The sequence below is a fragment of the Arachis ipaensis genome, chromosome B1, assembly GCF_059453495.1.
Source record: "Arachis ipaensis isolate K30076 ecotype BB chromosome B1, ASM5945349v1, whole genome shotgun sequence".
In the NCBI taxonomy this organism is placed as follows: domain Eukaryota; kingdom Viridiplantae; phylum Streptophyta; class Magnoliopsida; order Fabales; family Fabaceae; genus Arachis; species Arachis ipaensis.
The window spans coordinates 36,347,805-36,419,893 of NC_142436.1; positions in this window are offsets into that span (position 1 = coordinate 36,347,805).

Genomic DNA, 72,089 nt, shown 5'->3' on the forward strand with positions numbered 1-72,089 from the left:
CCTATTCTTTCACAATTTTATTACATATTATTAATATATTAACGAAATTTAAAATTTAAAAATTTTTTATTATTATATTATTAAAATATATCTTGAGAAAATATAGCTAAACTCTTTAAAATAAAAGCAACTAATATAATGATGTCGTGACCTTGTAAATGCAAGTATTTTTTCTTTTGCGTTTGATATTACTGTGACGCTGTTTTATTATTAATTAATAGTAAAAACTATATATTTCTTTAAAGTAAATGCTAAAAGGTCAGTATTTTTGGTGAAAAAACCAAAGTTAGTTAGTATTAACTCAGCTACAAAATAAGTATAAAAAATGTTGACCAGTTAACCTTTATATTTTTATTTTTTTAAATTCAGGGAAAAATAATGAATGTAAAATGAATTAACAAAATACATATTTCAACAAATAATTTCTATCAAATAAAAAATAGAGTTTAGTTTAAGAGTAATAATTGGAGTCATAATTCAACTTTTTAATTATTCTCTTAATATTTAAATGAATAAAAATTTAAATATATATTTTTTTGAAACTATAGAAAAGATAAAAATTTAAAATTTTTTATTTAAAATTTTAAAAGATAATTAGGATGATAAATTAAAATGTCCAATTATTTTTTTAGTTTAGTATATATTTTAAGAATATATATTAAGATTATCTATTAAAATAAATTTGTAAAAAATGTCTAAAACTTAAAATCTAAATACATTTATTATATGTTTATTAAAAAATTTTAAATTTAAAAATTTTTATTAATAATCCTAATTCAAGATACATACATGTCAGCTAAGTTCTAAAAAAATAAAACATTCAATAGATAATGAAAGTGTCTTATTGGAAATGGATTGTTCAATCGCCTCCATTATAAAAAAGAAAAGTTAATTAAATCTGACGCCATTATCCACAAACCCAAAAAACATAAACAATTATCTTTTGATATTATCATAGATACGACGTGTAGGATCATTATTCAACCGAACTCCAACGGCGGTGCAACTTGGTGTTTTTCGTGTGAAACGAATGCTACCAATATACCATGTCGTAACTCCCAACAAATTTGTTTCTTGCAGTGTTGTGGTCCATGTTTGTTTGGAGCCAAAAATTATTTGTCACACAATTTCAGACTTTACAGGCTGGGTGGGAATGAGCTGCATTCCTTATATTGAAATCTTTAAAATTTGGTAAAATCCAAAACTATTTTTTTATTCATAAAAGTGAAAGCTAAACATTTTTTATGATTATCAGTGATTAAGAGAGAGGGCGTTGAATATTATCCATCTTTTTCGTTGACTTTTATCTTATTTTTACTAAGAGAACTTGAGGAGACATTTATTTTTGTATTTTGTTGAATTATGAGACACTTCTCTTTTTGTCTCCTAAGATACAGAAATTGAGATAGAGTAAGCAAAAGAGAATTATACACAGATGTATCCTGATTCAGCTACCAAGTGCAATGTAGCTTATATCCAGTCTCCATCACAACTGTGACGGACTTTCACTATCTTTCAATGGATTACAATCACCAATTCTCCATAGGATCTACCCAATGTTATCTGGGACAAATCTATATTCTAACCCAATCTGAATTTGACTAGGACTCAACCTAGCTTTCAACAGCCAAGTGCTAACCCAACTTGTAAGGGAATTTTCACAAGATCATGACACAAAACAGGAAGATGTACAAAGAAAAATTGAGACATTTTATGGCTTTTTTTCCAAGTTTAACTCACTATCTTTTACCTCTCATTGGTTTTTTCTTACAAACCTCACCATGTTTGCCTTTTTCAATGAAACTCAGATAGGCTAAACTGAGAAAAGGAATTACAAAATGAAAACCATGAAGGAGAAGAACTTAGAACAGCTTAAGTAGCTATAAGAACTGAACTCAATGCTCTGCTCTTTCTCTCTTGCCTTCAACCTTTGGCCGTTCACCCTTATTATAGAAGAGTGAAGTTTCCAAGGTTGAAACAAGTTCAAACTCAATGCTGTCTTTTTCTCCATTATTAGACTTCGCAGAGGCGTTATCAGAACAGAGAGAGAAGACCAAATCTTGACATGCAACTTACCTTCTCTCTCATCCTTTTCCTTCAAGTTCCTTCAATCTTGACCGTGTGTGATTTCTTTGGCCCCAAGTTTTGATTTGGACTGTGGATGAGCTTCTGAATAAGTTTGACCTCACTTTCTCTATGGTTGCTTGATTTGTACTTAAGGCTTGACAGATTTCTTTAAGGTGTTTTGGTGTTGCTCAAATGAGGAAATCACCTTTTGAAGATGCTCTGACCGGATGCAATCTTCTCTTTTGTTGTAGCTCAAAAACTTGCTTAAACTTGGTAACAAGCTTTTTGTTCTTCACCGAACCCTAGCACCAGACTTTCCTATTCTTTCTTTATTCTTTGATCAAAGAATGACGTGATAGATGAAAAAAAAAGGAGAAGAGAGAACAGAGAGTTTGGCTTTCAGTAGAAGCTACAAGAAATTTAATTGAAATGAACTTGGGGTTCAAGTTTCTGAAGGTGGTGCCTTGGAGGCTTTTTCAAATGGGCTTGGATCTTTGTTTGGGCTTGTTTGATTTCAATTGTTTTACTCAAAGCCCCCTTTGTTTCGGATGAGAAACATTTGTGGTGGAGGTATTTGCCCATTGATCTTTGATTGTGTATTTTGGGCCATCTATCTCTCATTGGATTTTAGTTATAGTGGAACAAGAAATGTGTGTGGGCTTGATGATTTGTTTTTTGGGACATATTTATTGACTTAATTCTTTTGCATACTAAACCAAACAAATTATACAAATAATTGATAATTTTCTAATAATGTTTGTTCATCACTTTAATAAATGTTTGTTCATTTTTCATATACTCCCCCATTTGTTATCAAGGTGGAAAACCTGCAAGCAAACACAATTATAAATAAAGCAAAATTGCAAACTATGCATACCAAACAGAGTTAAACAAAGTTAAAGTGTCTAGAGTTATTATAGTCATCCCAAATGAAACAAAGTTCAAATAAAACTAGAAAAGTTCATCATAGTTCAGAAACTAGAGGCAGCAAAATATTAGACTTTCAGAGGCAGCAGGGAGCAAGACTAGGCATCAGAGTCCTCTTTCTCAGTTTCTAAGACATCTTCATCTTTGTCCTACACTACCTAGTCCTCATCAAGCAAATCAAGATGCTTAAAAAATACCTCGATCCTATCATGGAATTTTATCAAGGATTTTTCATTTTATACTACAATCTTATGTTGTTCTTTGCTTGATCTAACCATATGTTTGGTCATAAAGACAAATTATTGAAGGACGTCTTTAACAATCATAGTGATCAAGTATTTGTGAGAATCAGAGGTACCAGCAACTAAGGGAGAGAAAAGGCTTTCATCTTCACTTTCATTCATGACCGAAGCCTTAGTACCCTTGGTACCTTTGCCTTTAGCTTGTTTTGTTGCACCACCGCCTTTGAGTGAAGACACTTTGTTTTCAATGGGCTCATTACTCAAATCAATTGCAAAATATTCAAATAAACACGTAAAAAATATTTCATAAGGAAGAGAACTATTTTTGTCACTTTTGACACAATCCAACATATGGAAAATCATAAGATAAAGCAAAAGAAATGGGAATAAAGTTCAGAATGGCATAAAGCACCAGAGTATCACAACCTGTTATCCGTTGGTAAGACCCACTTTGAGGCATGATAATATGAGTCACAATGCGATGAAGTTGGGCTCTAACAAGACTTAGAGCCTTATGAGTGGGGGTCATATCATCCATAAGAGAGAAATTTTCACAAATTCTGGCCAAAGCTTCTTGATGGAAGACACCAACATAATCATCCCATTTTTTAGACATATATGCTCTTACCCCTATGTCTTGATAGCCGAGGACATCTCCAATGGTGTCCGTATTCAAAACAAATTGAGTACCTTTGACATAGGAATGAAGTTCTCCCTCAAGAAAGAGTAAGTTAGCATAGAACTCTCTAAGCATATTCGGATAAACTGGTTTTCAAATCTTAAAAATGTTATCCCATTTCAGAGTTTGAAAATTACTTTTGAAATTAATCCCCTTTTCAGCTAATGCATCAAGATCAACAACAAAAGAAGAACAGAGGGTCCGGTTTGAAATAACTTGTTTATGAAACTCATAATCCATGCAGTGAGAAAATCTATGAGGATCATAGTGAGAATGAGATGATTTACCAAACTCGGTTTTGAAGTCAAGAGAGTCAATGTTGGAGGGTTCCCTGGTAGGTTGAAGATTAGGCCGTCTGAGACCTTTGGAGGGACGACTGAAAGGGACAAAATATCCTGAAGAATGAGGGGTTGAGCGTGGAGGAGGAGATGGTGGTTGTTCTTCTTCCTGCAATGGCCTTTTTCCTTTTCCACCTTTACCACGAGAAGACTCAGCCCCCTTGTGAGTAGAAGAAGCCTGGGATGAATTTAAGAACCAGAATTTTCATGTAAAATCGCTTTTATAAAATAATAATTTAATTATCCAAAATAGGTTCAAAAATATAGAAATTATATTTTTAAAATATAAAGGTGAAATTTGATTTCATTAAATTTTTCTAAGTAGGAAAATGTATCTTTTGCGAAAAATTTTTGTGAAAATGCGTACCGGTGCTTAAGCCAGCAGTACCGCCTCTAGTCTGTCCGGTACCATGTATTTTTGGAAAATAAGATTTTGGAAAATTTAATTTATTGTTTTGAAAGGACAAAAATAATTTAGAATTGGAAACCGGACACTAATCTTAAAGGTTTTGGCCCAAAGTGGGCCAAACGGACCTAAAACGCTAACGGGTTGGACCAGACCCAAATCGGGTCCAAGACTCAACATATATATGTATGTTTAATGAGCTTTCAGCTCATTTTTGCCCTAAAACAAAGAAAGGGGCGCAGCTTGAGGGAGAAGAGAGAAAAAGGATTTGGTCACTATTCACGTCCACCTTCCGGTTACCATAACTTAAGCTACGAAGCTCCAATTGACGAGCTATTTACGGCCATGCGAAGCTCTCGCTGAGCTCTTCATTTCTATCCAAATAAAGTGGTAAGATTTTCGAAATCTATGCTCTAGTTTCCATCCCAAATAGTTTTGCATTTTTGGTTCTAGTTCTTGAGTAGATTTTGTGATTTTGTTTGTTTAGGGGTGATCTAGCATTGGAATATTATTAGATTTTGCCCCTAATCTCATTGGGTAAGGTAAGGTTTCACTAAACCCTTGTGTTTTGTCATTTTTGTGAACCCTATGTTTGATGTTTGTATGTTATATGATGTTAGATTGAGTTTTGGTGTTTGTTGGAGTTGGTTTGAGGCTTTGGATCGAGCTTGGTGGCTTCGTTTTGGTGTTTGGTGCATTTTGGAAATCGGCCAATGTATGGTTTCGGTTTCCTTTATGTAATATGTAATGTTTCTAGACACTTAGGCTAGTTGACCCTAGAATAGGATTGAATGATGGTTGTGTATGATTAATTATATGTAAATTTATGTTTGATGATGAGAAGTATGATATGGAGTGTTGGTATGTGTGATATATGAATTATGATGATAATATGATGAGTATTGGTGTTATTTATGTTCATGGTGTTAATTATGGAGATTGAGATTGAATAATGATAATTATGAGGATTTATGATGAGAGGTGATGAATGATGTTTATGATGAGTGAATTGTACAAATTGTTGATGATTGAGATCTTAAGTTGGGAATTATGAATTTGTGTTGATTTACGGTGGAAAGGTTGAGTGAATTAGGTGTGGAAGTGATGGAAGTTCAATGGAATGGTAAGGTGTAGTGTGTGGTAGTGTTTTATGATGTTTGGGTGTGTTTTAGTTTGTTTTGGTTATGAAATTTGGAACTTTGAGAACTTTGACGGATCATAACTTGAGCCTCAGTTTTCAAAATTAGTTGAAATTTATCTTAAATTAAAGTTCATCTAAAGATCTTTAAATTTATATAAAGTTTGATGAAAATGGATTTTTGTAGACGAAGTTATGAATGTTTAATATTTGGGGTTTAAAACTGATTTCTGCAACTTTGCAAAATTTTCTTAGTCTAGGAGTGCATGCGTACACATACCCCCATACGCATACATGCCATTCTTTTTGGCACCTATGCGTATGCATACATGGGTATACATACGTGAAATGGGCCAAATTGTATGTATGTGTACGCATACATAATGTATTCATACGCATACACCATGTTTTGCTGAAAAATGATTTTTCTTCATTTTTAAGGGTTCTCTAACTTTCCAAGCGTCCTCTAAATTCTGTTTAAGAGTACTATCTAGTAATTAGGTTCTAATACTATTAAAGATGAGTTATAAACTTAAATAAATGAATTTCTACATGAGTTTAGAAGATGGAAACTTAGGTTTCTGAAGTTGTGGGTGAGCGGGTGGAGTATTATATTGGTGATGACTTAGAGAACTTAAGAGGTGACGATAGTTGATAATGATTTGGGGAATTGTAAACTGGTGATGGTTATGCCGAGTTGAGAACTTGGAAAGGAATGATGATATTATTGGATTATATGAAAGTGTGCAGGGCCTATATCTCTGGTGTGGTAGTTTTTCTGCTGCAAGAGTGTGCAGGGCCTATATCCTTGGCGTGGCAGTTTTTCTGCTGCAAGAGTGCGCTAGGCATTATATCCTTGGAATGATTTATGGTGAGACAGTGGTTGTTATTTTCTTCTCTGCTGCATGAGTGTGCAGGGCCTATATCCTTAGCGTAGCAGACTCCCTGCTACATGAGTGTGTGGGGCCTATATCGCTGGCGTGGCAGATTTCTTTGCTGCATGAGTGTGCAGGGCCTATATCCCTGGCGTGGCAGGAAGGCTACATCCAAAAGGATACGTCGGGTTGGCATTTATAGACCGACAAGTGATATCACGAGCCAAATAGGATAGACATTCATCGTATGCATCTTCTATATGCTTGCTTGCTTTGATTACTTGAGTTATGCGTATTTGAATAACATGCCTAAATGCTAGTTGAATTACCTGGTGTATATGTATATTACTCGTGTTTTACTTGGTTGCATTAATTGTGTTTTACTGGTATTAAGGAGGATCGGGAGGCGGTGGCGATGGGATCGCACGGAGGTTAGGTTGGCGAAGGCTGTGGGATACAGCGGTGTGATTTAGTACTAGTTAGAAATCCCCTAAGTTTAGATAACCCTGTATATTGTTTATGGTTTAAGTTATTTATTTTGCTAAGCTTGGATATCCGTCTTCGATGTGAAGTTCTAGGATTGCCTTTGGCATCCCGGAACCTTACATCTTATATATTGGGCACTGTTACCATACTGAGAACCTCCGGTTCTCATACCATATGTTGTTGTTATTTTTCAGATGCAGGTTGCAACCCACCACGGTGAGTTTGTGGATATGGTGACAGAGCGGAGTATGATCTTCCTTATGTTTTATTTCACTTTACTTTTGTTGTAGTTATTCTCTCACCTTTTGTTTATTTAACTTTGTTGCCTTAGAGGCTTTATTTCTGAAAAGCTTTGAGAGATAGGTTGTTGCTGTTTTAAAACTTCAAAATTCTGTTGTATTCAGTTTGACTAGACAGCCTAAACTCCACAAGGTGTGAGTAGTCCTCTCTTTGGTATTATATATATATATATAATACATCTTGATTATTTTAATTATTACCTTGTGTATCTTGGAGCTATCTACAAGATTTTACATATATTATGTCTCGTTCTATTCGTACATATGCGTTTAGTTATCGTGTGTGAATGCTTCGCATTTCGTAATTCCGCTTTAGGCAATTTGAGCTTTTATTCCTTCATCGGGCTTCTAGTATTACTATTTCTTTCTTTCTCTCTCTCTATATATATATATGAGTCTTAGAACTGTCGCGACACTTTGTTATCCTTCGCTTTACGGTGCGAGGTAAGGCTTAGGGTAACGGGGTGTCACAATGAATGGTTTTTCTTGCCATGGTTTCGGTTGGGTTAGGGGATTGAGAGGAAGATAAATGAGAGTGAATGTGAATGTGAGTGAAGTATGTGATTGTGGAATTTCTTATTTTGGAGGATTTTGTGGAGGGATGTATGTGCCCATGCCTCTTTTAGTTGCAACCTTCTTTTTTATTTTGAAGAGAATGGAAGTAAAAGTAGAAGTGAGAGAAATCACGAAAGTGGAGTAGTGGAGAAAAGAGAGGTTTTTCTTTGTTAAGAAACTGTCATTAATGCTGAATGAAAATTTTTCTTTAAAACAAAAATTCCTTAATGAAATGGTTTTCAAGAAGGAGTTTGAATTTCAAAGAACATGCAGTTTTTGACATGACATACCAAGAAGGATTTGAAAGGTTTCTGATTGACATCACTTGAGGTAAGAAAAAAAGAGAAATTTTAAACCAATTTTAATTTCTTTTAAAAATACTTTTATGATTGAAAACAACATAAGGCCGGTTTCATTAACTAAAGGTCACTTTACATAGGCCCAATGGTGATGACGAAACACATGAGGCCACTTTGAGGCTTATTTCCAGTCCATATCAAAGAAGGTCTCTAGACTGTGTACAGCCCTTAAGGAGGATGTCATCATTTGCCCAGTTTTGTCTCCCTGCAACCTGCGAGACAAAAACACTTAGAAGCTCATTAGATACAATTACTCCACAGATTCAATGTCAATGATTTCCAGTGCAATTTTCAGTTTACAGAACCGATCTTCACACAATGGCTTTGCGAAGATATTAGCCAGTTGATCCTCCGATTTCACAAATTGAATATCAATAGTTTCCTTTTGTACATGTTCTCTTATAGAATGATATCTAACCTCAATGTGCTTAATTCTTGAATGAAAAATAGGATTTTTACAAATATTTATGGCACTCATATTGTCACAAAGAAAAGGGATACATTTAATTTCTAGTTTATAATCGGCTAACTGAGTTTTGAGCCAAATTAATTGTGAACAACAGGCGAAGGCAGATATGTATTCAGCTTCAGCCATGGATAAAGCAACAGTAGTAGGGGTGGCAATGGGGCGGGTAGGGGCGGGTTTTTGCTCTACCCGACCCCGCCCCGCCCTACAGAAAACCCGCATCAAATCCGCCCCGCCCTACCCGCGGGTTGTAAAATGTTAAACCCTAACCCGCCCCTGCGGGTACCCGCCCCGCCCCTACCCGCCCCTATAATTATTAAATCCAACAAATAAAATAAAATTTTAAAAATTATATAACCACCATTTACATACATAATATAAATTAAAGTAAAAATTTATATATGATATAATATTATTAATCATTTTACTAATTATTTTATATATGTTACGTATATTATATATTAAAAATATATATATTTACATATATATTATATATACCGGGGCGGGTAGGGGCGGGTTCAACCTAAACCCGACCCCGCCCCGCCCCGCACAAGAACCCGCCCCGTTAAAACCCGCCCCGGTGTGGGTAGGAGCGGGGTGGGTACCCGCGGGTTCGGGTAGTGTTGCCACCCCTAAACAGTAGCTTGCTTTTTGCTTGACCAAACATTTAAGGATTGTCCAAGAGAGCAACATATTCCCGATGTGCTTCTCATATCCACACGATCACCCACATAATCTACATCACAAAAACCAACTACACAAAAATCATCAGATATAGGATACCACAAATCGAAGTCAGATGTGCCATTTATGTATCTAATGATTCTTTTGACAAAGGAAAGATGTGATTCTTTAGGATTCGATTGAAATCTAGGATACACACCCACACTTTGAACTATGTCCGATTTACAAGATATAAGATACATAAGTGATCCAATCATTCCTCTATACATAGTTTCATCAACATATTTCCCTTTTTCATCCTTGTCAAGTTTAGTATTTGGATGCATAGGAGTACCCATTGGTTTGGAATTTTCTAAACCAAATTTCTTTACCAACTCCTTGGCATATTTATCTTGGTGAACAAAAATACCACTAGGAGTTTGTTTGATTTGAAGTCCAAGGAAGAAAGTGAGTTCTCCCATCATACTCATATCAAACTCATTAGTCATTAGTTTTCCAAATTTTTCACACAAGGTTTCATTAGCCGATCCAAACACAATATCGTCCACTTAAACTTGGACAAGCAAGAAATCATCATTAGACTCTTTAATGAATAGAGTAGTATCCGTAGTACCCCTTTAAAAATTATTTTGCAACAAGAAGGCACTAAGCCTTTCATACCAAGTTCTAGGACCTTGTCTCAAACCATAAAGTGCTTTTGCAAATTTAAAAACATGATTAGAAAAATTTTTGTTATACATATACTTCTCTATCAATAAAGCCATTTAAAATGCATATTGACATCCATTTGAAATAATTTAAAACCTTTGTGGACAAAAACTTGGTGCAAAATTTATATCCAACAAACTAACCGGCAAGTGCACCGGGTCGTACGAAGTAGTACCTCAAGTGAATGAGGGTCGATCCCACGAGAATTGATGGACTAAGCAACAATGGTTAAGTGATTTACTTAGTTAGACAAATAGAAAAGAGTGTTGAGAGTTCAATTGCATCAAACAGTGATTCAGAGAATCAGAAAACAAGCAATAAATTGAGGTAAAATATATATGAAGAAAACAGTTAAGGCTTCAGAGATATCTATCTTCCGGATTGAATTTCCTTATTAACTATTTTAATCATGCAAGATTCAATTCATGATAAACTATATGTGACTAAACCCTAATTCCTTAGACCTTTTTAGTCTCCTCTAACCTTCATCAACCGCCAATTCCTTGGTAACTTAATTCCAATTAGAGGGTGAAGTTCAATTCTAGTTTATACGCCACAAAAATCCTAATTACCCAAATATAAGAGGATTATATGTCACGTATCCCATTAAGTCCAGATAATTAGAAGTTTAGGAGAAATTATTTTCAAGCTGTTGTTCAAGTAAAGAGCTTTTCCAAGGTATACAAGAACTCAATTAGAACAAGGGTCATACTTCCGTTCCACCCAGATTCATAAGATAAAGAACGAAAACAATTCTTGAAATAGAAATCAGTACATGAATTAAAATAGAAAAATAATAGTATCAATCCATACAATAGACAGAGCTCCTAACCTTAATAGTAGAGGTTTAGTTGCTCATGGTTCAGAGAGAAAACAAGGATTCTGAAAAACTGTCAATTGCGGAATGAGGTCAAAGAGAAGAGATGATGAGCCCGAATGGCTGATTCTTTTCCCTTTTATATCTAATCCTAATTAATGTAAATTATATTTCCTAAAACTAAATAATATCTTTTCCTATTTATAAATAAAATAAAAGTTTAATCAAAATCAATGAGGATCTTCATGTAGGCCTTGATCACGCACTGGGACCACTTTGATTCATTGAACTGGCGCCAAACTTGGAGTTTCTCAAGTTTGGCGCCACCAAAGCAGCAAGCAAGGAAGGCGTTGTGATGATCATGATGCCAAACTTGGGATTTCCCAAGTTTGGCGCCACCAGGGCAGTAATTTCATATGAAAGGTGTAAACTATTATATATCGTTGGAAAGCTCTGAAAGTTGACTTTTCAATGCCGCATGTCAATTGGACCTTTGTAGCTCAGTTATTTCTGTTTGAGTGCAAGGAGGTCAGGGTTGACAGCATCATCTACTTTCTTCTTCTTCTTCTACGGAAACTTCATCAAATCCATCCGAATGTGTAACACCCTACCATACAGAGTCTTATGCTTAAGTCATAATTCAGAGATGGCAAAGTATTACGACCTCTAAAACAAAAATTTAGTACGTATAGTAGTATGAATAATTGATTATAACTAGGAGCCTTTGTAGAAAAGGGGGTAAACAAAAACCGTAACTCGAACGCGCAACACTCCGATCAATAACGTAACGAGCAAAGGATAATCTAACGCAAGATCATATATATACAAAGAGTGTCAAAAACGGGAATATCAAGACTCAAAATTTGGCTGCGAAGATAACCGGTCCGAGCATAGCAATATATACATATAATAAAATAAGGAAAACCCCAAAGGAAATCCAAAGGGACACAAATACAGAACCCTACTCTCCAAAAATCTCCTATAAGAGGAGTCATCACAGTTTGTATTATTTAATGGAGATAAAAGTATCTAAACAAGATATATAAACCAAAACAGAGTCCCGAGAACAAGGATCTTCGCTAATCCAGAAGTCTCCAGCATGCCTCAACGAGAAGCCTCGCGTCCTGCATCTGAAAACCACAAAATCCGCATGGGTGAGAACCAGAGGTCCCCAGCACGGTAACAGCTTCCACATATATAATATATAATAATAGAGGAAAGCCGAAGGCAATCCTAGAACTTCCTCCAAATAATATCAAAGCTTATAAACAAACTGAACCGTTAGGGGCAACTGACTAAAGATCCTTCAGTCTAACTAATACTTCCCTTTCCAATTCCTACAGACCTCCCAACCACCAGCAGGAGTATAATATAGCAAACACAGTTATATCAAACAAGAGATTCACAAATAGGAACGAATAAGGCATTTAGACAATTAGCAAGTAATATGCAGTCAAATAGGCAATCTCAAACAGTTCATGTAGTATGCTTATGATGCATGCCTGTCCCTAGTAGCTGATGATATCATCTGTCGGTTATAGGGCCAACCCGACAAGTCCTGGTAGCTAACCATTGGACTGTCCCTCTGTCGCGCATCCCCAACTCGAGTTATACTCAACATAAACTTGATCATAATCATGATCCATATCCATCACCCTCACTGGTGAATATTTACGGGGGCGAGCTCATCCGGGCCTTTCACAGTGCCCGGCCACACTTACGACATAGGGTCAAAAGAGCTTCGAGTCTCAACCTGGAGTACGTGGTGGCTAGCCACTGCTTCCTCCCAGGGAAACCCTCATCTCCGATGGTGGAGGTGCAAACATTCACAATTCATTCAACAGCATATATGCATTTATACTTAGCCATAATCATGGCTCCGCCGTAACACGGCAATAATTTAGCCATCCGGCTCACGGTTAAATCCATAACCAGCCAATTCATTAACAATTACGGCCCTTCGACCCATGGCATAACAAGCACTTCCACCGCCATCCTCCGCATCTCACATAATCATCTTTGATCCTCAATGATCATTCATTTTTTCCCTTGCTTCACTCGCAAGTTACCACATTCACTAGCCCTTTTTCTCACGCTAGGCATATCATAATGAATCAAGACATAAGTGGTGAGATCGGAGGCTTAGAAGTATGAAATTTGGCTTTTAAAACTCAAAAATCAACTTTGGGATGAAAACAGGGCCACGCGTACACGCACTCCACGCGCACGCGTGGATGGCCTTAAAATTCATCGACGCGCAAGCGTCATACGTGCGAACGCGCGGATTGGAAATTAGCCAAACGACGCGCAAGAGTTAGCCACGCGTACGCGTGGGTGCTCTTGCGCCCCAGGCACAAAACTGGCACAACTCTGGCACAACTCTCGGGAAAATGGCTGGGCATTTGGTGCAGCGCATCGACGCGCTCGCGCACACCACGCGCACGCGTGGATGGTGCTTTCTCGAAGAACGGCGCGTATGCGCCAAGTGCGCCTACACGCAGGGGGTCATTCTGCTAAAAATTTTCTAAGTTAAAAGCTGCAGAATTTACAGATTCAACCCCCAATCTTCCGACGGACATAACTTTCTCATTTTAAATCGTTTTTCACCCGTTTTTCGAACGGCATGGACGTCCCGGATCCAATTTCATTTCTAAACAGATTTGGTACAAATCAGAGATCCGTAGTCCAAGTAATGTCCCGTCAAAGTATGCCCAAAAACCGTGTTTTCATACAAAACCACAAAGTGCCATTTTCGAAACAAGCTACTTTCAACTCTTTTCAAAATCAATCAAAACATGCCAATTTCATCCCTTTTCTTTGAAATCAATCAAAATGTACCAAAATCAACATCAAGCCATCCTCAACTCACACATTGACATTTTACCAAATTTTCCAAAATCACCATCCAACCCTTTTAACACTTCTCAATCAAATGGCTAAAGGACAAACACAATATCATGTCATACATCCTCCCTCATCCCAATTTCCAATAATACCATTTCCAATCAACCATCATTATACATAATCAACATCATACTCACCATCAACATGGTATCACCCATCAATTCAACTTCAATCATCCATCAAGCATATATCACAACATGCATTTCTCATATATCACGCAATCAAGGCATCAATATTCATAATCACATATATGATCACATCATATATCTCAACCAATCAACAACATCATCAATTCAATGCCTATCTTAGGGCCTCTAGCCTAAGTATTTCTTACCACATTACATATTAGATACGGAAAACCGAAACCATACCTTAACCGATTTCCCAAGCTCAACCGGAGCACTTCCAAACCACTTGTCCACAAGCTCTCAAGGTATCAACACCTCCAAGAACAGATTTTATCACACCAAACCCTCTCTCAAGCTTTCCAAAATCACCAATCAAGCTCCAATATTCACATATACACAACCTAAACCACAATCATCATACCCATACACAACATCTCAATACCCAAACATCATAGAATAATAAATTACACTAAGGTTGAGAATCTTACCACACCCAAGTCCAAGGAGACAAAATTAACCTTCTCTTCCAAGAGAGTTGGGTCCTATAACATCAAAGAGCCCAAAATCTCAACATTTTTGCTCATGAAACTCGAAATCAAGGCTGGAAATTCGAAGAGCAAAACGTGGCTTACCTCAAGATTGATTGTATGGGTTTTGTAGAGCTCTCTGCGGTGAACGCGTGGCCGCAAATGGTGTGGCAATCGGAGCTCTAGATCAAAAGTTATGGTGGTTTGAAGATCAACCAAGGGAGAGAACTTGAGAGAGTGTTCTTCCCCCCCTCGATACCAATTTCAGCGTGTTTGAGTGCTAAGTGAGGAGAGAGAGTGCTGAAAACTAGGGTTTTGGTTTAGTTTAGTTGGGCCAAGGGTCCACTTTGGGTCCGGTTGGCCCGGTTTGGCCCGTTCGGTCCAATCTTGGTCCGATTTCTATAAAATTGGTACCGAAATTCTCGTCTCAATTTTCTCTATCATATTAAGCCATAAAAATAACATTTTTGGCTTTCTAGAATAAATTCTCATTTATGGGTTAATTAGCCGTTAATTAACCGGGTCTTACATCTCTGTAACAGGCCAGACCACCCGCTAGCACGATATTGTCCGCTTTGGCACACAAGGCCTCACGGTTTTGCCTTTGACGATAGGGATGATAGCCGAAGCCCCCCACACTCACTCGTCAAAACGCGTCATGCTAGGGATAGGTATCCACACCCTTATAAGGCATGCTTCGTTCCCCTTTCCAACCGATGTGGGCCTTACAATCCACCCCCTAAGGGAGTCCAGCGCCCTCGCTGGCACATCGATCCGGGTTCTGGCTCTGATACCATCTGTAACAGCCCAGACCACCCGCTAGCACGATATTGTCTGCTTTGGCACACAAGGCCTCACGGTTTTGCCTTTGACGATAGGGATGATAGCCGAAGCCCCCCACACTCACTCGTCAAAACGCGTCATGCTAGGGAGAGGTATCCACACCCTTATAAGGCATGCTTCGTTCCCCTCCCCAACCGATGTGGGCCTTACAGAATGCTACCTGAAATAAACAGAATTACACACAACTCAAAGTAGCATTCATAGTGGCTAAAAGATATTTAAATCTTTATTAAACTTAACAATTTGAATGCAAATTCACTAGGAAAAGATAGAAAAGATGCTCATGCATCAATAGCATATGCAAGCAATAATCGAATAGCTTCCATTCTTGCTACCGGAGCAAATGACTCATCAAAGTCAATGCCCTCTTCTTGATTGTAACCTTGGGCCACTAATCTAGTCTTGTTACGAACCACACTACCATTCTTACCCGATTTATTTCTAAAGATCCACTTGGTACCGGTTTTCATTTTACCATTTGGGTAGGGTACAAGAGTCCAAACCTTATTCTTTTCAAATTGGCTTAACTCTTCATCTATAGCTTTAATCCAAGAAGTATCTTCAAGTGTTTCTTTCACATTTTGGCGCTCCAATTGGGATAAAAAGACAACGTTGTTGACATTGGATTTTTTCTTACTTAAAGATCTAGTGGTGACTCTATTTGAAGGATCTCCAATAATAAACTCGTGAGGGTAGTTCTTCAAGAACTTCCACTCTCTAGGTTTATGTGATGGGTTTTCAGTTTAGCTTTGACTTGGTTCATCAATGCTCACAGATCCAAAATCTCCTGCCTCATTAGGAGACAAAACCAGATTATCTCCTACATTCTGATATGTAGGGTTAAAGTCAGCATTCTCTATTGATGGTACAAGTTTTTCATTTCCTTGATTCTTCTTTGGATTTAACTCAGTTTTAGTTCTTGCATCATCCTCTATGATAGAGCCTGGAATGAAGTTAGAGTCACAAAAAGAAACACGTATGGATTCCTCTATGATTCTATGTTCTTTGAGATAAACTCTATAAGCTTTACTAGTGGTTGATTATCCTACAAACATACCTTCATAAGATTTTGGATCAAAATTTTTAAGATTATCTTTATTATTTAACACAAAATATTTGCATCCAAATATGTGAAAGTATTTGAGATTTGGAGATGTTCTTTTTCATAGCTCATAAAGAGTTTTCTTTAGCCCCTTTCTAATGATGGTTCTATTTAAAATGTAGCAAGTTGTATTTATAGCCTCTGCCCATAGATATTTTGGAACCTTATTTTCACAAAGCATTGCCCTAGTCATTTCTTGGAGACTTCTATTTCTCCTTTCAACAATCACATTTTGTTGGGGGGGGGGGGAGGGGTGAAAGTGCAAAACCGTCGATTATAATTTTCTTCTCGGTAAAAGAGAAATAACCTCGTTGCAAGTATAGTTCCCAACCGACAAAAATGCTCAATCAAAGTTTAATTTTGTTTGTCATGAATGCAAACCAATAAAAATACCCAGAGTATTAGATCTCGGATTGTCTCTCAAAGGAATTACAGTGAGGTTCGCACATTATTGGTTATGGTATCCAAGGGGTAGTTTGCATAAAAGGGGCAAGAATATAAATGACAAAAAATAAAGCAAACAACTAAAGAAAGAAAGTAATAAAGAGAGACATTCATGGCAAGAATTGAGAATCAAGACTTTCTATCCCAGTCATTAATTATCATACAATGATTAACAAGAGCTAATCCTATTTAGTCATCTCCAACATAGGAAGAAGGTATAATGTTATCTTCACTTGAGAGAAAGTCAAATAAGACTAGTTAATCTCAATCCAAAAGTCCTAATCAGCTCACTAATTGAATTAGCAAGAGATTAGAGTCAATGAAAATAATATTAACTAACAACTCTAGATCACCAACCTAAGTTGGGTATTAATGACTCAAGATTGCCTAATTTCTCTTTCCAAGCCAAGAATGATCAAAAAGCTACTCTAAACCTAAGCCAAACATTTTGTCAAACACTTGGAAGGCATAAAAAGAAAACATGATAAAATTGCAAGAAATGTAAATTTACAACTACCCAATGCAAGAAAAGTAAGAATAACAACTCAATTAAACAATAAGGAACATGAAATATTAAATTGCATTGAAAGGAAATCCAAATCCAACAAGAGTTCATCAACATAAAAAGAGGCATAAAAGAAAAATTAACAAGAAAACTAAGAAGAACAAAGATGTAGGAACAAGAAATTATAAATAAAACAAGATGAAAACAAGAATTAAACCTAAATCCAAAGGAGATCTAACATAATTCTACCCTAATTCTAGAGAGAAGAGGGAGCTTCTCTCTCTAGAAAACTACCTACAACATGATACTAAGCTAATCTAATTGCCCCCACCTTGTCCAATCTTCAATTCTGCATGAAATAGCCTCAGAAATGAGTTGGATTTGGGCCTGGAAGGCTCAGAAATCGCCCCCAGCGTATTCACTTTAATGAGGACACGAGCTGATTGTGACGCGTATGCATGGGTCATGCATACGCGTCATCTGGCTTTTTTTGTCACGCGTACGCATCGCCTGGACGACTTCCTTTTCACGCGTGCGCATCTGTCACGCGTGCGCATCGCTCTAAGCACTCCAAATCCTTGTTTTTCCTTGAATTCTCCATCTTACATGCTTTTCTCTTTACCTCTTTGATCCATTCCTTGCCCTTTCAATCCTGAATTCACTAGCAAACATATCAAGGCATCGAGTAGAATTAAAGGTGAATTAAAATTGGCAAATTTAAGGCCTAAAAAGCATGTTTTCACTCTTAAGCACAAATTTAGGGAGAATTACAAAACCATGCTATTTCATTGAATAAATGTGAGATAAGTTGATAAAATCCCCTAAATTAAGCATAAAATAAACCACAAAATTGGGGTTTATCAAACCTCCCCACACTTAAACTAAGCATGTCCTCATGCTAAACTCAAGAAAGAGACAAAGGGTATTAACATTTATTCAATGCAAACTATCTATATGTAATCTATCTAAATGAATGCAACTACTTAGTCAAAATAAATCAATTTCCAAAAATACATGTATGAATACAAGGGCTAAAGCAATAGCAATCAAATCAAACCACAATTTAGTTGAGTTATAAAAAAGATTTCACAAACTTGTAAGAAAAGAGACGATCATAGGTGAAAACATGTAATTGAGCAATCGAACCCTCACCGGATGTGTATCCACTCTAGTCGCTCAAGTGTATAGGGTTGATTCACTCAATTCTCCTCTAATCATGCTTTCCAAGATTTGTTTTTCATCTAACGATCAACACTTATTCAATGCATGCATACAAATATCATGAGGACTTATCCATAGGTCGTAATGGGGCTAGGGTCAAGGTAGGATTGTATTTGGTTAGGTGGACTAGAATTTGAATCTTTGATTGACTTAAGTTTCCCACCTAACCTATGACAACCTATACTATTCAAATGCTAACCTAGCTACCCATTCTTCACTTTTTCACACACTCATGCATTCTCTTTTGATCACAACACGTATGCATTGATTATTATTGAACTTTACTTTGGGGGTATTTTGTCTCCTTTTTATTGCTTTCTTTTTCTTCTCTTTTCTTTTTCATTCATTTTTTTATATATGTATATTTTTTTTCTTTTTCTTTTATTTTTTTCTTTCCAAACTAAAAATATATACAAGGGAATCAATGCATATGGTTTAACATTTAATGTATGAGTATGTACCCAATTCCCAAAATTTTCAACAAAAATATAAAAATACACTTTATCTCTACCCAATGTTCCCAACGCTCCCACCATTAAATGACAGACACTCTCACTAGTCTAAGCTAATCAAAGATCCAAATAAGAGACATTTATTGTTTTTCACTTAGGCTTGTAATGTGCTAAAATTAAGAACAAATGGGTTTAGCATAGGCTCAAAGTTGGCTAACAATGGAAGATAAAAGGTAAGGCTGTTTGGGTAAGTGAGCTGATTGAAACAATGGCCTCAATCATATAAGTGCATTCATACACAAAATAATGGACATAAAGAATCAAACAAATCAAAGATTACAATCATAGAAAGAGAATAATACACACAATAATGAAAATAAGTGGTTATATGATGTAACCACACAATTAGGCTCAAAACTCACATGCTTATGTGTTCTTAGCTCAAAAACATGATCCACGATATATAGTTCAAGCAAGTTCTAAAAAAAAATTTTACTCAAATCAATTGGGGTGCCCTATAGATAAATTTCTTGAAAATTTCATTATTTTGACTAAGCTTATTATACATATATGCAAAATAAGAAAATGCAACTAAAAATCCTAGAAGACCTAAAAATGAAATGCGAAAGTGTTGGAATTAGAAATTGTCACCCAAAAATGCCGATCGGTCAGACGACCTCCCCACACTTAAAAGTTTGCACCGTCCTCGGTGCATTCAGAGATGAGCAAGGGGGTACAGTGACTACACGGGTTGTCACCTTCAGCTGGTGGATCAACCGGCTGCTGCGTGTTCTTTCTCCCGCTTCTATCTTTGCTTATGATGACTCACCCATGAAAAATAGAAAATAGCACAGTAAGATGAGAAAATGTAAAAGCAAGGAAGCATAAATTATTGGAATGAGGTAGTAACCACTAGAATGGAGTGAGTGAATTAGTGTGACAATAAGGAAGAATAGTGTGTGAGTTCTAAGTTGCATGCGGTTTAGAACACACACAGTGATATTAAAAGTTATATCACAAGTACACAAAAGAAAGCATACACTTCACTCATTCTAGTGTGCTTGAGATACTTCAAAGAAAACATGTAAGTTAAGACAACCAAACAAGCAACAAAGAAGCATAAAAGCATTCAAGCAATTAATCAAGAAATTGTGAATTAGATAATGAATGGTCATTGGTTGATGTGCAAGTAAACTTAGTGAACTTATTGAAATATAGAGCTCACACATCAAATAATGACACATATTGAAGTTTGTTTGCAACACCTAAGTGACATAAGGGTGGAAGACATGGGTGCTATGGAACTTAGAAAAAAGAAGATAGAAATTAAACTCAATCACATAGCAAGCATGGTCCACAAAGCTTGAAAAGCTAAAAAATATGTCACTAGGCAAGCTTTCGATCCAATTCCACAATTCCAAAATTTCAATGCATGAAATAGGTGACGTAAATAAGGGTCAATCATAAACAAGCATCACCTAACAAAAAATGCATTGATAATACACAAATTGCCTAATCATACTGAAATGCTTTAAATCACATGATGGCCAAAACATGCAATTTAAAAGATTTAGGATACTTGAGGGCAATGTCATACACTTGGTATTCACAAATGTTAAACATGAAAAACTCAAAACCAAGTAACAAAAAATAACCTCAACAATGAATCCTAACAATGAATATCAAAATAGTTATGCTAAAATAGTATTCAGTTAATAATAAGCAGTAATAGATAGTAAACAAGATTAATAATCCAACACTTGTCATGAGGAACAGAAAATTAAATAGAAATTAAACTAACTAAATAACTAACTAATTAACTAACTAAAAAAATGGTGATAGATGGTGATTGGTATGTTGGATGATGGTTGAAGGAGGGAAGGAAAGAAGAGAAGAGAGAAGGAAAGAAATAGAAAGAAGAGAAGAAAAGAAAGGAGTGAAACAGGGCAGGGTTTGATAAACCCAATTTTGTGGTTTATCTTGTGCTTATTTCGGGGTATTTTATCAACTTTTCTCACATTTATTCAATGAAATAGCATGATTTTGTAATCCTCCCTAAATTTGTGCTTAAGTGTGAAAACATGCTTCTGAGGCCTTAAAATAGCTAAATTTAATTCACTTTAATTCCATTCGATGCCTTGATATGTTTGTTAAGTGATTTTAGGTTTAGAAGGCAAATATTGGATTGAAGGAATGAAGGAAAAGCATGCAAGGTGGGAGAATTCATGAAGAAACGAGCAAAATGGAGAATTGAGGGCCACGCGCACGCGTCATGCACGCGTATGCGTGAGTAGAGGTTTTGCTAGCGACGCGCACGCGTCGATGTCGGCACGTGACCCACTTAAAGTGAAATCGCTGGGGTCAATTTCTGAGCTGCCCAGGCCAAAATCCAACTTGTTTCTGAGGGTACAACATAGTTTGAACCAAACTCATAGCCAAAGTGGTGAGAGTTTATAGTGAAAAGGAAAAAATCAAAAACAAAATCTAATAAGAAACAAAGAAAACAAATTCCTAAACCAAAACTAGCAAACAAACAAAAAGTAAACTATTCACAATATTCACATATAAACAATAACCAACAATAAGCATACATTGCAACTCCCCAGTAACGGCGCCAAAAACTTGAAAGAGAAAAACCGTCGGTTAGGAATTTCTTCTCGGTAAAAGAGAAATAACCTCGTTGCAAGTATAGTTCCCAACCGACAAATAATGCTCAATCAAAGTTTAATTTTGTTTGTCACGAATGCAAACCAATAAAAATACCGAGAGTATTAGATATCGGATCGTCTCTCAAAGGAATTACAGTGAGGTGTGCACATTATTGGTTATAGTATCCAAGGGGTGGTTTGCATAAAAGGGGCAAGAATATAAATGGAAAGAAAATAAAGCAAACAACTAAAGAAAGCAAGTAATAAAAAGAGACATTCATGGCAAGAATTGAGAATCAAGGCTTTCTATCCCAATTATTAATTATCATACAATGATTAACAAGAGCTAATCCTATTTAGTCATCTCCAACACAGGAAGAAAGTATAATGTTATCTTCACTTGAGAGAAAGTCAAATAAGACTAGTTAATCTCAATCCAAAAGTCATAATTAGCTCACTAATTGAATTAGCAAGAGATTAGAGTCAATAGAAACAATATTAACGAACAACTCTAGATCACCAACCCAAGTTGGGTATTAATGACTCAAGATTACGTAATTTCTCTTTCCAAGCCAAGAATGCTCAAAAAGCTACTATAAACCTAAGCCAAACATTTTGTCAAACACTTGGAAGGCATAAAAGGAAAACATGGTAAAATTGCAAGAAATGTAAATCTACAACTATCCAATGCAAGAAAAGTAAGAATAACAACTCAATTAAATAATAAGTAACATGAAACATTAAATTGCATTGAAAGGAAATCCAAATCCAACAAGAGTTCATCAACATAAAAAGAGGCATAAAAGGGAAACTAACAAGAAAACTAAGAAGAACAAAGATGTAGGAACAAGAAATTATAAAGAAAACAAGATGAAAACAAGAAGTAAACCTAAATCCAAAGGAGATCTAACTTAATTCTACCCTAATTCTAGAGAGAAGAGCGAGCTTCTCTCTCTATAAAACTACCTATAACATGATGCTAAGAAAATCTAATTGGCCCCCTTGTCCAATCTTCAATTCTGCATGAAATAGCCTCAGAAATGAGTTGGATTTTGGCCTGGAAGGCTCAGAAATTGCCCCCAGCGTATTCACTTTAATGAGGTCACGTGCTGATTGTGACGCGTACGCATGGGTCATGTGTACGCATCGTCTGGCTTTTTCTTGTCACGCGTACGCATCATGTCACGCGTACGCATTGCCTGGACGACCTCCTCTTCACGCGTGCGCATCTGTCACGCGTGCGCGTCGCTCTAAGCACTCCAAATCCTTGTTTTTCCATAAATTTTCCATCTTGCATACTTTTCTCTTCACCTCTTTGATCCATTCCTTGCCCTTTTATTCCTGAATTCACTAGCAAACATATCAAGACATTGAGTGGAATTAAAGGTGAATTAAAATTGGCAAATTCAAGGCCTAGAAAGCATGTTTTCACTCTTAAGCAGAAATTTAGGAAGAATTATAAAACTATGCTATTTCATTGAATAAATGTGAGATAAGTTGATAAAATTCCTTAAATTAAGCACAAGAAAAAACACAAAATTGGGGCTTGTCAAGGGTCCTAGGACATGAAAAGTTATGAGATATTCTAAACTCAAAACAAAAGTTTTCAAATTCTTGATTTTCAAATTCCTTCCCATGATCACTTCTTATAAAAACAAATTTTAAATCCTTTTCATTTTGAATCTTTTTGCAAAGAGAAGAGAAAGCATTGAACGCATCATTCTTGTGAGCTAAGAAAAGAACCCATCCATATCTAGAGAAATCATCAACCACTACTAAGCCATAATATTTTTCTCCCAAACTTTAAGTTCTTGTAGGACCGAAAAGTTCAATATGTAGCATTTTTAATGGTCTTTTGGTAAAGATTCTATACTTGGGCTTAAAAGAGGATTTTGTTTGTTTGTCCAATTGACAAGCATCACAAGTGATGTCTTTATCAAACTTTATGTTAGGAATGCCTCTAGCCAAGTTTTTCTTTACTAGCTTAGAAATTTGGTACATGCTTGCATGTCCCAACCTTTTATGCCAAAGACTTTTTTCAGATTCCATTGAAGTAAAACATGATATATTTTGTCCTTTTAGTTCCTCTAGAGTGAGTCCATACACATTATTACATCTTTTTTCTTCAAATAAAACTTCACCGGATTTTTCACAAATGACTAAGCAATCCAATTTTCTAAAGATAACTAAGTATCCTTGATCGCATAATTGGCTAATGCTTAGTAAATTGTGTTTCAATCCGTTAATAAGAAAAACATCATTTATGAATAAAGAGAAATTTTTACCTACTCTACCTATGGCCACTATCTTTCCTTTACCATTATCACCGAAAGTTACAAAGCCTCCATCATACTTGTCTAGCTTGATGAAGAACGTAGACTTTCTGGTCATGTGCCTAGAGCATTCGCTGTCCAAATATCACATGTTGTCCTTTCTTTTGGATGCTAGGCAAACCTACAAAACATTCTCAAGTGACCTTATGTATCCAAATCTTTTTGGATCCTTTAATGTTAAACCATCTTTTTTGGCTAAGATCATTATAGTTGCCATTATTTTGAGACTTTATCACCAATTATTTTCTCAGTTATAAAACATTGAATAGGAAAATGTCCATCCCGATTGCATAAGCGACAAAATCTTTTTGTTTGCTATTTTTTCAAATTAGTTGGGTTTTGAAATCTTATGTCATCTGAAGTAGAGGCCACATTTGCATGTGGAGATCTTTCAAAAATAGTTTCATATTATTCATAAAAACCCAACCCAGCTTTTTCATAAAGAGGCTTTTGGCTAACCAAAAGTTTATTTAAATTCTCAGAACTTTGAGCAAACTTGGCTAGATCTTCCTTTAAACTTTTAACCTCTTTATGCAATCTATCATTTTCTTCAAAATAGTTTAAGTATGCAATCACATAATGCTATTTCTCACAGCTACTAATTTCAGCCTTAATCCACTTGTTTTCTTCAACAAGATCCAAAGGTATTTCGACTTCTCTTATTTTATCTTTGAGAAAAGCATTTTCAGCTTTAAGGATGTCATTTGCCATTTCAAGATTACGGCATTTATTAAGAAAATTTCTCAATTTTTCAGTGAGATGATCTATCATGAGATAAAGGTCCTCAGTAGAAGGTTCAATGAATATTACCTCATTGGGTTGGTCATGGTCGGCCATGAGACAGGCTTGGGAGCCCTTATTAGAATCTTTATCATCTTCTGAGTCATTCTCCAAATTTTTCCAAGAGGCCATGAGTCCTTTTTTCTTGTCTTTTAGGGTTTTTCCATCTTTCTTCAATTTAGGATAGTTGATGAAGAGGATTGTGTCGGTTTGAAAATTTAGACAAAACAATTCCATTGTAAGTATAGTCCAAACCGACAATCGATCATCTCAATCAAAGTTTAAAACTATAAGATTGTCACAATCCAAAACAAATATAAACCGGGAGTTTGAAATCCCGGGTCATCTTCCCTCAGACCATGCAAACTTGGTGTACACACTATTGGTTATGAGATAAGGGGGGTTTGAAGTATAAAATGGGAAATGTAAAAGAGATCAAAGAAAAATAGAACTAACAAAAGATCAAAAAGGAAATTAATGCAAATCAAAAGGAAGATAAAGTCAAAACTAGTGAAAATGCAATAATTGTATAAAAGAGCCTTGAATTGGGAATGAGAATTAAGGAATCTTATCTTGTCATAATCACAACTATGGCAACTATGATGAGTTAATCTCACTTTGTCAATCCCTAACATCGAGGAGTATGTCAAGCAAGCATAATTGACCTTAATCCATAAGTCCTAGCTAACTTACTAATTAACTTAGTAAAAAGCTTGCGTCAATGGAAACAAGAGCCAACTAACAACCCAAGAATTACACTAAATGTCGAACATTATGACTCTAGTATCCTTGGGACTCATTTTCCAAGCCAAGGTGTGAAAATCTACTCGAAATTTTTAAGTGACATTTTCACAAGCACTTGGTGGCAATAAAGCAAAACATAGGAAATTACAAAGGAAAATGAAAACTATAACCAAATTATTCACAATATCAACAATAGAAATTTAATCAAGCATATAAAAATCATAAAAGGTCAAATTCATAAACAAAAGATTCAAGAAAATAAAATTACATATAGTAACAAAATAACTTGAACCATAAGAAAATGTAGGAAGATTAAATGTGATGTAATTAGAGAGAAATTAAATAGTACTTATAAAAGAGATGAGCAAAATCCAAGATCAAAACTGAAAGTATAAAATCCTACAATGAAACCTAAATAAACCTTAAGAGATAATTTCCTAAACTACACTACTCCTACTCCTAATAATGTGTTCTATTGTAAAAAAGTGAGGTCTCAAGTGTCCTCCTTTGATATCAAATGATCCCCTTTGATATAGCACTCCAAATTAGCTTCCAGCCTTCCAAAATTGGGCCAAGAGGCCCTAAAATTGTGAGCCACGTGCTTCATGAGTTCTCTTTTAGAGAGAAAAGCTCTCCGTGACAAAAGAACCGAACAAAATTTAGGTGTGTGATCAACATCCTTTGAGTTTGATACACTGGGTTTGCAATACTTTTCTTTTTTTGTTCGACAAACTGAAAAACTTCCAATTTTAGACATTACATCACAAATTCATCCATATCCCTAATATTTTTAAAGATTTCTTTCTATCACTTGGCCTTGCCAAAGTCCGAACCAGATGCAACATTTTAAGAAGTATATTAATGTGTCATATCAATCCACACAAGTAAATTGGGTTAAGCTTTATAAGCCTATCAAATATTTGTCATTATTAAAGTTGTTAAATACTATATGAACTCAATAGATAAAAATATAAAAGGTGCAACTGACAAATAATAATAATAATAATAATAAGCAATGACAATTATAAAAAATAATTTAATTAATTAAGAAATAACGAATTTTACTAATTTTTCCTTTAAAATGAGAGGAGAAGATTTAGACAAAATAAAAGAACTTTAATCTATGAAAAGAAAAAGAAAAACAAAAGGGTAATTAGGAAGGGACGATCACCATCAAGCAAGGAGAAACGAGAATTATTGGGATGCAAAATGAAAGAATTGTGTATTCGTATTGGTATTTGTTTACAAGTATATATATATACCGGAGTACGAGAATATATAATAAATCACATTAGGTATAATATCCCTCCTCAAGTTGGCAGATAACTATTTATCATGACAAACTTAGAAATGAGATTATTGAATTGAGCTAGAGTTATAGGCTTAGTAAACACATAAGCTAGTTGGTGTTGTATCCGAACGTGAATGAGATTCAGGAATCCTGCCATCACTCGCTCTCGAACAAAGTGATAATCGATCTCAATATTCTTTGTTCTCTCATGAAATGTGGGATTCGTTACAATGTAGATGAATGATTGTGAGTCACAAAAGAACATAGAAGATGGAATGTCAACTTGAAAGTAAGATTGAAGGCCTCTCAACCAAGTTAATTCAGCTGCCACTGCTGCCATGGCCCGGTATTCAGATTCAGCGGAAGACCTTGAGATAGTGTGTTGCTTCTTTGATCTCCAACAGATAAGGGAATCACCAATGAAAACACAGTAACCGGTGACACTTCTTCTAGTGTCCAGGCAACCTGCCTAATCAGCGTCAGCATATGCCATAAGTATTAGTTCTGACTTGGCAGATAAGAGAAGGCCTTGTCCTACAGTCCCTTTTAAATACCTCAGTAAGTGGTGGAGAGCAGTAAGATGAGTGGTGGTTGGTTTGGATAGAAATTAACTCAATGTGGAGACAACATATGTGATGTTAGGGCGCGATATTGTAAGGTACATTAGCCTCTTAATTATACGCTATAAGTGGAATGATCATGCAATGGGTCCCCATCAAAGGCACTCATCCTCAGATTTATCTCCATAGGTAAGGAACTTGGCTTAGCATAAAAAAAATTGGTGTCTTTCAGTATGCTAAAGGTGTACTTTCTTTGGCTAAGGACAATGCCTTCAGATGATCTTGCAAGTTCCAGCCCCAGAAAGTATTTTAAATCACCTAAAACCTTGAGTTTGAACATAGATTCTAATAAGTGTTGTACCTTGCACATCATTTTCTTTGAAGAGCTTGCCAAGATGATGTTGTCCACATATACAAGTAAGTAGACTATGCTGTCACCTGTGCCAAAGGGAAAAATAGGGTAGTCTCTCTTGGATTGTTTGAAATTGTGGCTCAATAATGATGAGAAAAATTTAAAGAACTATTGTCTGGATGCTTGTTTCAGGCTATAGATGGACTTATTCAATTTGCACACAAGATTCGACTCCTTGGTCTTGTATCCAAGAGGAAAATCCATATAGACTTCCTCAAAGAGGTCACTATTAAGGAACACATTATTCACGTCCATTTGTAACAAAAACCATTTATTGATGGCTGCTAGTGATAGAAGAACCCAAGCAGTGTTAATTCGGCTACTGGAAAAAGATATATTTGTAATCTATCCCAGCTTGTTGCGTATATCCCTTTGCGACTAACCTCGCCTTGTATCTCTCCACTGATCCATCAGCCTTACACTTTACTTTGTATACCCATCTGAAACCTATGGTGTGTTTTCCTTGTGAGAGAGGCGCCAAGGTCCATGTGTTAGTTTCTTCTATTGCCCGAAGCTCTTCATTCATGACTTGTCGCCACTCTGGGTATTTCACAACTTGGTGGTAGAAAGCAGGTTCAGGTATGGTGTTTACATTGGCTACAAAGTTCATGTATGGTTTGGTCAAATGTTTGGAATTGGTAATGGTGGCAACATTTTGGCATTGGTAATCATGAAGATATTATGGAGGTTTAGTTAGTTTAGTAGATCTTCTAAGGATAGGTTGAGATGGTTGAGGTTCAGGGATAATATCATGATTGTGATCAGATGTTAAAGGTATTCTTAGGTGATGAGGGTTGAAAGTATTGGTCAAGGATTGCTGAATTGGTGCTGAGCTATGAAGAGAAGTGTCTTGAAGCACTATAGGCATCACCACATCTGGGAAATTATCCACAAAAGGGGACTAATCAGCTGGTAGCTCACTGAAGAAAAATACACTTTCATTGAATGTGACATCTCTGGATATGAAGAACTTCTTTGCCTCTAAATCATATAACTGTTATCCTTTATACCCTGAAGGATATCCAACAAAAACTATTTTTACAGCTCTTGGAGAAAATTTGTTCCTCTGAGATATTAACGTGGATGCATGAACCAGACACCCGAAAACCCGAAGTGCATGATAATCTGGTTGCTTGAGGAATAATTTCTCATATGGTGAAGTGTGCTTCAGGGCTAGACTAGGCAACCTATTCACTAAGAAGGTAGCAGTCAAAATACATTGTTCCCAGAATTTGATGGGCGCCTTGGACTGAAAAAAGAGGGCACTTGCAACATTAAGTAAGCATTGATGCTTTCTTTCTACAATCAAATTTTGCTCGGATTTCTCTACATATGAACATTGGTGAATTATGTCCTTCAACTGTAGAAAATCAGTAAGTAATAACTCCTAGGCATTGTCAGATCGAATCTATTTTACTTTAACATTGAATTGAGTTTCCACCATGTTAACAAAATTCATAAGAATATTAGTAACATCGGATTTTTGTTTCAAAAGATAAGTCCAAGTAAATCTTGAATAATAATCCACAATTATGAGGAAATATCTCATACTATTGTATGTGGAAGTACGATAAGGCCCCAAATATCACAATGAATCAATTCAAAGGCATTATTACAGAAATTATTTTGTGACTGGAAAGAAAGACGCTTAAGTTTTGTTAAAGGACATACAGGACAATTTGAATGATTGTATTTGATGGGTTTTAATGACAAACACGACTCCATTTATTCAAAATCTTTTCAGTTGTGTGACCTAAACGAACATGCCAAACATCACTACTAACAAAGGACACTTGATGACAAGAACTAGTGATGTGCGTGGAAGGTTCTATAAAAGGTGATTGCATTACAAACAAATCATCTAACTCATCACCTTTGTTAATCACCTTCTTGGAGATCTTGTCCTGTATAATGAAAGAGAGGTCAAAGAAGGTAACCATGCAACAAGACAATTTTAGTAAAGAACTTACAGAAATTAAATTCACCTGAAAAGAAAGAATAAAAATGACATTGTAGAGAGTTAAATGGGGCTAAGAATGACACTGTCTGTGGCTAAGGTCTTAATTCTAGTTTGATCTGGTAGGGCTACAAAATAATTAAGTAATGGTTGTGGGTTGATAAGAGCAGTCAAGGAGTTGGTTATGTGTGTGGTGGCTCCTGAATCAATGATCCAGGAGCTGGACACTGCCTTTTGTAAGACTCCAAATTTTTTATAATTGAAATAATTAATTTGTTATGAGTCATTATATTTATTGAGATTTTTTTTCAAAAAAATTATTTTTTATCAAAAGTAATTAAATAGAATTTTATAATTATTGAAATTTAATTTAATTATGATTTATTTTATTAGTTTAAATTATTTATTAAAAAATATTTTGATAAACCAAAAATTAAATTCTTTATTATTATTATTATTATTATTATTATTATTATAATGAAAGGTTCTAGCCTTCAAAGGTACGAAAGAAAAGAAAAATGGAAGTTGGTTTACTATTCATGTATGTATATATATATAATATTACGACACATGTTTCCTTTTTTCTTATTAACAATGACACCTAAGGATGGCTTCCTTCTTGCCTCACTTGATGACCGAATTGAAGATTCAAAGAAAAGAAAGCAACAGTGACCAAGAGAGAAAGAGAGAGAACCGTGATTTTTGTTGATTTTCCAGCCTCGATTTTTTGCGATCTGTAACTCCAATAAAAAATTTAATCCGATGAAAGTGTTTATATGTTCCTTCTTTACACGTTGGCGTTATTTTTGTCCGGTAGAAGTTGACGGTGACGTAGCTCCTCTTTCTCTTGAGTTCGGTCAATTAGAGTTCTAGGAGGCATAGGCAATTTCTGACATTTTCTTTTCCAGCAGTTTGGTCAGAAAACTTCTCCGAAGCTTCCGTTATTTTGATTTCGTACGGAGGTAGGAAATTTTATTTTAAAATTAATTGTTTTAATTTATGAATGCCATTGAAGTTTAGTTAATAAGTGCAAATAATTTATAAATGTCTCGTGTCACTAGTTTTGTTGTTGTGAGTGGTTAATTGATGAAATTGAATTGCGACTGGTTGAATTGAGGCTGTGATTGATGTTGGTTTTCTGATTTTGATGGAATTGTTTAAAGTTCTGATTTATGAGATTATGCGGAATTGGTTGGTTGTGGCTGAAAATTCTGATTATTGAGTTGAAAAGTCGGTTTGATTGAATACTATGTAAAATGATTTTCTTTTTTTAATCTGGGGTTACTTTGATATTGAAAATAAATCTGCATTTGAAATGATTTGAGATAATGGGAATGAGTTTTATTGATTTATCAAAAATGATTCTTTTAGTCTTTTGAAAGAGGTTTAAATCTGAAATGGTTTTGAAGTTGGTTTGGGAAAATCATGGTTAAGTAAGAACTGGTTTTTGTATGAAAGAAGAACTTCTTGTAAATAAAGTAGTTTCGGAGGTTTAGAAAAGGTTATAAAGAGTGATATTGGTTTTAAATAAAAAACAATTTGAGTTCAGTTTATTAAGAAAAGGAATCTCTGCCACAGGAGAGAAGAGAACAAAGATCAAAAGAATGTATTAATTAAAGAGATTGTCTACCACAGGAAAGCAGATGTGACATTGTTTGGGCCTTAGTGCCAAATTTAACGTGGGGACGCCAACACACTGAGAACTGTTTCCAGATGTATGCTTATTGATTTGGAAAGTCACACTGTATGCGGCCTAGCTGTACGACTTAAAGTCACACTGTATGCGGCCTAGCCGTACGACTTATAAGCACACTATATGCATCTGGAAAGCCATATCTGGGACTTGTGCCCGGGTAATGTCGGGAGCGGGTAGGCAACCGACACATGAGCTCATGGCCTGCACTAGGGATAGATATGCATCATGTTATTTGCACATTTGCATTTGGTTGTATTTGCTTGTATTACTTTTCTGTGATTGTGCTGTTTGACTTGTTTATATGTTGGTTTGGACCTCTTACTTGTGCTATTAGTTTACGAATGTGTTGAGGTATTTAAGAATTGATGTTGTGATTGTTGAGGATTAATTATGTGACTGAGAGATGGGTAATGTGACCAGTTTTATATTTAAAATTTGATTTGAGTTTAGAGATTTCAAAAGAGGTAATTAGTTAGTTAAAGTAAAACCAAAAGTATTTTCAAAAAGGTTTGATAGAAATATAGTTTTCTTAAGTAAAGTTAATTATTTGTATTTTATTTCACTACTTTTACGGTATTTCCATTCCCTACTGAGAATGTGTGGTTTGTTCTCACCCCAAAGTCTCCCCTCTTTCAGTGACACAGATTCGAAGACTCAGTTTGAAGCTGCGGGCGATTATTAGTCTTATTTGAGTTAAGTTTATGCGTTGAGTTGCTTTCATAGAATTCCCTCGCCTTTGTTATTAAGCTTTTATTTTATACAGAGGGATAGGAATTGTATCTGAGTTTCATTTGAATCCTTTTGTATAATATTTATTATTATTAATAATTATGTGATTATTATTATTTGAAGATCTTTGAAATGTGGTTTTAATTAATAGAAACAAAATTTTCCAGCTTTTCTTAAAAATTGAAACGCGAAATCGAACTAAAGGCTCAATATTAAATAGTAGATAAGAAAAACAGGTTAGTAACGCCTCACTTTTGGTACGATCATGACGTGCTGAAAGTTAGGGTGTTACACCTTTTGATTCATGTAACATGAAGAAAATATTTCACCTGCATATATTTCAGGTTCTATGCCTTGCATTGCTTGCTGAGTTTAAAGCAACGCCATTAACTGATTGTATTGTGATGCTGTAAGTGAGAATCCGTTGCTTGGCTGAGAATCTTGATTTTCTTGGCTTGGCTCGAGCTTGTCGACACGATTCACTTGAACGACTTGGCGAGTATTTCTACTCTGTCAGTAGCCGGGTGGATAGCCATGCATTTTGTAACACTTTTCTTTTGTGTGGTCGAGATAGCCACAATGTGCACATCGAAGACGGTCTTTCTTGCCTTTCATCTTAGATCCAGAAGTTGCCATGAGTCTTGGAGCTTGCTTCACGGCAAAAGCCATGTGTTGAGGTGGTTGAGATGAAGTGAGTGCTCACTGTTTCTCCTTTTGCAGCACTAGTGAGAAAACTTTTTCAATTGGAGGAAGGGGATCTGAGAGCAGAATTTGGCTCCTCACATTTGCCAATTTATCATACAAGCCGATAAGGAATAGCATGATGTACTCTTGATTGAGATACGCTTGGATGACCTTCACTCCACTGCAAGAACAAGCAACAAGAGGCTTAAAGGTGTTGAGTTCTTCCCAAAGAATCTTCAGCTTTGTGAAGTACTGTGAGATAGTAGTGAGAGATCCTTGAGTCAGTGTCATCAGTGATTTCTTTAACTCAAAGATTCATGGCACATTGCTTTGGGAGAACCTAGCTTCCAGATCTTGCAAAAAAAGTGCAGCTGAGCCAGCGTAAATCACGCTTGCTGCGATATCTTTTGAAATCGAATTTAGCAACCAAGTAGTGACGATATCATTGGTGCATTGCCATGTTTCTGCAAGCACTGGATCAAGAGCGGGTCTGGTTTTGGGAAGGAGCCATCAATGAACCCAATCTTGCGCTTTCCACTGAGTGCGAGACGCATCGATAAGCACCAAGAAGCATAGTCTTTTAAAAGAATTTTTTTGAACTCTAAATAAATTATCAAAAGATTAAATAAACGTAAATGCAAGAAATAATAGTTTAGAGAAAAATACACAAGAGATATATACTAGTTTGATTTATAAAAAGCCTAAGTCTAGTTTACTTTCAAGTTATTTGAAAATTTTATTATTAGAATAAGTATATAAATATATTATTTACAAAGTTCTAAAAATCGAATCGATCAGTGAACCACTTTAGTTATTAGTTTATTAATTTAAAAGTTTAATCAGTTTAACCATGGTTCAATCAGAACAATCGAATTATAATAAAATAATATATAATTATAAATAATACACAAAAACATAAATATATCCTAATATAAATTTAAAAATACATACATTAAAAGTGCAAAACCAACTAAAATTTTATAATCTTATATAAGTATAACATATAATAAGAGTTAAATAGAAAAAAAATAGTCAAATCTCAAAGTTAATATATCTATAACATTTATGATATTATATATTTTATGCTATAGATTAATAATAAAAAATAACCAAACAAAAAAAGTTATTAGTTTTATCCTATCTTAATTCGTAAATTTTTTATTTGAAAAATAAATATATTTTTACTTTTTATTTTAATATATATTTAATTTAAATTAAATATATTATTTTTTCGTATTATTAAATATTATATTATAATACTAAAGATAATGATAATTTATCAATACTTCAATTATACAATCCGGTTCTGACAAATCTGATGTGGCATCCTCTTAGCATTTCTCTAATTTTATATTCTGTTATAAAATTACTTGCTCCCACTACAAGAAATACTGTTAAAATCGATGAAAAAATCCACGGCTTGGCCATCGATAATATTAAAAATCGACGGTATGACATGTTGCTTTTAAGTTTGTCGAATTTTCAAAAATCTAATAAAATCGACGGCATGTCAAACCATCGATAAATTTTAAATAAAATCGACAATCTTTTCGTCGATAATATGAGGTTAATATTTTTTCATATTTAGTAAAAAGCAACACATTTGCCATCGATAATATTAAATAAAATCAACAAACTAACTGTCGATTTTGGATTTATTAAAATAGACAAGAAAATGGTCGATAATATGATAAAAATATTGACAAGTTCTCCGTCTATTTTTTTATTTTTTGTCTATTTTGAATTTAAAAAGTGACAATATCACCGTCGATTTTAATAACTATATTTTTTTATTATTTAAAAATAATAGACAATTAAATATTAAATAATGAGACAAATAAATTTTTAAATTTAAAAATAAAATTTAAATAAATATTAGATAATGAATTTACATACTTATCAAAATAATAATAAATATCAAAAAGTTATTTGAATATGAATGCATACCAGCTTATATGACAAAGACTTCTTGATTACAAAAGTTAAGAGGACAAAAGTTAAGAGACTTCTTGTGAACCACTGTAAACCTATTATGTCACTTTGAAAAATATATATACAAGTCTAGTTACCTCACACCAACTAAGTTGGGGCATAATATATACAGGTTCCTCCATAATTATGTATGTGTATAGACTTATAGAGAATAGCTAATAACCCAGCCATCACTACATAACATTCTTTTGTGCAGATAGCGAGAATCAGATAACTACAAATATATGTAGAGGGAATCCCTAAGGGCTCAATGCCCAAAGCATTATTAATTAGAGAAAATTCCACTTAAATTATTAATTAATTAGTATAGCATAGTAACTCAAGACAGGAACAAATTTAAGCTTAATGTCACAAATTTCTCCTTGTTTGGTGAAAACATGTAATATCAAATCTTATCCTAAAGAAAAATAAGCAAGAGACATATTGATGAAATTGCATGAATTATTTATAGTTACAGATAAGGCAGAGAATAGCTAGAATTAGAGTAGTACACAAGCATCAGATGCTTTTTGTTCTTTATCAGGATTTATATATAAAAGGAGAGACCTGCATATATAAATTTTAGCTTAGTACATTTTTTGGCTAATAAATTGTTAATCTGTGCCTCGTGTTTAAAAAAGATCACTACAAGAAAACAGGTTTATTGCCACGCTTTTAAAGCGTGGCAAAAAGCTGAAAAAAGCGTGGCGATAGCTTTTCGCCACGCTTTTTGAGCTACCGCCACGCTTTTGAAAGGGTGACCTATGAAAGGGTGGCGGTTGCTCTATCACCACGCCTTTTTCAGTCTATCGCCACGCTTTTTTTTGCCACGTTTTTTTACAAATTGCCACTTTTAAAAGCGTGGCTGTAGGTGGGGGATATGGCCACGCTTTTAAAGCGTGGTGACAGGGAGAGATATGGCCACGCTTTTAAGCATGGCGACAGGGAGAGATACGGCCACGCTTTTAAAATGTGGCGACAGGGAGAGATACGGCCACGCTTTTAAAACGTGGCGATAGAGAGAGATACGACCACGCTTTTAAAGCGTGGCGATAGAGAGAGAAATACGGCCACACTTTTAAAGCGTGGCGATAGCCTTATCAAATTAAAAAAAAAAATCCTTTTTTTGACTTTTCCTTTATCACTACACAACATAAATTTTCAGTCCTTTTTTATTACCAAACCATTATGCATTTTTTATTACAAGACAAATCAAATAGTAATTACTGACATATATAATTATTGCTATAATTGTTTTATACATTAATACTCAAATACAAAATAAATCTCGGGTTCAAAACTCTAATTTCTCAACAAGCTTTTCAACTTGAGCAAAAAATACAATGCTATCTAATACTTCAATATCCATCAACTGAGCCTTTTGAAGACTCATATTATCAGTAGGAGCAGCAACATAAAATCTGGGATTGAACTTATCTTTCTGTAACACTGCCAATAGAGGTCTTGATTGAAAACCTTCTCAGCCTATAAGGACATGAAATAAAAGGCAGAAACATCAGCCAACAATAACACTTTCAGTGACAATTAAAATGAGAGAACATTTCATATGATTCATAGGATTTCAGTCAAGCAATTGGCAAAAGTAGTGCAAATCTAATACTATACAAGATAAATCACCATAAGACAGTAAGAGAAAATAATAAAAATGAATCTATGTTCTGACTTCTGTTAATATTATAATGTGCTAAGGTTGAAGATGAATCTAAACGACCTTGGTAGATATATAGTTAGAGTACTATTAAACAGCTATAGAATGTCAATTCTACCAACATATAGAACTCCAGCAAGCATGAATAGAACTCTTAAGTAAGTCACTTGCAAGCATTAAACAGCAACAAGATCAGCAATAGCATTAAATATCAAATAGCATGAACACCACCAAGATCAACAACACTTTAATATAGAGTTCAAAGTTCAAACAACAACTTACATCTGTTCAACTCTTCTTAAGTTAGTCACCTACAAGCATTAAACAACAGTCCAAATAAGTATCAAGTTGGAGAATATTTAATCTGAAAAAATAGGAATGGAGAGAGCATAATAATGAGAAAATAAATGTAGAAATATATTCCAAATGTTTGGAAGAACAAACAACTAAAAAATTTGGAGAACCAAGTGGAAAAACAAGAGCCCTGAAAAAGAAACAAGATAATGAAATTTGGAAGTTCAGTAACAGAAAAAGATACCAGTTTTTTGATCAACATTTACATGCCTTGAAACAAACCAACATAAAGTGTTAAGCCACTTACTAAGATAGAATGATCACTTTTCAATTGATCAAATAACATACCATGTAAAGGATCTTGTTGTATAAGCAAGCGTTTTAGCTGCATCAACTAACTGCTTTTTATCTACTTGGCTTTTTGAAAGCATCTTCAGTTCATCGATTTTGGGGGTGAAACACACAAGAAACTCATTGTAGTCCAACAAACTGCAATAAGAAGAAATTAACAACATAGTGGTACAAGTTCAATATTGAATATAGAGTACTTGTTCTAAGAGCATTATTATGATCCCTACAGGATTGATAGTGAGATAGTACTCCCAAGATCAACAGGTATATGTCCACTCAAGTTGTTGTATCCCAAATCCAAAACCTCCAACTCTTTCAACTCTTCAATTTATTTGAGGATAATGCTGGAGAGCGAGTTGTTCCTCAAAGTACTGCATCATACTCAACAATAAGCAAGGAACTGCATAGATGATGCAAGAGAGTGAGTAACAAACAGATTTCTTATATGGACTTTATGTGAACAAGGTTGACCAGCTCAAGTGCAAGAGTTCCTTCAAGTCAAAGATCTTTCAAATTCCTATGAAGAACATAATGAATTCAACACAGACATTAAAGCAAAGGCTAATAAAAACTTGCTAAGAATACAGTAGAAAATAGAACTTGGATGTTTCATTTCATGAACCAAATGAAAAATGAAAAATATACACACTCACTAAAAGAAAATAATACATTCTCTTAATTCCTTATTTCTGTTTCTGGAAAAAAATTATGAAGAACACAAAATAACACAGAATATAGAATCAACACTTACAAGACCATTACCCTTCCATCTGAATACTCAACATCAAACCGAGAGCGGAGCGATGGCGGCACAGCAACAGCGGAGTGACGGCGGCGCGAGCAAGAGGAGCGACAGTGGCATGAACATGAGTAGCGACAGCAACAGAGCACGACAGCGGCGCAAGCAAGAGGAGCGACGACGGCGCAACCGTGACGAAGCGACGATGACAGCAGAGAATGACGGTTGAAAATGGTGTGAATTTGGGGTAGAACGAGGGTGGGTGATGAAATGAGGAATTTGAGAGAACTGTGTTTCTGAACTTTGGACACGGGAGGTGAACGCGGGTATATTTGTTTGTGATAATAATCGACGACATGTTCGTCGATTTTAATTTTAAAAAAAAGTAACACCCTAAGCGTCTATTTTATACATTAAATCTATACTATTTATTTGATTTTAGAAAGTGATTTAGACCGTTCAAATTTATCAACGGTAATTGTTGTCGATATTTTAAATAATAAAATAGACGCCACGTTTGTCGATTTTAATATAAAAAAAGCAACACCCTAAGCGTTTATTTTATACATTAAATCTACACCTTTTATTTGATTTTAGAAAGTGATTTGGACTATTTAAATTTATTGAAGGTAATGGTTGTCGATTTTAAAATCAAAGCATTTTCCACCGCTGGTTAGTTGACAATGTGACGATAACAGGGCAAAAGTTAATGCATCATAAAAATATCGACGACCTAGCTGTCGATTTTAATATTTTATTTTTAATTTTTTTTAACAATATCGACAGCTTGTCAAAAAATATCGACGGCAGAAATAACCGTTAATTTTTGGCGTCGAAAAACATGCCTTTTCTTGTAGTGTCCCATTGATGGCTCCCCTTGATGTATCTAACACATGGACCCACACATTCGTTGAAGTTGATTATTTTTCTAGCCAATTCTAACTTCTTTATGAATGAATAACAAATATTGTTTCAAAACTCTCTTAATTCGCCATAGTTCAATTTTTGTATTTTAAAAGTAGCCGAAACAAATTTTGGTGGGTTTGAGGTTGATGTCGCTAACTATTTTAAATTAGTAGTGCAAATATTATAGCTAAATTTATTTTTCCCATTTTATTTGCATGTCTTCTATTTTCTTTTACACCATTTAAGATTATATGACACCATTTGGTATGCTTCTATACTTTTGTTTTATAGTACTTTGGTCACATTCACAATCTAGTAGCAAGAATGTTAGTATGTATAGGTGATATATTTATTAACACCTGCTATTACAATTGTTAAATAAAAATCCTTTGCCTTTATGTCTATATATAACCTCAAGCAAGGCCTTTTCTACATGTAAGCAATTTAAGTCCAGTTTAGGTTCTACCCCTCGGTCTACTATTCACGGGTAATCTTTTGGAACTATGTTCCTCCTGATATATTGAGAATGTTTAAATATTTTTATATTGAAATATTGTTATATTCTTTCCCATGGCTGTCTTTGTCTCCAACTTGTAGTTGGAGTTTTCATCTGGAATCAACTTGTCTGGTATTGGTATTCTATCTTTTTATGATAGGTTTCGGTTATTGGCACTTGATCTTTACAATAATTATAACAGTAATCTATTGTATTATAGTACTGTTCATAACTTTTGATAAAACAATATGTTGTAATGTATTTTTGGATTAACTGACTGGTGCCCTCTAATCTTTAGCCCCGCATGAGAGGATGGCGGTGCCGGCAAGACATCTTCTTCAGCTGTCTGAGTTACCTCACAAAATTATACTCTCTATTGTTATCAGGTCAGATTCATCAACCATTGCTTGGTGTAGATGTTTGTCTAGAGAATGGAATCAAATGTTATCCATCGACGAGTTATTCAGTAAGTGCACATTGATTTTTGGACCATTCAATATACTATTGCAGTTTAATCAGCCTATGATACCTGATCTCTTTAACACAATTATTTTGACTGATCTTCATATGAGATATTGTGTTCCCTTGCCTTATCCTGCTACTTGGCAATGGTTTGATATTATTGGTTCATCTTTTGGATATGTATGTGATCACTTTTCCATGGATAATATTAGAAGTATGCTTATGGATTGGAATCCTCTTAGTAAGATGATGTGGGTTTTCAATGATCCTGCTTCTTATATATGCATTTGTACCTATACCAGAATCCATTGAATTCGGTGTGGTGCTTCTTATGAAGGATAATGTCAATGACTAAACCTATGAAATGTACATATTCAATGCTCTCTACGGTAGTTGGTTTACTCTAGATGGTATACCTCGATTTGTTCATATATTTTCTCCATATCCTATTGTTATTGGTTGGCATGTTTTTTGGATTAACATGGTTGGTCCCTTTGGAGACACGCCATATTCAGTAATCTATTTTTGTTTGGGAGATGGTACATGGACTGAGCGTCGCTGGCCGTTAGGTCAACCAGATTATGTGACCTCTCGATTAGCTATTGATGGCGAGCGATTGTTCATGTTTGGTCTTCGGACCTCGACAGTTAGCAAGACGATCCATATCCATCGTATATTGATTGATGAAAAGTTTCTATTTGAATGGGGGTCAGACTGTGTTATCCATGATGATCGCTTAATTGATACTCCCAACTTAATGTTGGGTGATAATTTCATCGGAATCAATCAGAGTATCACCGATATTAATGTCCATGAACCAATGTTCCAGTCCGCCAGGTCTAAGATAGAATTCTTCAAAGTTGATATTCATGGTGGGAATCGTAAATTTTCTAGACGTCTCAATTTTAAATCGATGTTTTCTGTTGAGTCAATGTGTCATTATATTTCTTCTGATGTTATGTTGTCTGGTTGTGTGTTTTTCTAATATGTACCAAAAGTATTACCTAGTGTGCTAATCAATATATTTTACCGTGTTCGTTGTTTGATATTTATCGCGTGTGTTCAATAGTATGAAAAAATGCCTGCTTTTTTAAATGGATCATTTAAAGAAGCCTTAATTTGACCATAAGAACTACATGTAATCTCAAAAGGTGTTGTTATAATTTTCAAAATCTAGAGACCATAACTGGTTGAATTTTATCGCATATTCATAAGGGTTCATATAATAATATACAACTTTATTTTCACATCTTTTTAATACAAATTTTCTTAATGTATCTAAAACTGTTATGCATGTTGGAGTTTATTCTTTTATTATAAAATAAAATATTATATAAAGGTTATATATATATATGCTTATTCAAAGATTGATAACCTATTCTTTTCTGGTCAGTCTACCAATTGTACCCAATTTGGAGTCTCCTTCCTTATTCATTTATTGTAGAATAAATGATGTGCAAATAGATGTATTTATTTGAATTCAATCAATTTACAATCACTCAATTGAAGATTTAACCACGGCCTTTTAATACTAATTAAAAATGAGACTGATTAAAAATGTATTTGCTGAGTATAATTCTGTTAAATATTACTGGATTTCTATCACCAGACACTTTCGTTTACTATTTATCCCTGTCCATTCGCTGCAATGCGACTTTTTTCTACTGCTAAATTGACAACATGTATTAAATAAAGCATCTGTGAAATAAATTAAAGAGAGTGTATCTTATATTGGGTTATGTATTTTATATATTTGAATTTATCGTTCTGTGTGTTATATTGGATATATCCATACATGCATTGCATACACCATAAGTCTTAAAATTATATAATATTATATTAATATATTAATATTAATATCATAATGTTAGAAATATTTTCCATGTATTTCATATATGCGCCATCATCTCAATGCAACTAAGATGATTTGATTTACTGTAATGATTATGGGTTGTGTTAAATGAATAATTAATTACTCCCGTTGCCGTTGGTAGGTTTATCTATCAAGTTGTAAATTAGAACTGTTACACCTGATCACCATGCCATGTTTTTACTTTAAATAGAAGTTTACAGTTCAGTGAATGGAAGTCTCTTTATCTCTGTATTATTCCTATTTCACCTATAGCAATATACTGTTTATTCATGCCATTGTAAGATGTGGAAGGTTTTTCAACTTGCCAACAAGTTCTTCACAAAATGTTTTCGTCGTCCTAATGAGTAAGAAACAAAACATTTTTTCACAATAGAAATTAGTACTTTTGTTAGTGTGCACACTTTCTTTCATTTTCAATCAGTGAGGACATCTTTTTTCCTATTCAATATTAACCATACATTGTCCACGTGATGTGTCTCACACGAAAAAGTTGATCCCGAACACCGACTCGATTTTTATAGGCTTTTTTTTCTTTCCCTCGACCCGATTGCAATGAGCCATTGTCCATTACTGTTTTAGTTAATAATGTATATAGATTCTTTTTCTTTTTATCATTTTGTATTGACTGTTTTTCTGGTCACAATATACTATAATATCAATATAATAAGTTTTCATAATACTTTAAATAACTATATTGATAAATGTTTGCAACACAATGCCTTTTAGTATTTACTCTTCTTTTGTGCATTTATTTATTTGTATCAGCATCATATAAATATCTATATTTTCACATTTGGTATAAGTTTTGACCATTATTTAATTTATATCGCATGTGTGAGTGCCTATCCCAGGCCCATTTTTCTGCACATTCTGTGAAGAAATTGGTGATCATGTTCTTTTCTATGATTGCTTTGATAATTGTTTTAGGGTCAGTGTTTATAAGCGAGGTGACCATGGCTACTTCGGCGATGGTTTACCACAACTGATTATATTCTATAAATTTAGAAATGGAAGATGGCCAAAGGGATACTATACACTACTAGAAAACTAGTTATTACAGACAGATATTTTCGACAGATTTTATCCCATGGAAATACAGACGGAATTGCGAGGAATTTTTTGTCGGAAGCAAAAAAAATGAATTAGCATAAATCACAGACGGAAAAGAGAATCCGTCGATAATTCTGTAGAAAAAATTAATTTTTTTTGTTGGAAATAGTTACCGACGGAAAATCCGTCTGTAATTAAATGGACAAAAATGCTGCGTTTTATTAAATTATCATAAACAAATAATTTGTCTGTAATTTAAAATTTTTCATCGGAAATATTGATATCCTGCATTTATGATCGTTTGTGCCCGAGCTCCATTCATTCACACACCAAATCAAACGAGCTAAACCTAGTCGACGAGCTTCTTCTCCTTTCCTCACCCACAGCTCCACCGCCGACCACCCTAACCGCCGCAGCTACCTTCTCCTTCTTCTCCTCTTTTTTAAAGACTGAACCAGTAGAACATAGCCCCTATCTCTCTCATTCTTCTCGTTCGCAGAACAAAGCAAGCTCAAGCTCCACCACCACCGCCCCTCAAGCTCGCATATCTTCTCAGAACTACAGCCATCATCTCCTCCAGTCAATGCCGCGGCTACCTTCGCGCAAGCCCTAGCTCCGTGGCGACCAAAAACGGTTCCTCCGTCAGCCGCGGTTCCATCTCTCTCTTTCCCCCTGTTCGAACCGTAGAGGCTAGGTTTTGGTTTCAAAATTCTTTTAATTTCTGTTGAGTTCAATTAATTTTGTTTAGTTAGTTTGATTTTAGTAATTAGTTTAGTTAGATTTGTTTTCTGATTAGTGGATTTTTAGGTTGTTAAAATAGGATTAGATTAGGTTTTGATTCTGAATAGCTGAGAAATGTTTAAAATAGGATTTTTAGGTTGTTTTCTGATTAGTTAGATTTGAGACATTATTACATAAAAATGGTACATGAATGCAAATTTTTTGAACTCAAAATAGTTGAAAAGGTACTGCTTTTACAACCATGTTAAAATTGATGCTTGATTGGTGAGTAAAAGGCATCTTTTAAAAATTGGAAGCAGCCTAATTGCGTTTTATGATCGATCCTTTTTCTTTTTAATGTAATTTTCCTGCTTTATTATCATGCTATGACAGATGAAGTTCCACAAGATAACCCCCTTCAAGTATCTAAGATTTATACCATCTTCGGTGTGGTTGGCATGTTGAGGCTTCTGGCTAGTTCCTAAGATATTGGTTGTATTCATTCTAAAACTTGAGACAAGTACTTGTATTAATATCTACAAAGAAGGAAGTAGCATTTTCTATTGATTACTTGCTTCATCCATGCACCCTGTAAACCTATAGAGAAAATGCATTTTCCCTCTCTATTCTATTTTTCCAATTTAATCTTGTATATGCTAATTTTAGTGTCTTGTTTATGATAGACTTGCATCAGAATTGACACTTGACATTTTTCAAATTTCAAACAAAGAGATGTTTTAGTGATAAAAGGTGACTGATTACTTCTAAGTTAGAAAGATGGCAAGAATTTTTATTCCTTAATTGAAAATTGAGTGCATTTTCTAATTGGAAATAAAAAAAAAGTGTAAAACAAATGTAATAATTAACAGGAGTTGCTTGACTTTTCTTCTGCCAAATTAGTTTCAGCATGCAAGTCTATCTAGTTTTACAACTAGGATTTTAGAATAGGTGCTTGACTACATAAGCAAGCAACATCTGCTAGCTAAGCTCTAGGATAAGTAAAAGATACACGCCCTTTTCTAGTAAAGAGCCACTGGCAAGTTAGGTTACAACAGTACTTGAAGACTGACTCATTTTGATGTCATATGTGAAATTCTTATTTGTTATATTAATATTCTGAGTCACATATTTTAGAAAACTTAAAGTGATTAATTGAAACAACCTATTTTTTAACTTTTATTGAGTGTCAAAATTAAATATGAAATTGCTTTTACTGATATCATATCAATGTTTTACAGTACACAATGTTTAAATGCCCTAGGTGATGAGTTTAAATTGCTTCCTCTTTGGAGATAGGTAATTTATTTCATTCTAGCCAACTACTCTGCTAATTAGGAGCACTGAGTGATTTTCTATGTCTAGGCAAAGATTTCCTGCTTAAAGTGACTCTTTCTACTGTCTTTTTGTTTTATCCTGCTAAAATGCTTACGTTACCAAATTCTTGACTACAGGCAGAACCTCGCTTTCTTTGGAACAATTATATGTTGGAAGTGCTCATTGATAATAAGGTGGATCTGTGGAAAAAATTTCCGTTCAATTTCTTCCATGTTTATTCTGTACTGATTATTGTTATATTACTAACTAATAAGTGTATGGTCCTGTTCTTGCAGTTAGACCCATACTTACTCCCAGTAGTCCAAGGTTGTATCCTTATTTGATTTTTCCCATATTGTATCATTATTTTGTTTATTGTTATTGTTATCTAACAAAAATATATTTTTGTTTGTTCATTTAACTATTTCAACTGTTTGTATGTCACTCAACCATCTTTCATTGTTTTGACAACAATATTTTGTTTGTTCATTTAACTATTTCAACTGTTTGTATTTCACTCAACCATCTTTCAGGGTTGACCTTAATAAGTAATTAGGTTTTCATTACTTTCAAGCAGCCATTGGAAAAGAGATTATTGATGTCACTTTAATTGCTAGGAGATGCATAAGAAGAAATGGTATTTTGAGGCTTGAGAATATAGTTTCTTTTATCCAAATTCGCCAAAAATAGTTCTATTCATTTCTAACTTGACTATGCATGTGTATCATAAATATAGCAAGTAGATGTGATCTTTCTTGCTTACTGAATCAGTCTCTATTAGGATATCAAATTAATGGAGTGGTTAATTAGGTGGTGATAATGAAAGCAATGATGGAAGATTGCTAGAATTTTTTAACTGCTTTATGTATTAGGATTTAGGATATGCTGATGATTGAAGTTGTACTGAATATTTAATACTTGGCAGTATAAGAAGGAAAATAATTGATGAGATTACTAATGGTTTAGGCTAGGGTACTTGAGTATGAAGACAATATCCATGGTAATGACAAATGCTTGTGAAACCACATAGATAGATGTGGTGGAAAAATGCCCTACTATAAGAAGTATATTAACTTGAGGTATTACAAAATTTAACCCAGTCTCGAACTGTTAGGAGTAGTATAGAGTTGATAAATATTAAATGCAATTATTGAGTAGGAGAAACAAAAAGGATTCATTCTAGGTTTAACTGGCTGCAGTATCTATAAATATGTATGGTGTAAGCAGAATTTATTGTGAGATGACTTAGGTTACATCATGTGCAATTAATTTCGTTCGTTTTAATCCCAGAATATTGATTTTATGTGAGACTTAAAAGTCTACAATTTGAGTAGTTTTTATGAGAAAATATGGTTGTCATTTCTGGCTGCTTGAAGAAGGCATAATCCATCATCTTTTATTGGTTGATTTGCTAATGTTCCACGTGCAATTTCCTTTTCTAAAAAGAACTCGATTATGGAGAAGAGGAGCTGATGCTGATGGGTATGCCGTGAATTTTGTGGAAACAGAGCAAATTATGCAGCTCAATGGGTATACTGCATCAGTTGTTCAGGTATATCTTTCTATGATCATGAAACTTTTCTATGGTGTGCTTGCCCGGTGAGATAGGATAGTTCTAACAATTAGTAGTGGTCTTATTGCTGGGATAGTTGTTGTTTTCACAATGTTGAACATTAGTATTTGTGGTTTAAGGTTTTCAGCTAGTAAATGGAAGCTTAATTAATAAACATCGGATAGTTAATTAAAATAGTTCCTTAATCAGTTGACAATAAAAATTTAACTTTTTTACATCAAAGATAGTTCAGAAATTATTCGTTGCCTGTCTAAATCATTATTTACAACTTGTGGTCCTTTAAAATTAGTGGTGCCGAACCTTAGAGAAGCCAGCTTCTTGTCCTTCTGGAAAAAAAAAACTACTAGAAAAATTATTAATCATGCACTTATTCCCTTTCAATTGTATAATAATATCTTTAGGCTTTTCTTGGTGATCATACTGTAGTGAGTGTAATTAGAAGAAATAAGATTGGAAAGACTATTTAAAATGGGGAGTAAAATACGTATGCTGAGTAGTAATTGGTTTGGCAAGTAAAAAATTGTAATTAACTAGTAAAAACTGAAATGTAGAACGTGTCCACTGTTTTTACCTTACAATCAACAAGTATCCCCATAAAAGGGAAGTGCAATGATGATGGCAAGGTAAAATCAGTGTCACAGAAAAACAAACCTCTTTTTTCATTGCCAGTCATAGTTGGAGCAGTTTTCTTCAAATAATGACACAAGCCAATTTTGGTTGTGACTCTGCTTTACTGTCTCTAGAATTTCTCTAAGGGGAGTCTATGCTTTGGCTTTGTGCTCTCTCTATATCTGTAATGTGTATCATCCTATATTATTTTAATTTCTTACATTTTATTAGAAACCGTGGAAATATCTTATAATATCCTAATTGCATCATCAAATCAAAATAAATCCTACATGATCTTTTTGAATTGGTTTTCATATTATTTTGTAACAATTATATTTATTACCTTATATAAATAGACATCAATACTGGCATCCAATTAAGGCATTCCATCTATCTTTTTTTTCCTATCTCCAATCTCCACTTCTTTGCTCTACTATTCCTTATTCACTTTGACTCAATGTATAGTGTTTAGGTTTAGAAAATTACCAAAATGGAAGACATTACGATACGCTGCTAGACCTATGTATCACCACATGCAATTTTAGTATATCTAAATGCATGTTTTTAAATCTATTGCCATGCAGAATCTGAAAATGAAGAAACTGAGAGATGAAAAGAAATGTGCATTGGCTACACAATATGCGGCAGAAGCAACTCTTAGAAGGGTACATGCAAATCAAAAGGATGATGATTCTCTCCCAATTGACAGCATCATTGCTCCATTTGAAGCTGAGATTAAAATATACAAGAATGAGGTACAAATAATGCAACTCCCAGCAAGGATGCATTTGTCAAATAATTAATTTAATGTATGAACTTTACTTACTGATAATAATAATAATAAAAATAGTAACAATGTAACATGCTTTTGGCTTCATAGATTACAACACTACAGGAAGATAAAAAAGCTTTGGAACGACTCACAAAGTCGAAAGAGTACTGCTAGAAGCAGAGAGGATTTTACGAAGTGCACTAGAGAGGGCTCTAATTGTTGAGGAAGTTCAAAATCAGAACATGGATTTGAAGAGACAGATTGAGATTTGTCAGGCAAGAATCTCTATCCTTTCTCACATTTTTTCTTTCTGTTGTGAACTAAAATTCAGCTAACTAACAGCTGCTATAAACAGGAGGAAAACAAAATCCGAGAGAAAACACACTGCCAAAAGATTTTGGAAGTTGAAAAGCTTAGCCAAACCATTCAAGAGGAAACCATCTTAGCAAGCGGAGCCACTACTAATGCCATTCGTGATTACCAACGGCGGATTTCTGAGCTGCTAGTAGGCATATCTTGAACTCATTTTCTCATATAATATCTGACTGGTTAGTATGTGTGGTAACTTGGAGTTGCACCATCATGCTAGAGGAGAAGAAAACATTGGAGAGGGAGCTAGCAAGGGCAAAAATGGACTTCGTATAGTTTTAGTATAGTTCGGATGAGGACTATGATGATGATGAGAATGAAGATAACACTGAAGACTATAGCTGATAGTTTTAATATGGTTGAACAATATACTAAAAATTATAGTTGATGATCAATAGTCAATACACTTTGTTTATGTTTTGAATTATATTGACTTGCTTGATTATAGTACTTTTCTTTATGTTTGATAATACGATGAATTTTTTATTTTTTGAAATATTATAAATATTCAAATACAAATTAGGTAAAAATTTGTATTAAATATATATTTATTTTGTATTGAAAGAAGTTTATTTTCAAATAAAAAAATCTAAAAAATTATTTTACTCTATTCAATCTCAGAGGCCACTCCTCTTAACGTTTCCACTCATACTCCTCACAACCAACATCAAGTCATAAATTCCATTCCGAACTCTTAGTTCATCAATTTCTCAAATTCATTATCAGCAATCGCCATATTCACCACTCTTCCTTCTATCTCAACCAACTCCTCCTCACTACACCAGAAACCTAAACCACCGTTTGCTAATTTTTCAAAGTAAAACCCAAATAAATTCTCTTAAGACCTTTCCCATGATCCAACGCCCAAAACAAGCCCAAGAGTCTTAAAATGGTGTTATAAAAGCTTACAACCTTGTCGGGAAGGTGAAACAGTTGAAAACAAAGTTAAAAATTATGAAACAAGACGTGTGCGTCTGCACAGGGGTGTGCGTGCACACACCCAGGAGGATTTTGAAAGTGTGCGTATGCGTACGCACAGGTACTAAAATATACAAGCCTGTTCACTCGCACATGCAGTGCGAGTGCTCCCAACAGATGATCCTTCCCGACTTGTGCGTGCGCATAGGGCTGTGCGTCTGCACAGGTCGTAATCCTTCATTGATGTGCGCGCGCACAACCTATGCTAGCGCTGCCACCAGAGCCCTTTCCCCTGCCTGTGCGTACGCACAGGTCCGTGCGTCCGCACAAAATAGAAATTTCACAGGGTTGTGCGTGCGCACAAGGCTGTGCGTGCGCACATATCAGAAAATCCTGAAATTCTGCAACTTTGCAGAATTTCAGATTTTTAACACCAACTTTGAATGATCATAACTTTCTCTACAAAATTCCAATTTTCACAAACTTTATATCGATTTAAAGGATTTTCAAAGATCTTTAATTCTAAACAATTTACGATCAATTTTGAAAATCGAGGCAAAAGTTATGATCAAACCAAGTTTACCAAAAATCCATTTTTAACCAAAAGTTCACAAACTCCAATTCAACCAATTCTCAAATCAAAACCAAACCAAACCTGTCCAATCACCAAACCATTACCACATACAACATCTTACCATTCCATTACACTTCCATCAATTCCACACTTAATTCACCCAACATTTTCACCACAACTCAACCATGATCCAAAATTCACAATTCAAAGCCAAACCAATCATACCTCAAACAATACCACAACAACATCAAGGTCCATACCAAATCTTTCTCAACCACTTCAACCCTTCAAGCATATAAACCATTTAATACTCACCTCATCCAACTCTAAATTCAATCTATAATCACATCCAATTTCCTAAATACGACCATTCCAATCCTCAACAACCATAACAATCTCATCATTCAATATCTCAATTTATCAACTCTTAAACAATCATCTCCACTTACCAACAACATCAATATGCATTCATAATCATCAACCATATCACAAACCTCCATTGACAACAATAACTCTCACATTCATCATCAACCTTCTTAATAATTAAAATACCAATAATCATCATCAAATCATATAATCATTAATATTCTTTATTCTAAACCATAACAACATTTTACATTAACTCTTTACCTTAAATTTCCATAATCCTCATTATCCACTAACATAACTAATCACCATAAATACTCATCAATACCCATAATTCCCAATAATCACCATTAACCATACTAATCCAATATAACCAACAATTATATCAATTCACATATAATTATTTATGCACCAATATCATTCAATCCTATCTTAGGGTCAACTAGCCTAAGTATCCAGAAATATTACATATTACATAAAGGAAACCGAAACTATACCTTGGTCAATTCCTAAACACTCCAAACACCAAAATAAAACCACCAAACTTGATCAAAAACCTCAACCAACTCCAACAAACACCAAGGCTCAAACTAACAACACATATATCACCAAAATCAAAACCTAAGATACATAAAACAACTAAACACAAGGGTTTAGTAAAACCTTACCTTATCCAACGTGAGTAGGGGTAAAATCCATCAATTGCTCACTACTAAAGATCACCTAAACAAGCAAAACCACAAAATCCACTCAAAAACTAAACCCAAAAACGAACAGAATCTAGGGCACGAAACTGGAGTGTGAAGAGAAGAATCTTACCAGATTTCTTTAGAAAGAAAGGAAGAGCTCGTCGAGAGCTTCACGTGGCCGCAAACGGCTCGTCAATCGGAGGTCCGTAGCTCAAGTTATCGCGAGTTGAAGTGGGGAGTGAATAGTATTTTCTTCTTCCTCTTCTCCCCTCTCAATCTGATGTGTGTGTGTGTTTATGAGATGAGGGTTCATTAATGAACCCTTATATATGTTGGACTTGAGCCCAACTTGGGTCCGGTCTAACTTTGGACCAAACCTTTAACTCTAACGCCTGGTTTTCCATTTCTAATATTTTTTTAAGGTTTTCGACTGTTCTCACTTTTTCTCGCACAGAACCGAGCAGACTTAAATCGATTTGACCGGTTCAACTACCGGTTCGTGGTTTTTCACGGTTTTTTGCAGAAAACATATTTTCTGACTCGAAAATACTTACTGAGTCCAAAAATCATATTTAAATCCCCAAATTCTCATCCCAACTTTTCGGAAACTAATTTGGGCATTTAAATTATTTTATTCGTGAAAACTCCGGTTCTTACATCCTCCCCTCCTTAAAAAGATTTTCGCCCTCAAAAATCCGAACCACCAACCCAACGCGTCGACGTTCTCTCTCGTCTTCCGCTGCGTCACTCTGATTATCGTCACTAGGATTCCGAAAGTTTTCTTTAAATCAAATACCGATTTTATAACATTTTTCAAAACCTTTAAAACAAGTTCAGTCTAAATGAGTCCATTGTTAAAACCCTATCAACAGTCAAAACCTTCCATTTGTAAATCAATCACTTTGAAATACGATTTTTCTTAAATTCATTAAAATCCTTAAATCAGAACCTTTCAATTTGAATCCCTTTTTAATAAATCAAATTTGCAAACCAAAATCACGAGTTAACAAAATCTTAGGACTCACTTTCCCCTTTTAAATAATATCATTTGACCAAAAGTTCTAGTCCTAGTTTCAAAACCAAATTAATCAAATCAGAGTTCCAAACCAAGTTTAAAAATCAATTTAAGCTTTAAAACTTTTTCAACACGAACGACGATAATCTATACTATGAAGATAAGTTAAGATCTGGTCATCGGCTTCATAATTACCTCAACCCTGTTGTTGTGATCCATCCGCCCCACGTGTTCCTTGGTGTGGACAATCTCTAACCAAATGTCCCGGTGAGCCACACTTGTAACATAGTTTCTTACCCAACTGGCATGGTCTATTCGGATGGTAGTTCCCACACTCCTGACATTTCATATCAGAGGAGTAAGCTCTTGACCGCTTCCCTTCACCATATTTCTTGAAGTTTTGTCCCCTTGGTCCAAGGTAATCATCGCGTTCTCTACTAGTGTTTCCTCCATGAGTGTCCCTTGACGATGCTACCATCTTTGTGTGTTCTTCAACCACTCTTGCCTTGTTCACCAGATCGGAGAAAATGCGAATCTCCATAGGAGCCACAGAAGTCATGATGTCGTCCTTTAAACCCCTTTGATACGTGATACACTTCCAACTTTCATAGCTCTCCGGGGTACCCTGGCACACCCTAGAGAACCTACAGAGCTCCTCAAATCTGTTTGTGTAGTCTGCCACAGGCAAAGAACCTTGCTTCAGCTACATAAGTTCCATCTCCTTTGCCTCCCTTGCAAACTCAGGAAAGTACTTCTTGTAGAAGGCCGTTTGAAATACATCCCAAGGAACATCGGCATTCTGAAGCTGTAGCAAGCGGCACTCTGCTTGCCACCAATGTTGGGCCTCTTCCCGAAGCTGATAAGCAGCAAACTCCACGTATTGGTTGCTCGAAACATGCTGTGCTTGCAGTGCGCGCTCCATAGCTTGGAACCTGTTATCCGCTTCCGTGGGATTGGTCGATCCTCTGAAATTCGGTGGGTGAACTTTCAGAAATGTAGCTAGGGTCATCGGAGCACCACCCAAGTCATCACCATTTCCGTCTCCATTCCCCGCCGGTTGGCCTAACCTCTGCGCAGCTTGTAAAGTCGTAGCAGCATTCGCCTCCATGGTGTTCACAAGATTCGCCATTGCCGCCATGAACTCGGCATGGTTATCAGCCGGTTGCTCATTTCTACTCTCTCTTCGTGAACATGTACGACCTCGTCCATGAGTAGTGAAGAGAGAACTTTTGCGTGGTCTAGAAATTTGCAGATAAATCCTCGTTGCAGGTATAGCTTCTAAACCAACAAAAGTCCTTTCTTACAAACGTTTTGGTTGTCACAAGTAACAAACCCTTAAATAAATTGATAACCGAAGTATTTAAACCTCGGGTCGTCTTCTTAAGGAACTGCAGAAAAGTATGTTCTTATTATTGGTTATGAAGATTGTAAATTGGGGGTTTTGAAAGTAAGGAACAAGTAATTTGAATGACAAGTAAAATAAATAAATAATTATAAAACACACTTTTGGCAAGGTATGAGAAATTGGAAGTCCTATCCTAATTATCCTTATCAATGGTTATGAGAATTGAGTCTTAATTCCACTTAGTTAGCCTTTACTAAAGCAAGGGAATATCAAGTGGATTAATTAGTCTGATCTTCAGGTTCTAGTCAATTCCTAAGAAAGGACTGGAATTATTGAAGTTCAATTCAATTAGCAAAGATAACAATTATCGATCACGTTGAGTTTGATAACTCCCGAGTTACTGATTTCTTAACCAAGACCAAAAGGGGAAAGTGAATCTACTCGAATAAAAATATCTTCAGATTGGAAGTAACAGTAACATAAATAAAAGAGAGCAATCATAAACTGAAATACCTCAAATAACATTAATTAAAAGAATAATCTGTAACATAGAAAAGTTCATAAATTAAATTGAGAAAATAATTAATTAAAAGGAATGTTGAACCTGATAGAAAGGGGCAATCATGAAAGCGAGAAAAATCCTAAATCCTAATCCTAAGAGAGAGAGGAGAGAACCTCTCTCTAAAAAAAACTACTTCTAAATCATGAAAAGTGAATAATTGGAGACTCTCTTTTGAATGGATGCCTTCCCCCACTTTATAACCTCTGATCTGTGCTTTCTGGACTTGGATTTGGGCCAAAAAGGGCTTCAGAAATCGCTGGGGGCATTTTTTATAATTTCTGGTGCGTGGACTCTATCACGCGTCCGCGTGGGTCACTTGGTCGCATCATCTGGAGTTTTCCTTATCACGCGTTCGCTTCGGTCATGCGTCCGCGTCATCTGCGTTTTGCTCGTGGCGCGCGATCGCGTCAGTCACGCGTTCGTGTCGCTGCCAGTGTCTTCAAAAACTCTATTTTGTGCTTTCCTTCCATTTTTGTATGTTTCCTTTCCATCCTTTAAGTCATTCCTGCCTTGGAAGATCTGAAACTACTCAACACACAAATCACGGCATCGAATGGTAATAAAGGGTAATTAAAATAATTATTCTTAAAGCATAGGAAACATGTTTTTCACATGTATCACATAATAAGGAAGGAAAAGTAAAACCATGCAATTAACATGAATAAGTGAGTGAAGGATTGAATAAATCACTTAAATTGAGCACAAAATATATCATAAAATATGGGTTTATCAACCTCCCCACACTTAAACAATAGCATGTCCTCATGCTATATCCAAGATAAAGAGTAAGGTTAAAGTTAAAGTGGTGGAATCTTATGCAATGCAATCTACTCTAAATGCAACTACCTAAATGAATCATGCAATTCTAATTGTCATTCACTTGTATATAAAACTTACATGTAGTTGAATTAATTCACATTCTCAAGGAATCATATATGCATAGCCAAACCTTAGATAATGTTAAAGCACTTTTACAATTGAGATGGGAAAGAAAAATATTGTACAAACTTGCAAGACAATTAACAATTTAAGTAGAGATATATGTTAATGAGCTATTGAACCCTCACTGGATTTTGTGTTTACTCTCTAGTCACTCAGTGTTTATTGGGTTAATCACTCTATTCTTCTTTTTATCCTTACTTTTTATAACTTTGTTCTTCATCTAACCAATCAATAATTATAGAATACAGACATACAAAAATCATGAGGTCTTTATTTAAGGTTGTAATGGGGCCAAGGTAAAGGTAAGGGTGTATGTATAAGGCTAAGTGAGCTAATAAGTGAATCCTTGATTAGTCTAAGATCTCACCTAACATACATATTTATAAAGCAAAGCTTCTTTACCTATTTACCCAATTTTTTTCACTTTGTATTGCAAGCTCATATATTAACTTTAACTTTTGTCCCATGTGCATTGATTCCTTTTATTTTGCAATTGGGAAATTTTTGTATCCCCTTTATTTAAATAAAAACAATTTTTTTAATGCACATGGTAATTTAATTGTTTTGATTTCACATGAGCATGCTTCCCAAAACTTTTATTTTGAAATGTCTTTATTCTTTTTAACTTTCTACCTTTGTTTCTATAATCCATATTCCCATAAGGTTTCCCACACTTAAACAATACACAATTTCTATCTTAAGCTAACCAATGATTCAACTTGGGATTTTTATTTTGTTTTTCTGCTTAAGGCTAGTACTGTGATTTATAGAACAAGAGGGGATTAAAAGCTCAAGGGGGCTAATAAGGGTGATGTAAAAGGTAGGCTAATTTTGGGATAAGTGAGCTAGAATCAAACAATGGCCTCAATCACTTTCTTGGTATGTATCTATATTCTATAATTGGACATATAGATTAAAACAAAGTAAAGAACATCAGAATAAAAAGAAGGGCGAAACACACAGGAATAAAATATTATGGTTTGAATGTAACCATACAATTAAGCTCAAAACTCACAGGCTGTGTGTTCTCTAGCTCAAAAATCATATCTTAGTTATATATGTCATGCAAGTGAAAAATCAAGAGTTCCCATTATTCTCAAAGTAAACCTCAGGGTGGCTTTAAAGTTTTAGTGTTTCTCCTTGATGAAATGTTGTTAACTAACTAACATGTAATGCTATATATACAAGGTGTGGATTATTTTTATTATGTTAAAGTCTCTAGTTTACTTCCTTTTTATTTTCAATTTAAACCAAACTTATCATATGCTAAAAGGGTAAACTATACTAATTAATCCACATATTCTATAGCTAATAAGTTAGAATTGCAACTAAACTAACTGGGTAAAATATGAACTAAAGTGCAAAATGCAGAAAATAGAGTAAAAATACATGAAAAGAGCAATGTATAAGTACTGAGGAATAAATATCAAAATCAAAATACAGAAAAGTAATAAAATAAAAAGAGTCTGTAGTGGTTCACCAAGAAAAATACGCCAGAGATGGCGACCTCCCCACACTTAATATAAAGCATCGTCCTTGATGCTCACTCAAGCAGGGTGTGAAGGAGTGTCATCACTGGAATGATGTGTGGCTGGAGTCTCTGTGGTGGTGGCCTGAGGATCTGTCTGCTGCAGAGGAGGTGCTGACTGAATAGGAACCTCTGCGTCTGCAGCCTGAATCTGATGCGGGGCCTCCTGCTGTGGTGCAGCCTGCTCCGGGCCTGCCTGCTTAGCCTCTCTCTGTGGATGGGTCTCTGCCTCATGATCATCCGCCTCCTCCTCAGATGGCTCTGATGGTGTGTTAGGCTCGGAGGGGATGTCGCCGCCAGATCGTATCATCAACTTTAGGTGCTCATAGCGTCGCTTGCTGTGATGCTCAGATCTCTCATATCGGCGCCGGTTGTGGTGCTCCATCTGGTCAAGCTGCTGAAATAGGCGGTGCACGAGGTGATAAACTGGCTCTGAGGCAGGTGGAGGTGCAGTGGTGGTAGCTGGGATAGCAGTAGATGAAGAGGGGCCAGCGAAAGGTGTGGCTGTCTCATCAGGGGCAGTGAGGAATGGAGGTCTATAGCCCAAAGCCAGAAAGTTCCTGCTGTGGGGGATAATCTTCTTGCATTCTGCAGCAGGTGGCTTCTCATCAGCATTCTCCCAAGGCACGTTAGCCCGACGGCCGAGCTGGGTAATCAGATATGGAAATGGGAGAGTGCCTCTGATGTGGACCCTGGCCATGTAGTACCGGATGAATCGTGGCAGGTACAAGTCCTTACCCTCCATCACACACTAGAGGAGGGTGATCATAGCGGCAGGTAGCTCCGTCTCATGAGTACTCGGCATAATAAAGTTGCTCAGGATCTGGTGCCAGAGCCGAGCCTCATCATTTAAGTATATCCGCTTGATTCCCTTAGGCATGGTGGTGTTTTGACCCATGACCCATGGGACAGTCGGGTCAAGGGCAATCCTTGCCTTGACCGCATCCCAGTCAAACCTCATGAAGCGCATGTCCTCCTCAGCCTTTTGGTAACCATCAAGCTGATCAGATTTAGGCTGAAGTTGCAGAATATCCTCAATGGCCTCTTCAGTGACCAGTATCTGCTTTCCTCTTAGGTCACTGCATCTAGAGAAGTTTTGAAGTAATTGCAGTAAAACTCTCTTACCCAAGAAGCATTGACCTCTGTCAGGTTTCTTTCCAGGAAGAACCAGCCTCTTTGTTTGATTTGATTGGCGGTGTATTGTTGGAATTCTTCCGGAATTTTCAGAGTCCGCTCCAGGTACAGGTTCCTGGAGGTTGCAAACACCGGATACTTCAACTTGCAGTATCTGCTTGCAAACTTAGTGGGATCAGTGGCAGGGAGTAGCTGGTCAGCCTTCTCCTGCGGGGTAAAGTATTTCTCCCTCCAGGAGTCATCATGCATGATGTCCAGGATGGACATAGAGGATTCTCCTCTTTTCCGTTTGCCAGTTGTTGCCTTTCCTTTTCCCTTTCTTTGAGTGTCAGACATCCTGAAAAACAGAAATCTATGATATAATAAAAATAGAAAAACAAGTAGGCAAATAACAAAATAAGCACATAGTGGCAAAGGAGCAGTAGAATAATTAAATGAGTTGAAGAATTGTGCATTTTGGATTGGTTCGGGAATAAAAAGCTGAGATAAAAAATTTCAATCCAAAAAGTAATAGAATTCATGTTAATTAGGAAAAACCATAAACATGCCTTGAGTTAAAAAGTAAAAGTGAAGAGTGAGTCAAAAAGTAGAGGGAGTTGTTAGAAAGTTAAAAGTGGTTTTAAATTGAAAAAGAGGTTAGAAATAAAAAATCAGTGAGTTAGTAAAAAGAAAGTTAAGGTAAGCGGCATGATGATTGGTTTCTAAGTAACAAGAATTTCACAATTTGAAGCAACAGACAACTTATATTTAAGCAAGGAAATCAAGGTTTTGATGATTCATATAGATATACCAATAACGAAAATTTGAAATCAAATCATCAATAATGTGATTTATAAACCGGGGAAACAAAAGGAATAAGAATGCTGGCCCGTGCATTCATGAATTAGTTTGGTGAAAGCTAAAGAAAGTAAAATTGAAAATGCCAAAACCAAGACATGAATGAGAATCAAAACGATTTACAGAAAATTGGGCAGCATTCCGGCTAAAATTGGATGTTTCCGGAAAATAAACAGCAAGCAGAATAGTTCATATAAACGAAAATAAACTGCAAATAGATATAAATAATATGAACATGAAAGAGCAGTTGCAATAGTAGCATGAACAGTAAGAACATCATATGAACAATACTTAGATCATAGCAACAGAAGATTTGTGAAGATTATAAAACAAGTAGCAAGAACAGCGCAATTAAACAGGCCTAAATCCACTAACCACATCCTAGGCTACCTAACCACCTTGAATCCACTACAACATGCATTTCTAACTAGCCTAAATGTAAACAGAAACGGAAAAAAATGCAATTGACTACGAATTGAAATAAGAGTGGCGTTCGGCGGAACCTGGTAGGCGTATGAACTAAGCGAAGGGACTAAGAGATGGCTGGGGGGTGGTTGTGGTGGTGGCTGACGCGGCGGTGATGGCGGTTGGCACGGCGGTGAACGGCTATCCGGTGGCAGGGGTTGCTGTTTGGGGTAATGGGAGAGGTAGGTGTTAAGGGGAAAGGAAGGGAAGGGGTGAGGGTGTTGGTGGTGGGTGGAGCGGCGGTGATGGTGGCTTGGTGGCTGTGGCTGGGCGCGGCGGTGGCAGCGGTGGTGGAGGGAAGAAGAGAAGAGAAAGAGAAGAAAGAGAGGGAAGGAAGAAAGGGGGCGGTGGCGTCGCGGTCGTGGCTGGGTGGTCGACGGTGGTGCGGCCGGTGGAGGTGGTTGGGTTGGCGAGGGGCAGAGAGCGGGGGTTGCAGAGAAGAGGAAGAAGAAAGGGTTTGGGGGGGGGGGGGGGAGGGGGCGCGACAGGGTAGGGTTTCGCGTCACTGGGGGGGTTAATGAATTTGAATCCACGTGATCGCGTGGGGCACGCGGTCGCGTGGCTGGGGTGGAATGGGGGTTGACCCGGTCGCATGGGTGGCGCGATCGCATGGAGCGGGTAAAAGGATGAATGACGCAATCGCGTGAGGCACGCAATCGCGTCACTGGAAATTGTGCTGGACGCATAATTCCAGCGTCGTTTTAGCACAACTCTCTGTCTCCACTGGGGTGTTATGATATCCGCGCGACGCAAACGCGTCGCTCACGCTATCGCGTGGCATGGGTGTTGTGCAAGTGACGCGATCGCGTCAGGGACGCGACCGCGTGGGTCGTTTTGTGCGAAATGCACAACAACCACACGATTCTTGCTCAACTTTCTGGGCATTGGATCTTTACGCCGATCTCCAGATCACGCGGCCGCGTGAATGACGCGGACGTGTGGGAGGTGGTTTTTCGCAACTGACGCGATCGCATGAGCAATGCGGTCGCGTCACACGCCCTTTTTTTTATATATGCAATTGTGCAATTATGCAGTATGCAATGCTAATGAATAATATTCAGGTTCAATTGAAAAAAAGAATAAAAAGAAATAACACGAAATAAAACTGAAAAAGAAATGACCATACCATGGTGGGTTGTCTCCCACCTAGCACTTTTATTTAAAGTCCTTAAGTTGGACATATGGTGAGCTTCCTGTTATGATGGCTTGTGCTTAAATTCATCCAAAAATCTCCACCAATGCTTGGAATGCCAACAGCCTCCGGGGTCCCAAACTAGGCATGAAAAGCTTCGGAACAGCTTCAAACAGATTCTCAGGCTCCTGGCGTGGCGAATGTCAGAATAGATTCCAGGATCCCAAACTTTTCTTTTAAATCCGCCTTTGTCTTGACCTATATTTTTCCATCCGGGCGGTTTAGAAATTAGATTCTCACCATGGTGACCAAATATTTTCCGAGATCCATTCAATTGAACATGAGACCAATCTGTGCACTTCGAGTTAAAGCATGGAACCTTATTGAACCTTGTGCACCAGCTCTAAGTGCGAGCCATTTCCCTCTTACACTTAAATCCGCAGAGAGCTCTAAGCTGGCCATCTGTTTCAAGCAAACTATATTCAAGTGGAAAAGTAAAGTTAAAGGTTAAGGATTGTACCCACTTGATGCTTGTATTGGGTGGTAATGGCCTTGGGATAGGTGTTTCTAGTAGTTCTGTAAGTTCTACTCCCTTGTGCTCTTCTGTGAATTTCTCCACTTCCTTGCAGGATTCTTCAAATGCAACATCGTCCTGATCAAAGTCTTCTATATCTTCCTCATCACTCAAGTCATAAGCTGGAGGTTGAGAGAAATCTACCTCCGCATCTTCTTCGTATTCACTTGGATAAGGTTCTTCAATCTCAGAGAACTCACTGGCGGATGCAAGTTCATTACTAGGAGAACTTGACTTGTGATTATCTTTATCAAGGAGATTTGCTTCTTGGATTATTCCGTCTAGTTCTTCATAAAAGACTTGCCTTGGGGGTTGTGCACTATCCTCCTTAGCATCAATTGTAACGTCCTTGACAGAATTCTCCACAACTCTGGATTCCCATGGAAGTTCAGCATCTCCTAAGTCTTCAACCAACTCTTCTTCTTCTACAATGACAACTTCCTCTACTTGTTCCAATACGAAGTCATGCTCTGTTCTGTTCACTGGAGTTTCTAGTATCTCGTTCATGCTACGCTCTTCATTAGATTGTCCACATGGGATTGTGGGAGGTCCTTGAATGTCCGAATGCCTAGAAGACAATTGACTTATTGCTTGCTCCAGTTGATGAAGGGTTCTTTGAAGTTGATCTACTGTTTCCTTGAGGCGAGCCTGTGATTCTGGATGTGATTGATTTGGACATGGTACATAGGGAAGTGGTGGTGTTTGGGAGTAATCGGATTGGGATTGGGGTAAATACGGATCATATAGTGGTGAATGGTGAAAAGGCGCTTGTGAGTATGGCGGTTCAAAGCTACGTTGAGAGGGTGGTCTATAGGCACAGGGTGGGGCTTGTTGGTGGTTACAAGGTTGTCCACCATATCTATCAGCTTGGTATGCATTGTAGAATGGTCTTTGTCCATGATATCTTGGAGGGTGTTGTCGCCTAAAAGGTTGATCAAATCCTCTTGGCTCCATCCATCTTTGATTTTTCTGACCTTGATGCATATTCCTGTTATAGCTTTCGCTCCTTTCAACAATATTAAAACCAAACTCAAAGCGAGAGGGGTGAGAATTCATAGTAGCTAATAAAAATTAAAAAGCAAAAATAAAAATAAATAAACAGCCAAAATAAAATATTTACAATAACCAATAATAAGGCACACGTTTACAGTTCCCCGGCAACGGCGCCATTTTGAAGAGAGAACTTTTGCGTGGTCTAGAAATTTGCAGATAAATCCTCGTTGTAGGTATAGCTTCTAAACCAACAAAAGTCTTTTCTTACAAACGTTTTGGTTGTCACAAGTAACAAACCCTTAAATAAATTGATAACCGAAGTATTTAAACCTCGAGTCGTCTTCTCAAGGAACTGCAGGAAAGTATGTTCTTATTATTGGTTATGAAGATTGTAAATTGGGGGTTTTGAAAGTAAGGAACAAGTAATTTGAATGACAAGTAAAATAAATAAATAATTATAAAACACACTTTTGGCAAGGTATGAGAAATTGGAAGTCCTATCCTAATTATCCTTATCAATGGTTATGAGAATTGAGTCTTAATCCCACTTAGTTAGCCTTTACTAAAGCAAGGGAAGATCAAGTGGATTAATTAGTCTGATCTTCAGGTTCTAGTCAATTCCTAAGAAAGGACTGGAATTATTGAAGTTCAATTCAATTAGCAAAGATAACAATTATCGATCACGTTGAGTTTGATAACTCCCGAGTTACTGATTTCTTAACCAAGACCAAAAGGGGAAAGTGAATCTACTCGAATAAAAATATCTTCAGATTGGAAGTAACAGTAACATAAATAAAAGAGAGCAACCATAAACTGAAATACCTCAAATAACATTAATTAAAAGAATAATCTGTAACATAGAAAAGTTCATAAATTAAATTGAGAAAATAATTAATTAAAAGGAATGTTGAACCTGATAGAAAGGGGCAATCATGAAAGCGAGAAAAATCCTAAATCCTAATCCTAAGAAAGAGAGGAGAGAACCTCTCTCCAAAAAAAACTACTTCTAAATCATGAAAAGTGAATAATTGGAGACTCTCTTTTGAATGGATGCCTTCCCCCACTTTATAACCTCTGATTTGGTGCTTTCTGGACTTGGATTTGGGCCAAAAAGGGCTTCAGAAATCGCTAGGGGCGTTTTCTATAATTTCTGGTGTGTGGCTTCTATCACGCGTCCGCGTGGGTCACGCGGTCGCATCATCTGGAGTTTTCCTTATCACGCGTTCGCTTTGGTCATGCATCCGCGTCATCTGCGTTTTGCTCGTGGCGCACGATCGCGTCAGTCACGCGTTCGCATCGCTGTCTTTTCGCGCCAGGCATGCGGCCGCGTCGCCCACGCGTTCGCGTCGTTGCCAGTTTCTTCAAAAACTCCATTTTGTGCTTTCCTTCCATTTTTGTATGTTTCCTTTCCATCCTTTAAGTCATTCCTGCCTTAGAAGATCTGAAACTACTCAATACACAAATCACGGCATCGAATGGTAATAAAGGGTAATTAAAATAATTATTCTTAAAGCATAGGAAACATGTTTTTCACATATATCACATAATAAGGAAGGGAAAGTAAACCCATGCAATTAACATGAATAAGTGAGTGAATGATTGAATAAATCACTTAATTTGGGCACAAAATATATCATAAAATATAGGTTTATCAAGTAGCCATTAGGGTTTCTGTCTACACCAAACAATCGATATCAAGGTGATCAGTCTCAATATCAAAAGCCTAGTGCTTCCATTATCCCAAACAGGCACTCACAAACAAGCATGCTATACAATATCAAGTAGATAACCTAATAGCATCAAAGAAAAAGACACACAGAGTATGCAACGAAGCACAATCGGTGCATCCCTCAGGCTCACAAGGACGAACTGCTCTGATACCACTAAATGTAACACCCTAATTAACCAAAGCCTTACCTCTAGCCGTAAAGCAAAGCTTAACCAAAGGTTACGACAATTCTAAAGCTCATACATATTTATATAGAAAGAAATAACATAATCTAGAAGCCTGAGGAAGGATATAACTCAAAAACAGGATTTAAAAAGCACATAACGTACTAGCGAAGCTACTACCTTAAGATACAAGATACAGATAAGATGTATCAAAATATAATAGTATAATATCATAAGAATCTAGCCACGACTCGCAGAATTTAAGCCGGCTAGCCATATACAGATCATACATGAAACCAGACAGTAAAAATAGCTTATACAAATTTTGTTCTCTCAAATAAAAGCCTCTAGGCAAAACAAAATACAAAAGTGAGAGTACAAGTTAAAAATAACCAAGATGACAACAAAATAGAATAAGATCCTCCGCTCTGCTACCATCACCCAACTCATTGTGGTGGGTTGCGACCTGCATCTGAAAGACAACAACAACGTATGGAATGAGAACCGGAGGTTCTCAGTATGGTAACAATGCCCAATGATGTAAGATATAAGGCTCCGGGACGCCGAAGGCAATCCTAGAACTTCAATCTCATACAGACATTCAAGCTTAGAACAAAATAAAACAAAGTAAATAGATAAAGAACTTAAACCATAAACCGGGTTAACTAAACTTAGGAGATTTCTAACTAACATTAATCACACCGCTGTATCCCACAGCCCTCGCCAACCTAACCTCCGTGCGATCCCATCGCCACCGCCTACCTAACCTCCTCAGCACCAGACAATCACAATTAATACAAACAAGTAAAACACAAATAATATTCATAAACAACAAGTAGTTCAAGAAGCAGATAGGCATGTTATACAATTAGGCAAACTCAAGTAAACAAAGCAAGCAAGCATATAGAAGATGCACATGATGAATGTCTTCCCTATTGGCTGTGATATCACATGTCGGTTATTATGCCAAACCCGACAGCAAATCCGGTCGACAACTCCCGAATTAGTCTCTCTATTGCGCATAAGGAGCAAAATTCCAAGGGAGAGTGCCCTACCACCTTCTCCTTTCAGAGGGAAATATTCCGAGGGAGCGTGCCCTACCACCTTCCTCTAGTTGTCGCATGATTCTGTGGGTTAATGCCCTACCACCTTGCAATCAGAGAGAAGTTGCATTTTTAGGAGGAATAATTCCGAGGGATAAGTGCCCTACCACCTTCTCCTTTCAGAGGGAAACATTCCGAGGGAGCGTGCCCTACCACCTTCCTCTTGTTGCAAAAAGTATGAGTGAGAAGCCTAGCTTCAACTCTCACATCCAAACGTAGGCGGGATACTGCCACAGCCCCTACGACGGTGAACAATACAAATTGTAATTACATATTCAATCTCAGAGGCCACTCCTCTTAACGTTTCCACTCATACTCCTCACAACCAACATCAAGTCATAAATTCCATTCCGAACTCTTAGTTCATCAATTTCTCAAATTCGTTATCAGCAATCGCCATATTCACCACTCTTCCTACTCTCTCAACCAACTCCTCCTCACTACACCAGAAACCTAAACCTCTGTTTGCTAACTTTTCAAAGTAAAACCTAAATAAATTCTCCTAAGACCTTTCCCATGATCCAACGCCCAAAAACAAGCCCAGGAATCTTAAAATGGTGTTATAGAAGCTTACAACCTTGTCGGGAAGGTGAAACAGTTGAAAACAAAGTTAAAAATTATGAAACAAGACATGTGCGTCCGCACAGGGGTGTGCGTGCACACACCCAGGAGGATTTTAAAGGTGTGCGTACGCATAGGGGTGTGCGTACGCACAGGTACTAAAATATACAAGCCTGTTCACTCGCACAAGCTGTGCGAGCGCTTCCAACAGACGACCCTTCCCGACTTGTGCGTGCGCACAGGGCTGTGCATCCGTACAGGTCGTAATCCTTCATTGATGTGCGCGCGCACAACCTATGCTAGCGCTGTCACCAGAGCCCTTTCCCCCGCCTGTGCGAACGCATAGGTCTGTGCGTCCGCATAGAATAGAATTTTCGCAGGGTTGTGCGTGCGCACAAGGCTGTGCGTGTGCACATATCAGAAAATCCTGAAATTCTGCAACTTTGCAGAATTTCAGATTTTCAACACCAACTTTGAATGATCATAACTTCCTCTACAAAATTTTAATTTTCACAAATTTTATATTGATTTAAAGGGTTTTCAAAGATCTTTAATTCTAAACAATTTTCAATTAATTTTGAAAACTGAGGAAAAAGTTATGATCATACCAAGTTCACCAAAAATCCATTTTTAACCAAAAGTTCACAAACTCCAATTCAACCAATTCTCAAATCAAAACCAAACCAAACCTGTCTAATCACCAAACCATTACCACATACAACATCTTACCATTCCATTACACTTCCATCAATTCCACACTTAATTCACCCAACATTTTCACCACAACTCAACCATGATCCAAAATTCACAATTCAAAGCCAAACCAATCATACCTCATACAATACCACAACAAAATCAAGGTCCATACCAAATCTTTCTCAACCACTTCAACCCTTCAAGCATATAAACCATTTAATACTTACCTCATCCAACTCTAAATTCAATCTATCATCACATCCAATTTCCTTAATACCACTTTCCAATCCTCAACAACCATAACAATCTCATCATTCAATATCTCAATTTATCAACTCTTAAACAATCATCTCCACTTTCCAACAACATCAATATGAATTCATAATCATCAACCATATCACAAACCTCCATCGACAACAATAACTCTCACATTCATCATCAACCTTCTTAATAATTAAAATACCAATAATCATCATCAAATCATATAATCATTAATATTCTTTATTCCAAACCACCACAACATTTTACATTAACTCTTTACCTTAAATTTCCATAATCCTCATTATCCACCAACATAACTAATCACCATAAATACTCATCAATACCCATAATTTTCAACAATCACCATCAATCACACTAATCCAATATAACCAACAATTACATCAATTCACATATAATTATTTATGCACCAATATCATTCAATCCTATCTTAGGGTCAACTAGTCTAAGTGTCCAGAAACATTACATATTACATAAAAAAAACTGAAACCATACCTTGGCCCATTCCCAAATGCTCCAAACACCAAAATAAAACCACCAAACTTGATCCAAAGCCTCAACCAACTCCAACAAACACCAAGGCTCAAACTAACAACACATATATCACCAAAATCAAAACCTAAGATACATAAAACAACTAAACACAAGGATTTAGTGAAATCTTACCTTATCTAACGTGAGTAGGGGTAAAATTCATCAATTACCCGCTACTAAAGATCACCTAAACAAGCAAAATCACAAAATCCACTCAAAAACTAGACCCAAAAATGAACAGAACATAGGGCACAAAAATGGAGTGTGAAGAGAGGGATATTACCAGATTTTTTTAGATAGAAAGGAATAGCTTGTCGAGAGCTTCGCGTGACCACAAACGGCTCGTCAATCAGAGGTCCGTAGCTCAAGTTATCGCGAGTTGAAGTGGGGAGTGAATAGTATTTTCTTCTTCCTCTTCTCCCCTCTCAATCTGATGTGTGTGTGTGTTTATGAGATGAGAGTTCATTAATGAACCCTTATATATGTTGGACTTGGGCCCAACTTGGGTCCGGTCCAACCCATTAGCGTTTTTAGCCCGTTTGACCCAACTTTGGGCCAAACCTTTAACGTTAACGCCCGGTTTTTCATTTCTAATATTTTTCTAAGGTTTTTGACTGTTCTCACTTTTTCTCGCACAGAACCGGACAGACTTAAACCGGTTTGACCGGTTCAATTGCTGGTTCGTGATTTTTTACGGTTTTTCGCAGTAAACACATTTTTTGACTCGGAAAGACCTACTGAGTCCAAAAATCATATTTAAATTCCCAAATTCTCATCCCAACTTTCCGGAATCTAATTTGGGCATTTAAATTATTTTATTCGTGAAAACTCCGGTTCTTACATAATGCAAGCACAATCATGTACTAAGGTTATGCGTGTCTTAAATTTGCAACGTTTTAGTGAAGATAATTTTGCTCTTGGTCAATATTTATGCAAATGAACCATAATATTTTATTAGTTTAATGTTATGAAAATTAATTTTATGTAATTAATAGTCATATTTTTTATTATATAGCATTGTATCCTCTTAGTGACAACATGTGAAGATATTTCACTAAGTAGTCTCTTGGCCATTGTCACATTCGAATATTTTTATTATTTATAAATTTGTCATTTAATAAATACATAGGTATAAAGATACACAAATTATTCAAATGAATTAATTCATTTTTCTTTACAAACTTTATTTAACATGTTATATGAGTAGTATATATCATAACAACGCTAAACATACAAATGATAATTGGTATAAAATTAAGAATTCATTTTATTTTATCAAGGTAGGACTTCAACTACTTAAGAATAAATGTATTTGATCACCAATATCTGTCACGAGTACAGATACAAAGCATTAGTTGTTCTCAACTAATGAGGACATTGATATATCAATATGCTATATCAAATCAAACTACAAATTCATGTACCACCATAAAAATTTCCACATACTACAACGGCACACTTCAATGGTATATATGACTATCTTTCTCTATAGTCCATTGAGACATATAAGCGTTCCAATTATCATTGCTCCAATTTTATATTCTTTCCTTCTTTTTTAGTTATCTTTGCAACACTATAGTCTCAGGTTAGTGCTAATTTAAAATTTTTCAAGCATTATATTTTCGTCTTTATTATCTTCATTACGTATTATGAGTTTTAGAATATAACATCTTATTAAAAACTATCTTATCCAATTTTGAGATTCTAATGAGGGTGTTATTACTTATCTACAATTTTATTAGTGAACATGACATCCTTCGATGCAAGTAGAAGTATTATCCTTCCTCTTAATTATTCATTTGTAAGTGTTTTCCAATTTTTTTCTGGAATCTGTCTGGGTATTTTTATATTACTAAGGTTTTTTAGATCTAATATATCTCCTCACAACTGCAAATCTTTATATTAACCTATGTTAATTAGGAATAGGTTCTTCTATCATCTGAATTTTTCCTTAAGTACAAGGAGGACCTAGGAACTTAATTATTGTTTGTCGATTGTGTTGGCAATCAATTCAATGTCTTCATCAGGGAGGAGCTCAACACGTTTTATTTACGATGGAATTAAGCAAATAATCGATCATTATGGGTTTACAGATGGTGGTTATTTACTTGGAATTTATTGTTAGAATAGTGTTTTCAGATTTTTCGTCGATGGGATTACTCAAGACATGCTCATTCGTGTAGCATCTCATAATTATATTGATCAAATAGATATTATTTGAACAAAATCACTATATCTAGATAACTTTATTAATTTATCTGATTGGCTAACTTGGGAAGGAATTCTATCTGGGTTCAGACATCACGTCTCCAATTTGCTATGTTTCCATGTAAGTCAAATTTTTCGATCGGAAACTAACCTATCAAGTCACTCACACTGCCTGAACTTATGTTGTTGCAATAGAATGGCACCCGATTCGTGCACAAAATGAATATAAAGAGCTACAAGAATGCTCGATTTATTATGCTAGACCAAACAATGCAAATTTTGAAAATCCTTTATTTTCCCTGACCTCTTTCAATAATCATTTCATCTTGGAGCGTCCTATAACTCCATACCATGCATTGCATTATATTCTGGTATTTGTCATTAAAAGTTTGTCACTTTATTCATTAATTGCCAACTTTATTATATGTCATTTTAATTAGTATTTTTTTATAACTCATTTCCTCACAAATCTAATTTTAACTACTAATCAAATTTGATATTAATTTCTATCATGATATTAGATACTACCTTTCTAGTTCATTGAGGAGGCATTCCCCCAAAGACCTGCGAATATTAATGTCATTGACAATAATGTTGTATCTTTTTCGGTCAAACTAAAAGATAAACCAGGTCGTCCAAGAGAATTCTATTTTGGTAGAGGATGGCGACGCTTTGCATTGCAATATAATTTTGGTAGAGGATTAACTAGAGAACCCACTGTTAGTGTATTGTATTGTAATGTCGTTTCATGATGGTGGCACCATATAATATATATGGTTTATTATCTTATAGTCCCATGATAAGGGTCTGGTCCCATTTAATTCTCTTCTAAATTTTTTCACCCTTTCATTCATTGAGTAGTATATAATGCGATGTTTTTCCAATCAACTTTTGCATATTATTATATCAATGTTGTGGTTAGTAATAGTATTGGGTCAATAATCACTACAAGAATAATTAGTCTTAGCAACAAATTTTTAGGACAATAATACAATACTTGTTATTTTTTATTTAAACTGTTTTTTGGGCCATTATATATTTGCTATTAATACTATATATTATAATGGCAATTATTATTATTATTGCCACTAAAAATATGAAAAAAACCACTTTTAATAAAAATAATTTAGTGGCCATAGTACTATAGCTGGTATTAGTTTTATTACAATATTTTTTATAACAATTTAATCAATTGCCAAATAGAAAGAATAACAAGACCCACCCCACCCCCACCCCTACCCCCTTTCTTTCACTCTTTGAGAAACCCAACCCTAGACCCAACGACCATCACCATCCTTCATCGCCGAACTCTTCTCCTCTGGGTCTGTGGGTGCCGTCACACCCTTCTCATCACCGAACTCTTCTCATTGCCGCCGCTTCCTGAAACGGCAAGATCTGCCACCGATCGCTGTAACACCCTACCATATAGAAATTTACGCTTAAGTTGTAAAATAGAGGTGGTGTGGTATTGCGACCTCTAAAATAAGATATGTATATATATATATATATAATTGAAAGAATGTAGTATACAAGAAGCTTTGAAGGATAGGTAAAGCAAAATCGCAAAATTAAAAGCGCAACACTCAGGAATAAAGTTTACTTACGTATGAAGGAAGCATAAGCATGTGTAAATATACATAAACAATAAGATCAGGGGGTCAAGGGTACAAAATAATCAAGCTCCGAACTCAACCTACGAAGCTAAGGCTGGCCGGAGAAAATATAATATCCTGAGGTGAAAAAGTAAAACAAGTTTATAAGGAGAGTTCTATATACATGGATATATCTAATCAAAACAAAATATAATATCCCAAAAGCCCCACTTCGCTGCAGAGACTCCAGACGCCTAGTGAGATGCCTCTCAACCTACATCTAAAAAACACAAATATCTATATGGAATGAGAACAGGGGATTCTCAACATGGTAATGGTGCCACATACATAAGATATAAGGTCCCAGAAAAACCAAAGGCAATCCTAGAACTCTAACACTCAGATTATAACACTTAAAGATTTAAAAATGAAAGCCATAAATAGGGTGGTTCTCTAAGGTTCCTAATCCTAACAAAAACTCTATCCAACACCCTCCATCATCCGCCTCCCTCAAAATCCTCCAACTCCAGTGGAAATACATAGACAAACAAACAGACAATGGCAAACACAATTAGAGTACAAGTAATGCAGGTAGCAATTATAACAAATAGGCATACTAAATCACAAAGACACTCCCAATTAATGCACAAACAAGTAAATCAAACATATGCATATGATGTATGCCTGTCATTTGGCTAATGAGTCTCATCTGTCGGTCATCAAGCCAACCCGACAATTGTGGCTGATGAGTCTATGCATAGCTTTTTCTCATTCATAAAATAAATTCTGCTCATTGGGAGAACCTTCCCGAGAATTTATAAGTGCCCAGTCACCCTTGCGACGTATGGTCAACAGAGTATCGAGTTTCAACCTGGAGCACGTGGTGGCAAGCCACGGGTCTTTACCCAGGAAAACTTGTGTCTCAGATAAAATAAGTGCATAAGCCACATTGGCATTCATGTTCATTCATAATCATTTCATTATAACCATAACATCACATACACGTCATATATTTGCACTTTTCATACATAATTCATCATTTTCAAGCTTACTTCACCTCCAACATACCATCCCTTCTTAGCTTCATTTACTCACTAAGAATACCACTAAGGTTTAAGGGCTAAAAGAGTAAAAGTAGAGGTTTAGAGGTTCAAAATCAAGTTTTAAAACGTAAAATTTACTTTGCTGAAAATAGAGGTTCCGCGTACACATCACATGATTCGCGTACACGGGGGTGCGTTTCGCCTTGCTCGCATATGCATGCACTTGCACGCGTACGTGAGACATTAAATCCAAAAGGAATGGCCGCATCGCGTGTGAGTGTTCGCGTACGCAACCCTTCAAAAACCCATTGCTTGCGTACACATGCACCTGCTCGTATACGCGAGACACCAAACCTGAAAGGAATGGCCGCGTCGTGTGCAAGTGGTCGCGTACGCGAATTCTACAGGGTGGCAAATTGGTTAAAACATTTTTCATTCATTATCCGAACGGTGTAAACTTCACGGACCCAATTTTCATATGAGATAAGTTTGAAAAAGTTTGGGGATCCGGAAGCTAAGTTATGGCTCGCCAAAGTTCGGCCAAAACTCAGATTTTCACAAAGTTTATCGAACCTCTATTTTCACCAATTCATAATAATTGACCACATTTGCATGCCCTGCCCAGCACCAAAGCATACCACATCACAGTCGACACAACTCCACACTCTACCACCACCAATCATATTTCAATTTAAATAGTCTTAATTCCAAAATTCTCAAATTATACCAACACAATCATCAACAAACAGATACCCACATACAATATTCTTGTCCATCACCATCAAAATAATTATTCATCAATCTTTCTTACCAAACTAACTACATTAATATCATACATCATTCAATCTATCATGCCTCATCAATGCAACATACATCATCAAATAAACTACCAATCAAGTTCCAAATTCATAATTCAACTTATCCTAGGTCGT